The 72,089-nt window shown below is 34.3% G+C and overlaps 6 protein-coding genes and 1 long non-coding RNA gene across 9 annotated transcripts in view; 6 read left to right on the top strand and 1 right to left on the bottom strand.

The window, feature by feature from the left end:
• Positions 1-11,297: 11,297 nt before the first annotated feature.
• LOC127847381 (uncharacterized) lies at positions 11,298-14,499 on the top strand. Its single transcript, XM_052379250.1, has 2 exons — positions 11,298-11,361; positions 13,063-14,499. Exon 2 carries the CDS (start codon positions 13,075-13,077, stop codon positions 14,053-14,055), a length of 981 nt encoding a protein of 326 aa, XP_052235210.1. The 5' UTR covers positions 11,298-11,361; positions 13,063-13,074; the 3' UTR covers positions 14,056-14,499.
• Positions 14,500-15,233: 734 nt separating this feature from the next.
• LOC127847383 (uncharacterized) lies at positions 15,234-36,771 on the top strand. The gene is made up of 2 exons (XR_008033952.1): positions 15,234-19,926; positions 36,452-36,771. It is a non-coding gene; the product is annotated as an uncharacterized LOC127847383 (long non-coding RNA).
• LOC127847382 (uncharacterized) lies at positions 31,313-36,405 on the top strand. Of its 2 annotated transcripts, none has more exons than XM_052379252.1 (2): positions 31,313-31,367; positions 33,573-36,405. In XM_052379252.1, the coding sequence occupies exon 2, from the start codon at positions 33,585-33,587 to the stop codon at positions 34,530-34,532; it is 948 nt and encodes a 315-aa protein (XP_052235212.1). In that variant the 5' UTR covers positions 31,313-31,367; positions 33,573-33,584; the 3' UTR covers positions 34,533-36,405. The 2 variants fall into 2 exon arrangements, with proteins under 2 accessions (XP_052235212.1, XP_052235211.1); XM_052379251.1 differs by having other exon boundaries at positions 31,324-31,404.
• Positions 36,772-40,385: 3,614 nt separating the features above from the next.
• LOC127847886 (uncharacterized) lies at positions 40,386-44,961 on the top strand. The gene is made up of 7 exons (XM_052380107.1): positions 40,386-40,634; positions 42,031-42,201; positions 42,967-43,102; positions 43,679-43,729; positions 44,245-44,286; positions 44,515-44,589; positions 44,827-44,961. The coding sequence occupies exons 1-7, from the start codon at positions 40,508-40,510 to the stop codon at positions 44,930-44,932; spliced, it is 708 nt and encodes a 235-aa protein (XP_052236067.1). The 5' UTR covers positions 40,386-40,507; the 3' UTR covers positions 44,933-44,961.
• A 17-nt stretch (positions 44,962-44,978) lies between these two features.
• Positions 44,979-46,844, bottom strand: LOC127848946 (putative nuclease HARBI1). Its single transcript, XM_052381671.1, has 3 exons — positions 46,622-46,844; positions 46,006-46,113; positions 44,979-45,569 (listed from the first exon to the last, which is right to left on the bottom strand). The coding sequence occupies exons 1-3, from the start codon at positions 46,744-46,746 to the stop codon at positions 45,410-45,412; spliced, it is 393 nt and encodes a 130-aa protein (XP_052237631.1). The 5' UTR covers positions 46,747-46,844; the 3' UTR covers positions 44,979-45,409.
• A 9,553-nt stretch (positions 46,845-56,397) lies between these two features.
• On the top strand, positions 56,398-64,938 carry LOC127847852 (uncharacterized). Of its 2 annotated transcripts, none has more exons than XM_052380051.1 (2): positions 56,398-56,523; positions 60,363-64,938. In XM_052380051.1, the coding sequence occupies exon 2, from the start codon at positions 60,372-60,374 to the stop codon at positions 61,329-61,331; it is 960 nt and encodes a 319-aa protein (XP_052236011.1). In that variant the 5' UTR covers positions 56,398-56,523; positions 60,363-60,371; the 3' UTR covers positions 61,332-64,938. The 2 variants fall into 2 exon arrangements, with proteins under 2 accessions (XP_052236011.1, XP_052236010.1); XM_052380050.1 differs by lacking the exon at positions 56,398-56,523 and adding an exon at positions 56,609-56,652.
• A 4,064-nt stretch (positions 64,939-69,002) lies between these two features.
• The window catches only part of LOC127848671 (uncharacterized), a 4,142-nt gene continuing 1,055 nt past the window's right edge, over positions 69,003-72,089 (top strand). Inside the window, exons 1-6 of the mRNA XM_052381258.1 lie at positions 69,003-69,736; positions 70,099-70,251; positions 70,737-70,908; positions 71,067-71,175; positions 71,455-71,648; positions 71,949-72,089. The exon at positions 71,949-72,089 is cut by the window's right edge and continues 1,055 nt beyond it. Of these exons, the coding sequence (XP_052237218.1) occupies positions 69,301-69,736; positions 70,099-70,251; positions 70,737-70,908; positions 71,067-71,175; positions 71,455-71,648; positions 71,949-72,089 (1,205 nt within the window). The 5' untranslated portion in view covers positions 69,003-69,300. The remainder of the gene's footprint in view (positions 69,737-70,098; positions 70,252-70,736; positions 70,909-71,066; positions 71,176-71,454; positions 71,649-71,948) is intronic.

Raw genomic sequence — 72,089 nt, forward strand, 5'->3', positions numbered from 1 at the left:
TGGCGGATCATCAATAAAGTGAAGTGTAGCTAAGTCTAGTTGCCGTTCTTTGCGATAGTCTGATGTATGCCTTCCGATCAAATGAGTCGCGTTCTGAGAAAACTGGGCATAATGCATGTGCGTAAAGTGTCGTCCCAGATTAGCCTGTGTATTCCGCAAAGGCTAATCAGGGACGACACTTTCCGCAAGAACTTGATTTTCGATAAGGAGGGACTTCCTTGAAACAAAAAAATCCATACAAGCGGAAAGTGTCGTCCCTGATAAGCCTGTACGAACTGCACAGGCTAATCTGGGACGAAACTTTACGCACATGTATTAGGCCAGGCTTTCGCAGAACACGGCTCAAATTTTAGCCACGCAGACATATGCAATCCCTGACGTTTACCGGATTAGACATACTCCCTCTTTCTAGTTTGACTCCACGGATTCTACTGTTACTTAGGTGTGATTTCTCAAGTGATTTTCAATAAGCGTCAGCATGTTCACACACCAGCTATTAACTTTTTACATTCCTTAGTATTCTTATTCTTAGCCTATTTGCTCGAATATAACATATTGAATTACACGATGTCTGATATGACGTGTGACATTTCTTAAGTTTTTTCTTAACTTAATGGCATCCGCGACAGATGAGTTAAAATATATTGTAATATTATGTTATACACTAATCGTACGTGTGTAGCAATACTTTTATAATTTTAATTCATGAACTTAAATGTGTTTTTTTATATCATTTACTACAAAGATTCCTGGAAATTATTCATCCACGACGGTCTCATACTTCTGAACCACGTGTCACATTATGGTTAGAAATTGTAGGTGGAATATGTGGGTTTACCTCATGTAAGAAATATTGAAAATTTTATCAAAAGGGCCAGTAAACATGACAGTCACAAAGTGCACATATGTTCAAATAAGCTTATCTATGAGGGAGAGATTAAAGAATAGTTTAGTTGACACAAGGCCGGGTATGTTTGTATTGGTCAAGCAACGCATAGACTGACCAATGGGATTCTTAGTAATCTAGCCAATCAGCTTATTTAGAAGACTGACCAATGGGATTCATAACTGAGTTTTACGGGGCAAATGTTAGAGGGAAATAGTGGAGTAAGCGTTTAGACTTAGAGGTGTACAGATGGAAAAAGACACAATCATGTAGCAATCACAACGTATTTGTATAACTGAAATATTAGTTAAGTCAGACATTAAATTGGACTAGAAACTGATATATGGTGTTGTTGAATATTTTTGAATAGTATAGTTGACACAAGGCCGGGTATGTTTGTATTGGTCAAGCAACGCATAGACTGACCAATTGGATTCTTAGTAATCTAGCCAATCAGCTTATTTAGAAGACTGACCAATGGGATTCATAACTGAGTTTCACGGGGCAAATGTTAGAGGGAAATAGTGGAGTTAGCGTTTATACCTAGAGGTGTACAGATGGAAAAAGACACAATCATGTAGCAATCACAACGTATTTGTATAACTGAAATATTAGTTAAGTCAGACATTTAATTGGACTAGAAACTGATATATGGTGTTGTTGAATATTTTATCCTACATTTTATCCTGCAGAGAAACCAACATAAATAGGGAGGGACGGACTTGTCCCATGCGTGACACGAAAAAATGGTAGTTAATGCAAATCTCGTCATCTTGGCAATACGCGCATGACGAGATATTGAATGATAGGCTACACACCAGTAATTCAAGAGTAATGAACATTGCTAGTAACTGTGTGTCGTCCATGAACTATGAACGATTACGTGACACACGTGTAGTCGTAGTTGCATCTTACTGCACGTGCAAATACATGTAGATACTTGCATTTTATTGATTTGTGTTTGCATTTTTTCTTTCTCCTTGACCCATGTAAATAGACAAAAGCTTAAACAAAAATGTTCGCATTTTGTCAAAACATTAATGCACAATAATATATTATAAACTGTCGCGTACGTCCTTAATTTGTTTCGTGCATTCTGTTATTTTGGGTATTTTGTTTTATATTAACTGAGTTTCTCTTCCCGAATACATTCCTTCGCCGTTGGTCATTATTTTTACAAGTACACTTGTACCAGCACTAACATATGCCTTCCAGATTCTTTTATTTAATTTTATTTAATATTATAGTATCGTTGCATAAATACAAATGATTAGAAAATCTATTTAGAATGTATTTTGTTTTCATTACATAAAATATACCACTTAGTTTTAGTTTTCTTCCAGTCCGCATCTAAAAGAAAAACATTATTGTATAACAAAAAGACAAACATAGAATGGTAGTATTTTTCAGTGTATTTGTTTTCGTTACACATTTTACACCCGGCTTGTTTATATTAAATCTATAATAAAGTGCTTATTAATGGTAAACATGTGTGTAAATATCAATCACTTATCTCTTATCTTAAATCTCTTATCTCCAAGTAAACCCTCGTGTAAAACCCAATATCATATTTGGATGAACACATAAGCACCGCATTTTACCGTTATGAACTTTATCAAGACGTTAATTAGAAATTATTAAAAAGCCTGTCTTTTAATGAAGCGCGAGGTTTGAATAAAGTTTGGATTAACACACATTAAGAAGTCAATTATGGAACGACATAACTGCCTTAACATGACAAATTATATTACATGACTATCTTTATCAGTATATGATGTTGATTTTACATTATATGATGTTACTTTGGCATTATACGTCAATAATTAATGATAGTATGATGATAATTTGCCATTATGTGATGCTAACGGTCCATTATATAATGTTCATTGTTCATTATATGATGCTTACTGTACATTATATCATGATTAGTGTCAATTATATGATGCTCATTGTACATTATGTGATGCTCACTCTCCATTATATGATGCTCATTGTACATTATGTGATGCTCACTCTCCATTATATGATGCTCATTGAACATTATATGATGCTCACTCACCATTATATGATGCTCACTCTCCATTATATGATGCTCACTGTCCATTATATGATGCTCATTGTACATTATATGATGCTCACTGTCCATTATATGATGCTCATTGTACATTATATGATGCTCACTCTCCATTATATGATGCTCACTCTCCATTATATGATGCTCACTCTCCATTATATGATGCTCACTCTCCATTATATGATGCTCACTCTCCATTATATGATGCTTATTGAACATTATATGATGCTCACTCTCCATTATATGATGCTCACTCTCCATTATATGATGCTCACTCTCCATAAATATGATGCTTACTCTCAAATATATGATGCTCATTGTACATTATATGATGCTCACTCTCCATTATTTGATGCCCACTCTCAATTATATGATGCTGATTGTACATTATATGATGCTCACTCTCCATTATATGATGCTCATTGAACATTATATGATGCTCACTCTCCATCATATGATGCTCACTCTCCATTAATATGATGCTCACTCTCCATTATATGATGTTCACTCTCCATTATATGATGCTCACTCTCCATTATATGATGCTCACTCTCCATTATATGATGTTCACTCTCCATTAATATGATGCTTACTCTCAAATATATATGCTCATTGTACATTATATGATGCTCACTCTCCATTATATGATGCCCACTCTCAATTATATGATGCTGATTGTACATTATATGATGCTCACTCTCCATTATATGATGCTCACTCTCAATTATATGATGCTCATTTTACATTATATGATGCTCACTATCCATTATATGATGCTCACTCTCCATTATATGATGCTCACTCTCAAATATATGATGCTTACTCTCAATTATACGATGTTTACTTGCAATTATATGGTGCTAATTGTACATTATATGGTGCTCATTTTTCATTATATGATGCTCACTGTTCAGTATATGATGCTTATTCCCCATTATCTGATCCTCATTGTTCATTATATGATGTGCAAATTTCATTATACGATGGTCGAACGTAGAACAAGTGTATTTCTCGGCAAAATGAATTATTTACTGTACTAGTGGCGCGAGCAAGCACATGCTTTTTATCAAGCGTCTCAGATCTCCTATATATAATACATGAATATATAAGGGGATGATTCTATGTAGAAAAAATGGTTGAAACGTACTTTTAGATATTTCTAAACACCAATATAAATGTTGCATTGATCTAAGATTTAAATTCGCGGCATCATGTTTATATTAGCCGTCTAATGAACATGCGCATATCTGCAAGGTTGCCTCCCTTTGCTGTTAGCTAACTAAAGAAGCATGGTCGTCCGCAAAATGGTCGAAAAAATGTTGCAAGAAATTGGTCTCCATGCACTGTTAGCTTTTTTTGTTGGCCAGGGAATCGAGTTTGAACCGTTGACACACTTGTCAGACAATGAACTCGGTTAGCCATATGTATCTATCCTATCGATTAAAACTTTCACATCACCATGCACAATTGAGCTTTGACAATAACAATTCGTCAACATGGCAATTTAAATAGAAACCAGTACCCAAATCATTTTTTGAATATTGGTCATCCTGAAATAGAATCTGAGCATTGCATAATAATAAATAATGAGCTTACAATAAAGAACTAACACCATAATATAGCAAACGGACCAGACATCATAATGAATCATACATTGAACAATGAGCATCATATTATGGACAGTGAGCATCATAGTTTGATAGTTTATTTCACAAGTTCCAAAAGGTCAAATGACCCACGAGGACAACATATTTACAAGCAATAAATGGCAAGACAGCGCTTACAAAGTATATGATAATAAACATATACATGTAGGTGGTAATAGTGCAAAAGGAAAAAAACAAAAACATTTCAATACACTAGAGCAGGATGGCAGAGGGAAGATATAAACATATAAGTAAAAAGTGGAGATCTTTTACAACAAAACCCATGAGGACAATACATGTTACTTGTACAAGCAAAAACACAACAAAACAGCGCATACAAAGTACATGATAATAAACATATAGGTAGAGATAGTGCAATAGACGTTTCATTATATGAAAACAGGGTGACAAAAGTTGAATATAAACTTATAAGGTGATAGTGGAGATATTTCACAACAAACTTATTAAGCAGATAAGCATGTATTAAAAGTGTACCCGTAGTATGTGATTGAGCATGTTATTGATATAAGTACTGTTTTCTCAACTCAAAAGAATAGAATATATATGGTGGACGAACCAGTAATCGAACACCTAAGAGATAACGATTAAATTGAAACACTTGCAATAACAAAAATAGTTTGTTTTAACAAATGACTAACAGGTCAATCATTTAATAACTTATCTGTAAAGTTTTCAGGCAAATATTCTTCAAGAATTCATAACAATGATTCCCTGGTTATTGTCACCTCTAGCAGAAAAAACAAAATGGCGACCGATGTAAACATGACCTATTACCGGATAGTTCATAAATACTTCTACAGTATATACAAAGTCACATGACTATCGCGTGACCCGGACTCGGCGCAAAAAATCTGCGTCTGCTGCAATCAAAATTGCAAACGGAAATATGCTTTTTGGTGTGTAAATGCACGTTTTGATAAATGCATTCGAAAAGTAATAGCAAAAAACACATACAACCGTGTAAATAATAATAAATGCATTCCTTTAACCTGTTTTCGACGCATTTGTTTCAAGCTACGTAGGCAAGTAGGTCATGGACTTCATGTACGACCATTTGTTTATAGATTTGACGTCATGCGCACTTTTGCGCATGCGCATACAGAACCAAAACAAAACGTCCGATAATAGGTGCTGTTCGATAACAGGTACTTTAACTTCAAGTGCCGAAGTTTCTAAGTACTTGTCTGTTTCTTGCTTGAAGTAATTGTATGAACTTATGCATACTTGATCTTGTGCGAAAAACTTTGATATATATTTATCTCGTAAATCTATATATAAATCGCATTCCATAATAAAATAGTATTCATCTTCAAGTATATCACAAAAGGAGCATGCTCTATTTTCAACTGGTGTAACTACTGGTTTACTCAATCGGCCTGATTCAATATGTAATCTATGTGATGACACACGTAATTTTTGTTATACAAGTGCGAAATTTTTTAATGTTAACAAGGTTAAGATATTCTTGGAATTCAAAAGATTTAGTGTTATTATAAAATAGGGCCCTACTGGAGTCACTTAAGCGGCTTGACCAGTTTTGCACAAACGTGTCTTTAAGACGCCGACTGACTGTTGACAAGAAAAGTTTTATATTTCCGACGCCCTGCATTATCCAGACATCCTGAAATCCCAGGCAACACAATAGAGCTTTAACTTGTGAGCACCAATTTGTCTTGTTTTGTTTTCAAAGTCGTTTTTCAGCAAATTGTAAACATTTTTGGCATTTTTTTTTTCATTGCATTGCAATAGTTGTATCCAGTATTTGATTATGTTAAAATGCCTAATATTCTGCATGGACACCCTCCCCAGCTCACCATGTACATCATTCTGCGTACTTCTCTTAACGCATAGAGTATTTTTGCAAAATTGTAAATGTATACGTTCAATGGCTTGGCCTTTGTTAAATCCCCAGACTTCGCTTCTATAATTTTTTCAAGTTTTTCAAATAAGTCTAACCTGTGTTCGACAGTCACATCTGTAGATTTGTATAAGTATTTATTCATTTTAAATATACCTTAAAGTGCTTGCCCTGAAGGGTGTTTTGTGCTTCATTAAAAAATAATGAACAATCGGCATAATATAATGGACTGTGACCATCGTATAATGAACAATGAGCATCCTATAATGGAGAGTGAGCATCATATAATGGACGATGAGCATCGTATAATTGAGAGTGAGCATCGTAAATTTGAGAGTGAGCATCGTATAATTGAGAGTGAGCATCGTAAATTTGAGAGTGAGCATCATATAATTGAGAGTGAGCATCATATAATTGAGAGTGAGCATCATATTATTGAGAGTGAGCATCATATAATTGAGAGTGAGCATCGTAAATTTGAGAGTGAGCATCATATCATTGAGAGTGAGCATCATATTATTGAGAGTGAGCATCATATAATTGAGAGTGAGCATCGTAAATTTGAGAGTGAGCAACATATAATTGAGAGTGAGCATCATATTATTGAGAGTGAGCATCATATTATGGATAGTGAGCAACATATAATAGAGAGTGAGCATCATATTACGGACTATGAGCATCATATAATGGACAATGTGCAGCATAGTAGTGGACAATACGAATCATATAAACGACCGTGAGCATCATATAATGGTAAAATATCCTCATAGTATCGTTAATTAACAACTTTTAATGCCAAAGTAACAGCATATAATATATATTCAACATCATAATATTATATATATATAGTCATGAAATATACGATTTCATGTTAAGGTAGCTATGGCGTTCCATAGTAAATTTTTTTTTTTCAGGCAGAGGCATATACATTTTGTCTGTTAAAATCAGTGGAGGAATCGTTTAATGCGCTTTGTGGTATGACGTGTATAAATAGCCTATGAACAGAGAGGACCCAATCGTCACTGTTAATAAAATAAAACGTTTGCATATGCATCGAATAGTAATGTTTTCAAATAGTAAGGCTTATTGCTGTTAAACTGGTCGAAATTCTATGATTGACGATACATTTGAACCGTGCTCTGTGATAAAGTGGTTAAATGCATGTGCGTAAAGTGTCGTCCGAGACTAGTCTGTGCAGTCCGCACAGGCTAATAAGGGGCGCAACATTCCGCCGAAACAAGATGTTTGCTAAGAAGATAATTCCTTCAAACAGAAAATATCAGAAAAGCGGAAAGTGTCGTCACTGATTAGCCTGTGCGGACTGCAAGGCTAATCTGGAACGACACTTTAAGCACATGCATTAAACCCCCTTTTTCACAGAGCACGGCTCATTTAATACACAAGTGTACCCATTGTATACTTCCTCGGTGTATTAAAGTGATATTTTGAGCATCTAACAGTATATGCTATGTTTATAGGTGTCTATCGCAATCGATTATTTAATACTTTTGGTGTTTTTAATCCATATACACGTATATTTGTTAATGCAGCATCAACATACTCAAACAATAATCCGGAAAGAGAAAAATAATGCATTTGAATATCAAGCTAACTTTCGTTTTGACAACTGACGACAGAAATGATTCTATGTACGATGTGAATCTAATTTTAGTTTGAGTGCAGATTCGTTCGAACGAAACAAAGACACAATTTTGTTTTACGGATCATTTCGGCTTAGAGGACTGGGTGAGTCATGTAAAATATCGAATATATATTTTTATAAACAACTGGTAGCAAGATGAGTTGTAGATAATTGGTCAGTTACCACATTTTAACTAACTCGTTTAACCCGGTTAATTCTTTTCAGCTCAATTCAAAAGTGAAAAATGCCCATAATATCACTTTAAGCAATGCTGGAATAGATGTATTAAAGGAATCTTTTCACGTTTAGGTAAATTGACAAAAATTGAAAAAAGTCGCAAATTTTCGTTTAAGTTATGATATTTGTGAGGAAACAATAATACTGAACAAATTTACTATGGTCTAATATAGCCATTATATGCATCTTTTGACGATTTAAAAAGCTGAAAATTATAAAGCGTTGCAACGCGAAACGATTGAATAATTTGGAGAGTTCTGTTGTTGTCGTTTATTTTTTTGAAACTACGAAGATTGCTTATATAAAGTATAAAAAACGTCTTTATAATACTTGGCAGGATGGCCGAGCGGTCTAATTGGTTTTTACTCCATGACTCCGGCGGTCACTGGTTCGAGCCCTGATGCGGTCTATTTTTTTTCCCTTTTTAATTTTATTCTTGATTTTTTACTGGAGTTTTTTAGATCCAATGTTTACATTTATCAATATAAAGCATTAATGACAAACTTCAAAACATGCCAAAATCTGTGAAAAGGCCCCTTTAATCAACAGACCATATAATGTATGAATAATGTTTGAATAGTTGATAACATTTTGTTCAGTGCGCCTGTCATTTGACACATTAATTAATGACGGGTATGGTCGATTCTTGATACAAACAAGCGTTCTTTGTCTGTTAATAATATACATAATTATCGTGGATATGGTAAAAACATTCTTGAGGCACGCATTTTTTAGCGAGATATTAGTGTGTTTATTATACGTCGAATAGATATATAGCGAATATGTTGTGGATTTTGGATAAAGATCAAGTTTATCAATCGCTTAGAACCATGGTAGCGCGATTTATCCTATTATTTCCTCACTTTTTCCACATAGCATCAAATAATTATCAAATATCGCATTTTTGGCAATTTCGTTCTTCCGAAGTTGACGCAAAAAAGAGTTTCCATTTTTTTGGAAAATCCCGAGTGTGATCTAAAAATACCGATAGTATGAAGCTCAAGTTTATACGATCGTTGTTATGCTATCGATTTTCATCTGGTTACAGGACACATACATTTATATTCCACTCAACAAAAAAGTTTAATCAGTTATTTCACTAATTTTAACAAAATTAAATAATTATTAAGGGAGGCCGATCTTTCCTGATTGCGAAATCTCGATTATGATAGTCCGCCCTTTTGGTGTCTTCCCAAGGGGGAGGGGGTAACTTCCTATATACGGGTATATAGTGGTGTGCCGATTTTATGGGGTGTGTTTTTCGATTAAAATTATAGATATGGGTATGGTTTTGAGCATTTAAGTATAGAAATGGGTATTGAAATCAGAAATTTGCTTGTATATAAATGCATATAGGTTTGAAAGTATCAGTATCAAAATGGGTATGATAAATGTCTTTCTTGTATATAAATTGGTATGAAAATGTAAATTGCAGTAGCGGGAAAGATATAATAGCAAATTCAATAAGTATATTGTATATGAAATGTGTCCACTTTATCAAATTCTAGTTTTTAAAAGGGTCCAGTTTATCAAACTTCTTGTTTGTGATGGGTCCACTTTCTCAATGGTATCTTATACAAATGGGTATGCTTTTTCAAAAACTTGTATCAAAATGGGTCTACTTCATCAGAGTTCCGGCATAAAAATGGGTCACATTTCAGAAGTCTCAGCGGGACACCCCTACCCTAAAATTTGGGAAGTTACCCCCCCCCCCTCCCGGGGTGCCTTTTCAGTCGTTAGTTAGTATTTATACGGAGCGGACGTTTGTTTTAAACCCTCCCTCCAATCCTTATCAGTTAAAGTGATTTGATTTGTGATTTGTAAGCCTACCGCTTTATGAAAGTGGTGATTTAGGACTACCTTTTAATCGAAATACTATAGTTTTTATGAAATTAACCCACTTTATACAGCAACAACATGGGAAAAGCATGTATTGAAAAGATTTGATTTAATTGATTTTTCATATACAGGATTCAATATCACGTGACTTTGTGGGGTTCACATTTAAACGTTAATGGATTTAAACACACCGGTAAGTGCAGTTTTTTTGTTAAATAACTTTGATTAAAAAAAAAAAGAATTTCAACTAGTGCATACAAGACAGATTGGTATGCTGCTTATAGTAATGTGAAACACATCACACTTTTTTTTAATAAGCCTGTGTCTTTGTTCAAAAAGTCGATGTGCACTTCATTTATGTACACGGTTTTGCTTCACTAAACGATAAATTTTGTCACAGTTTTCATTCATATTCAAGGATTTATTTTTATACCTTATAATATCGGCACACACTGCAAGAAAAACGGTATTTTATGCACTAACGATTTTTGCAAATGTATTTCCATTATTTTAGACATTTGAAAAAATAAAGTTCTTAACGACGTGTTAACATTCTGTCCAGTTTGTGTGTAAACCCCTGAAAACCCGTTGATCTTGCACAATGTATACGTGTTAGTAAACATTTCCTAAATGTTTAATTTAAATATGTGTTTATTGTGTAAAATTATTGATGGTGTGCATATGTTTCTTATAATAATTGTGAGAGTGTTGCGCTTTGTCATTGTTAAGTGTTTTTTTATTTAATTGTCAAGTGACAATATTATCGACCATGCTGTATTTTCTATATATGAAAGTTCATCAAACAGATGTGTCCCGTATTTTTTTTGTTCGCAATAACCATGAAGAATTCGCAAGCGCGTTCCTTCCGTAGTGTTTCATTATTGGTCAACTATGGGCAATTTGTAATTAACGTGTAATAAAAAACTATATGTACTGCCAAAACGTCATGCAATCTCATATACGCGAAGGTACCAAGGGTGTCCGTAATAATAACTATGACTATTAACGTATACCGTAGCCTACAGTTTAGTGGCTATAGATAAAACCCCATCTTACGTAGCATTACGGAGATAGTCGATAATTCACGATTGACACAATAATAATAGGGCAAGGGGAAAGCGGATGTGTTTATTGTTTGGATACACGCTCTAAGATAACGTATATTTTATTTTAACGTTTCGTATTAAATGTCTTTACTGAAACGCGTATTATTGGTAACTTCACGCGTTGTATTAATGCAGACTTCTTTTACGAAGAATATTAACTTGTATGTAGGAATCTATACAAAGTTGTATTCAAAATAGTATTTCTACTTTCGATTTCAATTTTTTGACATTACACACGACAATCATGTCTCAACATGAGATCACATAATGTGCATATAAATATTCTTATTTGATTCTAGCATTGAATTTAAAGAAACGATTTCGAGTACTTTAGTAAATAGAGATTTAATTCAGAACCCTTATGTTTCATTGAACAGTTGTTATTGAAATATTTATGCTACTTTCGATTTCCTATATCGCCATATATTCGATATTCGATATATTCTCTTAGTGATCTTTAAGAAGTGATAGGATTAAAACTGTATCCCATTTGATTCTAGTTGTTTGAAAATGTACTTTTATCCCATTAGCACATGTGCATTGACGGTATAAAACCCCATGGAATAGACTAGCCTCTATTCTTTTTGAATAAACCTGTCGCGTGCTATTTTAGATCATTTGTGAGTTTTTCCAAAAAATGGAGAATCTACGTTTGTAAACTGCGGAAGAACAAAATCATCTAAAATGCGATATTTAAACATTATTAATGTAAAAATGGAAGAAATAATAGGATAAATAGAATATTATGTGAGTGTCGGATAAAGATCAAGTTTATCATGCGAGGCTCGAACCATTGTAGCGCTCGGCAAGACTCGCATTCTCACCAGAATGTCCTTAATACAGTGGCGTTACTACACGTAGGACTTACAGGCATGGCCTAGTAACTGTTTCTCCAATTTCAAATACACTCAAAGTCCCATACAATATAAATACAAGACTAATTAGCTTCATGGTTGAACTCTATACTCTAATAGGAGAAATCGAATAAAACACGATCAAATTACAATTATAAAATTCGAAATTTGAATACTGACTCGATTAACAAATTTACAAATACCAACGGATTGTGAAACTTTCAAGCTCGTGAAATTATTAAGACAAATCACAAACCTTATTTATCTCACATGACCAATGTGAGATATTTGTCAACCGATGACCGTAAAATGAAAGACCGATGTACAATACAAATGCTCAGGTTGAAAGCAGTCTTATGATTTTCAAGATTGTGTTTACATTTCGAAGCGCTGTTCCGGTATATGGCTTTCACGCTACACCGGTTATTATTAAACAATGACGTATAAAGACATTAGAAAATAAGTGAGCCTTTGAGAGACTTGCACGATGGCGGTTTGAAAAATAAACACGCACTTAATGCTCATATGAAGGTGAAGTGCTGTAAAACATACTGCTAACTATGTCTTTGGAAAAGGCAATTTAATATGCGAGTATTTCTTCAGCTGTACGAAGATATATTTTTTGTCATAATGACCGCAGGTTAATTTCATTGAGCCTTTCAACGATGCAAATAAAATTGAGATCTGATAAATGTACTTTAAACCATTATCCACCATGTAGTATTTAATTTTATCTTCTTTGTTTACAAATAAAACTCAATGATACAATGTACAAGACCTCGCCGCAATATAATACTGTCCTGTATCTTAAGATTGTCGGTATCCGTGTCAAGAAATATTTAGTATATGTGTTGATTTCGGCTAGACACATTTTTTTATTGTTATATTTATCTTTACAGACAATAATCATCATGTCGGAAAACGCCATTTGGGACGTCAGAACGATACCCGGAAATGATTTCAAAAGCGAAACGTATATCATGCGTAAACCTGTTCTGGTCACCTTCATAGCTCAGGACCACCCAATAGGTACCACCAACAACTCGAAACTAAAGAGCATGGTTGTAGACAAGAATTCGAAACTTGTAAATCGCGAGGTAGATATTGACATGAAGCTTTTGGACGAATTCTTCAGAAAACAGTTCACCATACCGCCCCAGGTCGAATTTCTTGTAAATCACAAACACGAAGAAATTCATGACTATATGAAAGCAATAAAGGCGGACAATTATGACGGTTTCTTCTTTGTTTTCCTATCTTATCTCTCCCTCAAGGAACGAAACAAAAAGGGCGAACTTCCGTGCCTTAAAGTAGAATGTTACGACTACGCCGTACCGATTGAGGATTTTATGGGTATGGTAAAGAAACGCAGCGACATGGCCCTGAAGCCGAAAGTATTCCTCTTCCAAGCAGACGATCTTGATCTCATGCAACCAAATATAATTAAGAAAGCGACTGGATTTGGTGAAAAAGTGGAACTAAAGCAAATGAAGATACCGACAGATGCTGACCAGCTCATGATGATGTCGACACTTCCACAACGGCTGCCAACACTACGACCGGAAACGAATGTCGCCATACCAACGGCGTCCGAAGGAGGAGGGGTGGTGGGTCAGCCAAGCGACGAGAGTGAAAAAGTCACAGTCAGGAAAGAGAATTCCTTGCTGATCAAAGCTTTCGTGGACGTTCTCGAAACAAATAGAGATGTTGATGTCTTAAGCTGCACACCGCTGATAAATGGGAAGATAGAGCAGCTTATAGATGTTCTAGGCCTTGCAGGAGAGTATGGGACAGATTTCGTTGAAAAGAAACTAGTGCTGCCTGTTGTGTACTCCACGCTTACAAAAGATCTACATTTCTACCACAAGCGAGACAATCCATTTGGACTGTAACCGTCCCACTTATGAATTATATCATTACTCAAATGCACTTAATGCATTGTTTTTTAACTGATCTATTTTTTGAAAAAAAAGTATGAGCTATTGTCATTACCTTGTCGTCGGCGTCGGCGTCCGGTTGAGTTTTGCGTTAAGGTCCACTTTTCTCATAAAGTATCAATGCTATTGCATTCAAACTTGGTACACTTACTTACTATCATGAGGGGACTGGGCAGGCAAAGTAAGATAACTCTTGCTTGCATTTTGACAGAATTATGTGCCATTTTTATACTTAGAAAATTGAAAATTTTCCTTAAGTATCAAAGCTATTGCTTTCATACTTGCAACACTTACTAACTATCATAAGGGGACTGTGCAGGCAAAGTTATGTAACTCTGACTGGCATTTTGACAGAATTATGTGCCTTTTTTATACTTAGAAAATAAAAAATTTGGTTAAGTTTTGTGTTTAGGTCAACTTTTTTCCTAAAGTATCAAAGCTATTACTTTAATACTTGCAACACTTACTAACTATCGTAAGGGGACTGTGCAGGCAAAGTTATGTAACTCTGACTGGCATTTTGACGGAATTATGGGCCCTTTATACTTGAACATTTTGTTAAGTTTTGTGTTTTGGTCCACTTTACCCCTTAAAGTATCATAGATATTGCTTTCATACTTGGAACCCTCGCAAATTATCATAAGGTGACAGTAAAGGACAAGTTGCATAACTCTGGTTGTCATTTTTACCTTATGTCATAGGCATTATGGCCCTTTTTTGACTTTGTAACTTTGAATATATGGTTACATTTTGTGTTTCGATCCACTTTACTTCTAAAGTATCAAAGTTATTGCTTTTAACCTTCAAATACTTTCATGCGATCATGAGGGTACTGTACCTGGCAAGTTGAATTTTACCTTGACCTTTGAATGATCTTGACTCTCAAGGTCAAATTATTAAATTTTGCTAAAATTGCCATAACTTCTTTATTTATGATTAGATTCCATTGATACTTTGACAAAACAACTCTTACCTGACATACCACAATAGACTCCACCCAAACCACCCTCCACGCCCCCCCGAATACCCCCCCCCCCGATTCCCCCCCCCCCTGAATCCCCCCTCAAACCCCCCCCATTATTATTTTTTTTTAAATTAAAGATCATCTAATAAATGACCACCACACCCTCACACTATACCCCCCACCCCAAAAAAAAATTTTATGCCCCCGGTAGGGTGGCATATAGCAGTTGAACTGTCCTCCGTCAGTATGTCAGTCAGTCTGTCTGTCCGTCCGAAAAAAACTTTAACATTGGCGATAAATTTTTCACTTTTGAAGATAGCAACTTGATATTTGGCATGCATGTGTATCTCATGGAGCTACACATTTTGAGTGGTGAAAGGTCAAGGTCATCCTTCATCCTTCAAGGTCAAATGTCAAATTTATGGTGTCTGTCCGTCCGAAAACTTTAACATTGGCCATAACGTTTTCAATATTGAAGATAGCAACTTGATATGCATGTGTATCTCATGGAGCTGAACATTTTGAGTGGTGAAAGGTTAAGGTCAAGGTCACTTTAACATTGCCCATAACTTTTTTTAATATTGAAGATAGCAACTTGATATTTGGCATGCATGTGAATCTCATGAAGCTGCACATTTTGAGTGATGGAAGTTGAAGGTCAAGGACATCCTTCAAGGTCAAGGTCATCCTTCAAGGTCAAAGGTAAAAAAATAAAATAATTTCAAAGCGGCGTTCTCATGGAGCTGAACATTTTAAATGGTGAAAGGTGAAGGTCAAGGTCACTTTAACATTGCCATTAACTTTTTTAATATTGAAGATAGCAACTTGATATTTGGCATGCATGTGTATCTCATGAAGCTGCACATTTTGAGTGGTGAAAGCTGAAGGTCAAGGTCATCCTTCAAGGTCAGGGTCATCATTCAAGGTCAAAGGTCAAAAAAAATATTTCAAAGCCGCGTTCTCATGAAGCTGCACATTTTGAGTGGTGGAAGTTCAAGGTCAAGGTCATTCTTCAAGGTCAAGGTCATCCTTCAAGGTCAAAGGTAAAAAAAATAAAAAAATTCAATTGGCGTTATCATGAAGCTGCACATTTTGAGTGGTGGAAGTTCGAGGTCCAGTTCATCCTTCAAGGTCAAGGTCATCCTTCAAGGTCAAAGGTAAAAAATAATATAAAAAAATCAAATCGGCGTTATCATGAAGCTGCACATTTTGAGTGGTGGAAGCTCAATGTCAAGGTCATCCTTCAAGGTAAAAAATAAATAAAATCAAAGCGGCGTTCTCATAAAGCTGCACATTGTGAGTAGTGGAAGTTCAAGGTCAAGATCATCCTTCAAGGTCAAAGGTCAAATTTTTTAGACTCCACCCAAACCACCCTCCACGCCCCCCGCATAATTCACTCCCCCCCCGAATCCCCCCTCAATCCCCCCATTATATTTTTTTTTAAATTAAAGATCATCTAATAAATGACCACCACACCCTCACACATTAACCCCCCACCCAAAAAATAATTTTTATGCCCCCGGTAGGGTAGCATATAGCAGTTGAACTGTCCGTCAGTATGTCAGTCAGTCTGTCTGTCCGTCCGAAACAAACTTAAACATTGGCGATAAATTTTTCACTTTTGAAGATAGCAACTTGATATTTGGCATGCATGTGTATCTCATGGAGCTACACATTTTGAGTGGTAAAAGGTCAAGGTTATCCTTCATACTTCAAGGTCAAATGTCAAATTTATGGTGTCTGTCCGTCCGAAAACTTTAACATTGGCCATAACTTTTTCAATATTGAAGATAGCAACTTGATATGCATGTGTATCTCATGGAGCTGAACATTTTGAGTGGTGAAAGGTGAAGGTCAGGGTCACTTTAACATTGCCCATAACTTTTTTAATATTGAGGATAGCAACTTGATATTTGGCATGCATGTGTATCTCATGAAGCTGCACATTTTGAGTGGTGGAAGTTGAAGGTCAAGGTCATCCTTCAAGGTCAAGATCATCCTTCAAGGTCAAAGAATAATAATTTCAAAGCGGCGTTCTCATGAAGCTGCACATTTTGAGTGGTGGAAGCTCAAGGTCAAGGTCATTGTTCAGGGTCAAGGTTATCCTTCAAGGTCAAAGGTATTTTTTTTTAATTTCAATTGGCGTTATCATGAAGCTGCACATTTTGAGTGGTGGAAGTTCAAGGTCCAGGTCATCATTCAAGGTCAAGGTCATCCTTCAAGGTCAAAGGTACAAAAATAATATAAAAAATTCAAATCGGCGTTATCATGAAGCTGCACGTTTTGAGTGGTGGAAGCTCAAGGTCAAGGTCATCCTTCAAGGTAAACAAAAAAACAACATTTCAAAGCGGCGTTCTCATGAAGCTGCACATTCTGAGTAGTTGAAGTTCAAGGTCAAGATCATCCTTCAAGGTCAAAGGTCAATTTTTTAAATAAAAAATTCAAAGCAGCGTTCTCATGAAGCTGCACATTTTGAGTGGTTGAAGGTCAAGGTCAAGGTCATTCTTCAAGGTCAAAGGTAAAAAAAATAAATAATTATAAAGCGGCTTTATCATGAAGCTGCACATTTTTAGTGGTGGAAGTTCAAGGTCAAGGTCATCCTTCAAGGTCAAGGTCATCCTTAAAGGTCAAAGGTCAAAAAAATATTTCAAAGCGGCGTTCTCATAAAGCTGCACATTTTGAGTGGTGGAAGTTCAAGGTCAAGGTTATCCTTCAAGGTCAATGGTAAAAAAATAATTTCAATGCGGCGCAATAGGGGGCATTGTGTTTCTGACAAACACATCTCTTGTTTTTTTCAAACATGGTTAAAAAACAAATATTTATTTTTATTATTTTATTTTTCAAATACCGTCCAACCATCCCACGCAAGAATCCCCCCCCCCCCAAAAAAAAAATTTTTTATAATTTTTTTCATTTTTTTTCATTTTTTGGAAGATAATATAATAAATGACCACACCCCAACACTATACACCCCTCTCCACTCCACCCCTCCCTCCTTTGTGATTGAAATTGAGATAGGTCCCTACACCTTTAAAAAGAAAATAGATGAGCGGTCTGCACCCGCAAGGCGGTGCTCTTGTTTATAAAATGCATCACATGGCTGACAAGTCACTTCCTTTACTGGCCTGGATGTGTCTATGGTGTGGAAACTGTGTTCCACTGACTTCATCTCATTCACAGGTTTTTCCTTGGCACTTAAGATTTTTGAAGCAGTGTACCTTTACATGTCCACAGTTTGTTGGTGCACGACTCACTGGCATGATCTTGAAGATAAGATTGATCAAGGAATGATCTTAATTTTGGCAGTTGGGTTCCAGTCGCATTTTTGTGTGTCTTTTTAACTAATGGTGCATCGTCTGGCTTGGGTCTGTCGAAGTTAATGTTATCAAACTCCTCATGCCGCACAGCTGTCCTTGCACCTCTACTCCACAGCCTATCCTTGTCTGTACAGGTTTTTCCAGCGATTCCATGGCTCCATGCTTATGCCACAGCATAAATAATGGCTGAGATGTGGCTGCAGTTCTTGCCTGTGCCTGCTGGACATGTACAATAGCCTGTGAGGATTGTAGAATCATCTGCTATTGCCACCCAAGCCATGTAATCTGCACGGCCGCCTCCTGGTTGAGATGGCGACACTTTGGCTTTTAGAAAGTGGATGTTGTTGTGTGAGCTACACATTATGTCCCCTAACCAGCCATTTTGAACATAGTTGTATGCATACAGTGATCGAAACGATTTCATCGCTTTTCCATCATATGCTTTGGCAATCACAAGGTAGTCAACCAAATCCTCATATGTCACATTTGGCCAAGAAGTTGGATCATTAACTGTCCACTTGACGTCATCTGAGGGAAGGCCTGAAACAAAAAAAGGCTTAATTTCACTAATGTTTGATGTATTCTCACTGTTGTTTTGCTTCTTTTGGGAAACGGGTGGTGACACAAAGTTTAGTCATAGCTCTTTCATGCAAACAATAAAGTTCAATTAAGATAGCAACATTGATTAAACGTTTGGCCAACGTCAAACCGAAATTGAAATGTCATTTTGACGTTGGATTACCGTTGAGCGTACGACATGCACTGATAGATCTATCTTATAATATTGATTCCATGAATTTCTTTCCAAAGGCAAAATTGATTACATTCACCAGAGACGTAGATAACATCTTCGTCTCATCATGCACATGTGTGTTTGATTATATCAATATATCTGTTTTTGTCCATGTGCTGGCCTGTAGATAATTAAAGATGTTAACTTGTCAATATGAATACATTTTCGGATAGATCTGTTTGTTCGGCAATTTGATCAGTGTATGATGTTGACATGTCGATCGAATCTATGTTAGTGTATCTTAACGCTATATAACAGTCTTCCGTGGAAGGCAACATTTATGACTTATATTAAGTATATTCGCCTACTATGTCTTTATTTTCGTTTTCACTGTAAGACATATCCTCGGCAAATAAGTTACACTGAAAGAAAGGACGTCTCCTATGCTCATTTCAATCTGATTATTTTTTATGTTTATGTTTTCTGAGTTATGTTACTTATTTTTGTAAATAATATAATGGCTGTATTGGTTTGCCTTATTTCGACCTCTTGTATGTGTATATACTCGATTGTACTCCATTGCTTATAATTTGTATTATATGTTGTGCTCTTCATGAATGGAGGGAATTAAAAGTCTATCTATCTATTGTTATGAAGCATGTAACAAAAACTGATTGTTTGAGTGTGTACATTTAAGCGTCTATAAGTAAATAAGAAAAGTTTATATAATTGTATTTCTATAAATAGTTCAGTCCTCATGTGTTGTATTCCATAGCCGCTGCACTTCCATATAAGCGTCATGGTGTTGCCAGGTGCTGCTTGGCTGCAGCGAAATCTGCAACCTGCGAATGGTTCTCGCAAAATATTGGCAAAAGGCGCTTTAATCCAAATCCCTGTTCATCTCTTAAGAAACAATAACTATGTAAGAAATGAAACATAGTAAAATACTGAATGATAGTAATAATTTCAATCTGATTATTTTATAATCGAACAACTATTTAAAAATTATCTTAAACCGAGAATCTATTTGCACTACGGTCATAAGTGTGGTCTTGTTGATTAAATTGAAATAAATACAATGTTATCGATCAATGTATGTAACTTCGAATAAATGAGAATATCAAAACCTAAATATATATCTGTATTTACTACAGTTCGCTGTCAGACTCAATCACAAACCGACCCGGGAACTTTCGAGTAGTGTGTCGCTTCTCTGTTTCATGTATGTTAAACATGACACTACTCCATCTGGATGTTATAATCAAGTAAAACGCGTTTAACCAATTAGATCTTTAAGAGTTTAAGAAATCGTATTCAGATCGGCCTTACCGGATGGAAATACATACGACTAAGAGCATTCATTGTAAGGTCGCTTACAGTTTGAACAATTGACGTTTAAAATGTACATCCCGATACTGTCATTATGATGTTTGCTATGAATGCGTTTATTGATGTATTACTCATAGTAATTTATGAAAGATTAATACAAGATCGGAGTGAAAAATATCAATGCAGTGGTTGTTTCACAATGGTCTGTTAAAAAATTGGACAATTAACAATATGCAATATCAGCAATGCAACAACTTCGTCCCTTAATAAGCCCCTTTATTATTCCCAATCGGATGAATGATTATCATGAAACAAAGACGATTAACGTTTACGCATAATACGCAATCGATGCACTTATGCAAATGGAAAACGATCTGAGAATGACTATATGATATTAAAGAGAACATCACATTGTGTTGTCGTGTAAATTATGGCATTATTAGGCACATTAGACGACGCAATCACTTGGTTTTGCATTTAATGTTTCGAGTGATAGATATTTCGAGAAACAAGTACGTATAGAAAGGGGACTATTAGAAGCCTGTGGTGTCAAATGGTGGGGTTATATCGCACAGATGGACTAATTTAAACATATAAATGTATATATAAGTGACAAAAGATAAATATATTAAAGATACATGTATACACAAGGGTTGGGTAAAGAGTTAGACCAACACCATCTATCGGCCGTGCACAGTATGATAAAGATAATTTAAAGATTAACAATATTTCAACGAGTGCATTGTTTTACACCGATGTATTGTGTATTGGGTTAATTCTATTGGAACAACAATAAAGGAATATTAAAAGAAAAAACTAATACCGTTTGATTTAATCATCTCCCGACCAACACGACCGCATTTGTCATTACGATAAAGCTTGCATTCAACATTTATATAAAACATCATATGGCAGGGTGTCCTAAGAGGGATTTAAGAACAAATTTGAGACAACATAAATGAAATTATTCACGTTTCTAAATTGGTTTTATTTATAGTTATTTAAAAGAAAACATAAAGAAGGTAAAAAATGAGCAGTAGGGTTGCGTATCCCGCTCGCGGTTTTACCTGAATCGTTCATTACTACCGATTATTGTATGGGGTGTACGTGAAGTCATGTACACTTCTCTTGATTGGTGTTGGTGGATGGATCATGCAAATAGCAGCAGTTTCTTTAAACAAAATTTAATGTTTACCATTTGTAAATTTATTCTATTTTAAGCAATTTAACTTGATTGATGGGCGTTAGGGGCGTCCTGTGTGCGCTTTGGGCATCGGCGTGGATCAGTTTATTCAAACCTTAACTCTTGATTTTAGTTTTCGACTTGCCGTCTGATTTGTATGAAAATATAAATTTGCACTATTCACTTGCCACACATGTGCATGGTAAGTATACATAATGACATGTCCTACATACATTAATTAGTATCGTTTCAGTTCTTTAGTCATCTGAACAAGGATGTTACAACGTTTACAGTCGGCTTGAGGCTAATCAACTGAAGTAATGTGCTCTGCAATTGGGGGAATGCCAAGTTATGTTGTCTGCAATTGGCGGAATGCCAAGTTATGTGCTCTGCAATTGGGGGAATGCCAAGTTATGTGCTCTGCAATTGGCGGAATGCCAAGTTATGTGCTCTGCATTTGGCGGAATGCCAAGTTATGTGCTCTGCAATTGGCGGAATGCCAAGTTATGTGCTCTGCATTTGGCGGAATGCCAAGTTATGTGCTCTTCAAATGGCAGAATGCCAAGTTATGTGCTCTGCAATCGCCCGATTGCCTAGTTATGTGCTCTGCAATCGGCCGAATGCATAGTTACATGTATGTGCTCTGCAATTGGCGGTATGCCAAGTTATGTGCTCTTCAATTGGCGGAATGCCAAGTTATGTGCTCTGCAATCGGCCGAATGCCAAAGTTATGTGCTTTCCAATTGGCGGAACACCGAGGTACGTGCTTTGCAGAAGAAGCGCTCATTCTGATGTCGGTTGCTGTAAGAGGATGAGGATAGATCTCAGGCTTGAAACAAGAACCTCTCCTCGATATTGTGCCAATTGTGCCTTATACCTATCTGTTGTGTTGTTGTTGGTTTTTGTTTTGTGAAGCAATTTAGATTAGGGAATAATTGATTTACTCACAATGAAATAGTGAGTAAAGAAACCTTTTTTGAACGTTTGATTTTGGCTACTTTTCAGTTTAATGTAACCCGCATTTGCACTAGTTCCCTAATGTAGTTCCCAATTTTTAAGCATGACATTGATATATTGTTGAACATTAATGGTATCCCTGCACAAACAATAGAAAAAATAAGAACAAAATGGGTGTAATTTACTGAAAACATGCTTCTAGTAAATCAAGATTATTTTGTTAGATAATATAGCAAACAGCGTATTCAATTAGTAAGTGCACTGTAACCTATAATTCAGTTATCAGTTCATTTTATGCATAGATGGTGACGTCACTACGTTATTGTCACCTCTATACTAGGACGCATCACATTCCCCATCTTTGGGGAATAATGCTTCCGCCAAAGTAGTTCTGCGTAGGAATGAAAATGTTTAAAATGAAATAAAAATAGTGTTTTATTGTGTGTTTAAAACGGAATGTTTTTTAAATAAATGTAATTTAATTATGTTTAAATGTGTAAGACTGATAGCGATTATTAGAAGCACGATAACCTTACCTACTTTCGCTTTTCACTCGTAAAAGAAGTGCTACCCACAATTCCTTTCGCGTTAGTACACAGGTCAGTAAGACCGGTGTGTACACAATGTTATGAATCAGTTACGTATTGTATTAGTGTACTATAATCTTTAAATCGCCATTTTATGGAGCTCAGGTGTTCAGTAACACGGTAAACGCCATGCATATAATTATCCCCCGCCATAGGCGGAGGGATATTGTTTTGGCGTTGTCCGTCCATCCGTCCGTCTTTCCGTCCGTCCGTCCGTCCTTCCGGCACTTTTGTGTCCGAAGCCATATCTTGGAAATGCTTTGTTTTTTTTTCTTGAAACTTGGTATGAGTATATATATATGGATAAGAGGATGATGCTCGCCAAATAGCATTGAACACCATTGGATAATAACGGAGTTATGGCCCTTTGTGTTTTGACAAAATGCTTTTTGTGTGTGTCCGGAGCCAAGTGCCTTGACGGATTTCATTGAAACTTGGTATGAGTATATATATGGATAAGAGGATTATGCACGTTGGCGTTCACCATCCGTCCAGAAAACTTTTGTGTCCATAATTAAAATGGCGGTGGATATTAATTCAACTAATTTGCTTGTTTAAATAACAAAGCCACCTACTTAAGTCACATTACAAATATCCCAATCATTTGCAATGTCTTGCTACTTATTGGAATGCATAATTTATGTGATATATTGCCTAAAGAGATATAACAATTGTTTGTAAGGACAAAATGTTCGCGAGAAAAGATCGATACACTATTTATTTAATCATATTGTATAATTCAATAGAATGTAATGTATACATTCTAAATATGTGTTTAGGTCTTTGAGTAACCTCTATCGCTTAGTACAATCGGACCCAGGTAAAAGATCAAGGTCACAATGAGGTTAAATGTCAGCATCGCTTTATGTTTAAACCAACACGTATAAGCAATAATTCAGTTAAGTATTATTTGATCCTTTCTAAGAATCAATAAATCAATTGCGAAAGCTTGGTCTTGCATTGCTTTGTTCTAACAATATTTTACAGATTTGTTGTAGACACAATTTAATGCCACTCTTTACGATTACAAGTCTTTGACAAACATTTTTAATTATTAAACTGTATCAATATATATATATATATCATAACTATAACTGTCGAATAAATTAAATGAATTTAAATAGTCATAAGCGAACGACTTTGAATGTGTGTGCAACTTACATTATGTGTGTATAGCAATGCAAAATATTTTATTGTTCTTTGCCATCAGAAAGTGAGACATTTGTATCTCTACGCTGCATGTGTCTCATGTATCATATGAAACACATTGCGATTTTTGTTACATTTTAAAATTCAAAGCTGTGAAGTATAAAAATACGTTCTGTGTCACCAACCACACTTTTTACAGATGTGAAAAACGCTTTTTATTATATAAAAAATATATATTGTTTTGTTTTTATTACAAAATGTATTTATGGGTTTTCATTGAAAGCAACTGTCGAGATGAAGTGCCTACATTAAATAAATATTGTATTGTCATATTTTGGTTAAACATTCATATCTTATTTCATCCATAAAATGTATAGCATGACGATCTTATTCGAAACTGGGTGTAATTGATGATCGCATATCAGGATAGTTTTATGCAAACTTAAATAGAAGATATGTGTTAGTGTCGGCACACTTGTTCATGTTGAGCTCACATCACAACATTTTGCTCAGTGGGAGATTTTATGACACCTTGTAGGACAATTGTCAGTACAGTATTATCTGGAGTAATGTTGTGCTTTTATTACTGGACAATTATTTAGATGTGTAAAGCTTCACCGAAAAAGCTTACGCATGTTAGCACCTATATACTACTTTTAAAAATCCTGAGACTGATTGTTAGAAAGAAATATTATCATCTAAACAGGCATATATTTGAACATTTTCACATGAAAATCAATGGAATGTATATCTTCATATTTTTTTTTACAATATCATTACTAATGACAGTTACTGGAAATTTAGTATTGTCAACGTATGGCATTTGTTTAAAAAAAAAGTAACACTTTTGTTTGTGTGTCTTCATTAAAATCTTGCAGCAATGGCATGGTAAAGTCGAACTTTGATCTGGGATTTTAGCTAATACACTAGGCATTAGTTGGATTGAGCAACATACTGAAGTGTTGACATGCACAAATTCATCTTTAAGCTGTGCCAGTAACATCAATATATTCCACTATTTTGATACTAAGATATAGATAATAATAGGTAAGTGTTGATTATAGATTAGGTTTATCATGCGAGGATTAGAAAACAAAAAGCACGAGCCAGTTTTCTAAGCCTCGCATGATAAACCTGATCTTTAATCAACACTAACCTGTTATTCTCTATATAATAGAGTCAAAGCTTACGTGTATACCTGAACCATCCATACGTTCTCTCTAAAGTATTCAATGCACTACATTTCGTGTTGGCGGCTCATCAATAACGTGTAGTGTATCTAAGTCTAGTTGCCGTTCTTTGCGATTTTCTGATGTATGCCATCCGATCAAATGAGTCGCGTTCTGAAAAAAAAACTGGGCATAATGCATGTGCGTAAAGTGTCGTCCCAGATGAGCCTGTGCAGTCCGTACAGGCTAATCAGGGACAACAATTGTCGCCTAATTTTCGGTAAGGAGGGATTTCCTTGAAACTAAAAATAATGTGGACTGCACAGCTAATCTGGGACAACACTTAACGCACATTCATGCCCAGTTTTCTCAGAACGCGGCTCAAATTTTAGTCACGCAGACGTATGCAATCCCTTACGTTTACCGACTTAGACATCCGCCCTCTTTATAGTTTGTCTCCGCGGATTCTTCTGTTTCTTAGGTGTGATTTCTCAAGAGATTTTTAATAAGCGTCAGCATTTTTCCCACCAGCTATAAACTTTTAACATTCCTTAGTACTCTTATTCTGAGCCTATTTGCTTGAATATAACATATTGATTACACGATGTCTGATATGACGTGTGTTATTTCTTAAGTTGGAAAGCTGATGGCTGAATTTTTTTTAAATGGCATTCGCGACGATTAGTTAAATATATTTAAATATTATGCTATACACTAATTCGTACGTGTATAGAAACACTTTTATAATTTCAACTTATGAACTTAAATGTGGTGTTGTTTGATATCATTTACTACAAAGAATTATTGAAATTATTGAAATTATTAATCCACGACGTTCTCATACTTCTGAACCACGTGTAGTTGTGGTTGCATCTTGCTGCACGTGCAGCATACTCTTTACAACAGAAATAGAGGGCAAAATAGTGTAAATATTTCAAATTTGATATACCCTAAAACGATGCAATAATCTTAACAATTTTACAGAGAATGTTACCTGTCTGACTTTAAATTGCCGTTCATTAGTCAGGAAAGATGTACTCGTTGGTCGATTGCTCCGTGAAGACAAAACTGATTTTGCTCTTTTAACTGAGACCCGGTGTTCAGACGAAAAACAACATCATTTCGAAACGTCAACGTTAAATAAAAATGCTTATAAAATTAGTGTCGCAAATCATAGAAATAAGATAGGGGGTGGTGTTGCTCTGACATGCAAAAGTAGTGTTAACAGGCGTTGAATGTTATTATGCACAACCCAAAGCTTTGAGGACGGAGTTTGGCAGCTGCTTTTTAAAAATATTACCATAAATTGTGTTGGTGTTTACAGACCTCAATCTTTGGCTACACAACATACAGAACATGCTCTAAATGGTGTTATATATCCATGACAACAGCCAAGGCATGGTATTCTATTGTCAACATATAGAACATGCTCCGCCTATTGTTATCCGTTCATGCCAACAGCCACTGCATGGTATTCTATTGTCAACATACATAACATGCTCTACCTGGTTTTATATGTCCATGACAACAGCCAAGGCATGGTATTCTATTATCAACATATTAACCGAGCACCTTTTTAGTAATAATGTAAGTTCATTACAACAGCCAAGACGTGGTATTCTATTGTAAACATATAGTACATTTTCCGCCTATTGTTTTACGTTAATGACAACAGTAAAGGTATGAAATTTATTGTCAACATACAGAACATGCTCCACCTGCTGTTATACGTACATGACAACAATCAAGGCATGTTATTCTATTGACAACATATAAAACATATTGTTTTACCGGAACATAAAGAACATGCTAGGTCGCCGTGGTGTAATGGATATGGTGTCCGCCTAGCGACCGGGAGGTCACGGGTTCGAACCCCACCGTGGGAGCGTTCTTTAGATCTCCCCAAAGACACCAAGTACTGGTTCTAGGCCCAGGAAACGGACTCGAGAGCGTTTATATAAGCCTACGGCTTTCGATGCAATCGAGCTAAAATAAATAGGTTTAAACTAAAGAACATGCTACAGCTGGTGTTATATGTTCATGATAGCAGTCAATGCATGATATTTTATTGTCAAGTCACAGACCATGCTCCGTCTGTTGTTATACGTTCATGACAACAGCCAAAGCCTGGTTTTCTATAGTCAACATATAAAACAGGCCCCGCCTATTGTAATACGTTCATGACAACAGCCAATGCATGGTATTATATTGTCAACATATAGAACATGCTCCGCTTTTTTATACGCTCGTGACAACAGCCAAGGCATAGTATTCTATTGCCAACATATAGAACATGCTTCGCCAGTAATTATGCGTTCATGACAAGAGCCAAAACATGGTATTTTGTTGTCAACATATAGAACATATTTAACCTGGTGTTATATGTTCATGACAGCAGTCAGGGCATGATACGTTTTGCCAACTTACAGAACATGCTCCGTCTGTTATACGTACATGACAACAATCAAGGCATGGTATTCTATTGTAAACTTATAGAACATGCTCCGCTTGTTGTTCTACGCTTGTGACAACAGCCAAGGCATGGTATGCTATTGAAAACATATAGAACATGCTCCGCCTGTTGTTATGCGTTCGTGACAAAAGCCAAGACATGGTATTTTGTTGTCAACATATAGAACATATTTCACCTGGTGTTATATGTTCATGACAGCAGTCAGGGCATGATACTTTATTGTTAACTTACAGAACATGCTCCGTCTGTTATACGTACATGACACCAATCAAGGCATGTTTTTCTATTGACAACATATAGAAAATGCTCCGGTTATTGTTTTACGTTCATGACAACAGCCAAGGCATGGTATTCTATTGCCAACATATAGAACATGCTACGCCTATTGTTATACGTTCATGACAACAGCAAAGGCATGGTATTCTATTGTCAACATATAGAACATGCTCCGCTTGTTGTTATACGCTCGTGACAACAGCCAATGCATGGTATGCTATTGAAAACATATAGAACATGCTCCGCCTGTTGTTATGCGTTCATGACAACAGCCAAGGCATGGTATTGTGTTGTCAACATATAGGACATATTTCACCTGGTGTTATATGTTCATGAAAGCAGTCAGGGCATGATACGTTATTGTCAACTTACAGAACATACTCCGTCTTTTGGTATACGTTCAAGACAACAGCCAAAGGCGTGGTATTCTATTGTCAACTTACACAACATGCTCCGTTTATTGTTATACGTTCAAGACAACAGCCAAGGCATGGTATTTTGTTGTCAACATATAGAACATATTTCACCTGGTGTTATATGTTCATGACAGCAGTCAAGGCTTTGTATGTTATTGTCAACTTGCACAACATGCTCCGTTTGTTGTTATACGTTCATGACAACAACCAAGGCATGGTATTCTATTGTCAACATATAGAACATGCTCCGCTTGTTGTTAAACGTTCACGACAACAGCCAAGGCATGGTATTGTATTGTCAACATACAGAACATGCTCCGCCTGCTGTTATACGTACATGTCAACAATCAAGGCATGTTATTCTATTGTCAACATATAGCACATGCCTCGCCTGTTGTTATACGTCCAAGACAACAGCCAAGACGTGGTTTTATATTGTCAACATATTGAACGTGCTCCGCCAGTTCTTATCTGGTCATGACAACAGCCAGGGCATGGTATTCTGATGTCAACATATTGAACATGCTCCATCTGGTGTTGTTATATGTTCATGACAACAGCCAATGCATGGTATTCTATTGTCAACATATAGAACATGCTCCGCATATTGTTATACGTTCATGACAACAGCCAATGCATGGTATTCTGATGTCAACATATAGAACATACTTCACCTGTTGTTTCACGTTCATGACAGCAGTCAAGGCATGATATTCTATTGTCAACATATAGAACATGCTTCGCCTGTTCCTATACGTTCGTGGCAATAGCCAAGGCATAGTATTCTAGTGTAAACATATAGAATATGCTCCGCCTATTGCGACATGACAACAGCCAATGTATGGTATTATATTGTCAACTTATAAACTGTGCACTGTCTGTTGTTATATGTCCATTACAACAGACAAGACGTTAGATTCTATTACCAACATATAGAACATGATCTAACTGTTGTTATACGTTCGTGACAACAACCAAGGCATGGTATTCATTTTCAACATATAAAACATGCTCCGCTTGTTGTTATACGCTCGTGACAACAGCCAAGGCATGGTATTCTATTGGCAACATATAGAACATGCTCCGCCTGTTGTTATTCGCTTATGACAACAGCCAAGGCATGGTATTTTGTTGTCAACATATAGAACATATTTCACCTGGTGTTATATGTTCATGATAGCATTTCAGGCATGATATTTTATTGTCAACTTACACAACATGCTCCATCTGTTGTTATACGTCCATGACTACAGCCAAGGCATGGTATTCTATTGTCAACATATAGAACATGCTCCGCCTATTGTTATTCGTTCATGACATCAGCGAATGCGTGGTATTCTATTGTCAACATATAGAACATGCTCCGCTTGTTGTTATACGCTCGTGACAACAGCAAATGCATGGTATTCTATTGTAAACATACAGAACATGCTCCGCATGCTGTTATACGTACATGACAACAATCAAGGCATGTTATTCTTTTGTCAACATATAGCACATGCTTCGTCTGTTGTTATACGTCCAAGACAACAGCCAACACGTGGTTTTCAATTGCCAACATATAGAACATGCTCCGCCTGTTGTTATACGTTAATGACAACAGCCAAGGCATGGTTTTCTGTTGTCAACATATAGAACATGCTCATGTAAATTTTATGATCCTTCAATCAAATACTTGAAATTATAAATATTGGATTTATAGTGCATTAAGCTAACGTGCTGAGCTATAATTATGCTGTTACCAAGTTAGAGTACATGTGGGTTGGAAACCACGATTTATACTTTTTACCAACATTATTTTAAAAGGGCGTATGTATACACCCTTGGTTTAATATTTGTTTTTCGTTGATTGAGGTCCATGGAATAGTTTACAAACTTAAATGGTTTTCATGCCCTAATATATGACTTCCTATATACGACATTTTTAATATTCCCAGTATTTTGTATTTAGTACCGTCATATTTTCTTCCTTTCGACATTTTCATTTTTCCCAGTAGTATTTTTTTTTAAATAAAGGCTTAAATGAATATAAGATGTTTTGCTATAAATATTTGCATTTTTTTGTAACATGTATTAAAAAAAATCAGATGCAGTTTTTTCATTCCTTTCACTAAAAATATTAAGATAAAATTCCCTTCACCTTGTAGTTGATGAAACTTAGCCAACCTCTTAACAGCGGCCTTTTATACTGTCCATTGAACTTTTATTCGACGATTTGAGATAAAAAATATAGTGGACTAATCAACACATGGTGACCGAATATATTGCATATTATAAACGAGAAATCGCGTTATTCATAAAATATAAACTAAATTACATGCATGCAAAATCATTCATAAAACAGCTTTCGTATGGACCGGTTAGAAATCATATTATATAGGATGATCAAATATAATGCAGTATAAATCAGTATTTACAGTATAATCTTGGTTAATTCGCCGTCTATACAAATAAAGTTCCTTTGTACAAAAAATAAAATGATCAATACTAGTAAATAATGCTTCCATATGGTACGAGTTATGTTAAATGAACATAAATAGTTTTCGGACCCATACTCAATGAGCATAACGTACGGAAATGTAAACATGAAGTTGTATTATTTATAACTTGTTGGTTTCCCAGAATCTATTTAAAGTCTCTTGTTGGAGCATGCGCATTACAATACCATGCCTCGCCCGTTGTAGTTTTCTGCCTCGTGCTACCTAAGACAATTGGTAAGCGGATGTGTTTATTGATGGAATACACAATACCGTACGTTTTATTTTAACGTTTTGTATTTAAATGTGTTACTGAAACTCGTAATATTTGAAACTGCACGCGTTGTATTGAAGCAGACATTACGACGAAGAGTATTTAATTGTATGTCTACAAAGTTGTATTCAAAATAGTGTTTCTACTTTCGATTTAAATTCATTGTCATAACACATGATATGTCTTTACATGAGGACACATAATTAGCATATTAATATTCTTATTTAATTCAAACATTGAATTTAAAGAAACACATTCAAGTACTTTACTGATCACTGATCAGTTATTGAAAAATTATCCTACTTTCGATATCCTATATCGACATTAGGATATACATGTATTCGATATATTCTCTAAGTGATCACAAAGAAGTGATCGGACTGACACTGTATCCCATTTGATACTCGTGGTTTGAAATTATACACATCTAAATTTATGGAATATTGTATATGAGGCATAATTATGTCCCCATGGATAGGGAAGAATTATTAAGCACTTGCTCATACGTACGTTTGTCCGTCCGTGCGTATATAACTAAGCTTGTATTTTGAACTCCATTTAAGAGGCTTGGCTGAACTCGTTAACATTTAACATCAGAATGTCCTTAATACAGTCGCGTTCCTACATGAAGGACTTACAGGCAAGGGCTAGTAACTGTTTCTCCAATTTCAAATTCATTCATACTTCCATGCAATATAATTCAACGACTTATTACCTTCATGGTTGAACACTTTACTCCAATAGGAGAGATCGAATAAAACACGACCAATTATGAAATGCGCAATTCGAATACTGACTATTAACAAATTAACAAATACCGAGTAATTTTAAAACTTTCAAGTCCGTGAAATTATTAAGACAAATCACAAATAATATTGAAGTGTGAGATTTGTCAAACCCGTAAAATTAAAGACCGATGTAAGATAAAAATGCTCAGGTTGATAGCACTCAATGATTTATAACATTGTGTTTACATTTAAATGCTCGGTGATATGGCTTTCACGGTACACCGGTTATTATTAAACAGTGTATAAAGACATTGGTAAATAAGTCAAACGAGCATTTGGGTGACTTGCACGATGTTGGTTAAAAGAAACACCAGCAATAGCAGTATTAAAAAAGCGAACATTGGCTCGTGTGATACATTGATACAGTAAATTACATAAGGATTGGCATAGGTATATTGTGACCATATTCTTTTCAAAACCTAATGCTCATAGAACGGTGTAGTGTTGTAAAACATACTGATAACTTTATCTTTGGAAAAGGCAATGTGCGAGTAGTTCTTTAGCTGTATGAAGATATTATCAATTTTTGTCATACTGACCGCGGTTACTTAATTGAGTCTTTCGAAGATGCAAATAAAATGGAGATCTGGTAATTGTGTGTAAAAACATTATTCACGCTATCCTTCATCGTCGGATATCCACGTTCGACCCATTCCGTTACTCTCCATTTATCGACCGTGGGACATTACGAGCTCTTTTCACCGTTTTAGGGTGTGTCAAATCCAGTAATTTCATTGGATCCCTCACGGTTTCATGTGGATATGTTTGACCAATGATACAACTCGTACTATAGAAACCTCGGGTTTGTTGTCAAAATTGCGTCGTCTGTAGAAATGGAATTTCGTCGTGCATGCGTATACTTTAAAATTGAGAATTTAAACGACATTCAGAGTAAGAGTCCCTCTAGTCTCTTACATGGGCGCGATGTCTTTTTAAGCACTCGGACGGGTGGATGGAAAAGCTTGGTGTATCAAATCGCAATTATCCAGGCGAAGCATTGACAACTCCAAAGCGAAATTCTTTTTGTAAACTGCGATTTCGTTGGTCTACTGAAAGATTACAGTTAAGGTCAAACGGCGTGTATTGCTTATATTGTACCACGGCTAATGCTGAAGAGTAACGGAATGAATTAGTCGTGGGTATCCGACGATGGCTATCCTTCAGTTAGCTACTTAAACCAACGTTATTGGTGTTATTTCATGTACATGTAGTTTTTAATTTAATCTTCTTTGTTCACAAATACAACTCAATGGCACAATGTATAAGAACTCGCCCAATATAATATTGCCCTGCATCTGAAGATTGTCAGTAACCGTTTAAAAAAATATTTGGTATTTGTGTTGATTTCAGCTATACATATTTTTATATTTATCTTTATAGGCAATAATCATCATGTCGGAAAACGAAACAGGGGATATCAGAACGATACCCGAAAATGATTTCAAAAGCGAAACGTATATCATACGTAAACCGGTTCTGGTCACTTTCATAGCTCAGGACAAACCACGTGGTGCCACCAAATACTCGAAACAAAAGAGCATGGTTGAAGACGAGGATTCGCAACTTAAAAAACTTGAGGTAGATATTGACGTTAAGCTTTTAGACGATTTCTTCAGAAAACAGTTTACCAAAACGCCCGTGGTTGAATTGCATGTAAATAACACTTACGACGAAATCCATAAATATATGAAAGCAATAGAGGCGGACAAGTATGACGGTTTCTTCTTTGTTTTCCTAACGTACCTCTACAAGGAACGAAACAAAAAAGGCGAACTTCCGTGCCTTAAAGTAGAATGTTACGACTCCGCCGTACCGACAGAGGATTTTATGGGTATGGTAAAGAAACGAAAAGACATGGCCTTGAAGCCGAAAGTATTCATCTTCCAAGCAGACGATCTTGATCTCATGACACCAAATATAATTAAGAAAGCGACTGGATTTGGTGAAATTCAAAAGCAAATGAAGATACCAACAGATGCTGACCAGCTCATGATAATTTCGACACTTCCACAACTGCTGACAACACTACGACCGGTAACGAATGTCGTCATACCAACAGCGTCCGAAGGGGGAGGGATGGTGGGTCAGCCAAGCGACGAGAGTGAAAAAGTCACAGTCAGGAAAGAGAATTCCTTGCTGATCAAAGCTTTCGTGGACGTTCTCGAAGCAAATAGAGATGTTGATGTCTTTAGCTGTACACCGCTGATAAATGGGAAGGTAGAGCAGCTAAAAAATGCACTAGGCCTTGCAGGCGAGTATGGGCAAGATTTCGTTGAAAATAAACTTGTGTTGCCTGTTGTGTACTCCACGCTTACAAAAGATCTACATTTGTACCAATAGCGAGAAAATCAATATGGACTGTAACCGTCACAATTCCGAATTATATCATTACTCAAATTCACTTAATGCGTTGTTTTTGAAAACATGGACATTGTCGAATGCGTAAACATAAAGCTTATATGATAATCAGAGTGGATATACGATGTGCTTCAGGCTATGTTTGATTCTGTTATAAATATATTTGCTGTTTGGGTTATAAACACTACACAAACGAAGAATGCGTGTTTTATGACACTTTAAACTGTATTTGAATATTTTAACAACGCATATCTTGCACAGAGGTTTAAAAGAATCCTTCCATAAAACATAAGTGTATTTGAGGTAATTGTAGTAGTTTAATTTTACCAATATCTTAATTGATAACGGTTTTTACACACACATGTATTAACAAATTCCAGCAAAGAAGTAAAACATAGTAAGGTGGTTATTATTATGTTAGTCAAAAGTTGTTGGAAACACGTAATTCCATTAAATAACGCTAAGTAAATTTCTTTTATTGATTTTAGTTTATTGTAATGCACATGTCCGAAACATTGTCTGAAATTATTTCCCATTCGAAAACTATTTTACACAATAACTTCATTTTCCAAGATGATTTATTGTGAAAATTGCTCGTTGTTCTTATAACTGTATGTTTAAATCTGAAGTGTTCACACGGAACTATTTGAAACGCTGACTGCGGAAGAATTTCATGATTCATCATGTATAAATACATAAGAAAATATGTCAAATTGAATAAGAAGGCCAATGCCTCCGATATATACCTGATGCATACAGGATATTACAAAAGTACGATTTAATGAACGTCTCGCGTGCATTCGTCCAGGATGGGTATTTCCCTACAAAGCGACCATGGAAGAAAATAGTTGAGCGAAAAGTCGAAACGAACATAAAGAGCGAAATACAGAGACGCATCAAAGGCACTGATCAATGGAAAGTAACTGCGAATGTAATAGCCTCCAATTATTACTCCCATTTATGGAGAGTAGTGCTCAAAGGGCAATCCAACAATACTTACCGTGTGTAAAACAATATTGAATATCATAGGTATGTTTGTGTCTAGACAGTTTGTTCGAGAATGCAGACAGTGTTGCTTGAAAACCGGTAATTTCGTAGTTCATAAGATGTGTTATTGTCATTTGCTAGAGGATAAGCAAAAATATTTATGGACCATTCTAATTGAATGCATAGGAATAACGGAATTTTCGCGCTTCATCCACTTAAATAGCTTAGAACAAAGTGCATTGTTGCTGAAAATGCTATCTGAAACTGTTGACTTATATATTGTACATTTTACATTGTGCAAAGCTGCTGGTAGCATCCTAAACTAGTGTTCGACGCTCTGAGCCAGGCTTTTGTTTAACACATGTGATGTTGGCATGTCGATCGAATCTATGTTAGTGTATCTTAACACTATATAGCAGTCTTCCGAGGAAGGCAACATTTATGACTTATATTTAGTATATTCGCCTACTATGTCTTTATTTTCATAAATAAGTTCGGCAAATAAGTTACACTGAAACAATGGACGTCTCCTAGGCTCATTTCAATCTGATTATTTTCCTTAAGTTAGTAATTAACAATTATTTATATATGTACACTGAGTTATGTAACTTATGTTTGTAAATAATATAATGGCTGTATTGATTTGCCTTATTTTGATCTCTCGTATGTGTATATACTCGATTGTACTCCATTGCTTATAATCTGTATTATATGTTATGCTCTTCATGAATGGAGGAAAATAAAAGTCTATCCATCTATTGTTATGAAGCATGTAACAAAAACTAATTGTTTCAATGTGTACATTTTAGCGTCTATAAGTAAATAAGAAAAGTTTATATAATTGTATATCTATAAATACTTCAGTCCTCATGTGTAGCCGCTGCACTTTCATATAAGCTTCATGGTGTTGTCAGGTGCTGCTTGGCTGCAGCGAACTCTGCAACATGTGAATGGTTCTCGCAAAATATTGGCAAAAGGCGCTTAAATCCAAATCCCTGTTCATCTCTTAAGAAACACAAACTATGTAAGAAATGAAACATAGTAAAATACTAAATGATAGTAATAATTTCAATTTTATTATTGTATAATCGAACAACTATTTAAAAATTATCTTAAACCGAGAATCTATTTGAACTACGGTTATAAGTGTGGTATTGTTGATTAAACTGAAATAAATACAATGTTATCGATCAATGTATGTAACTTCGAATAAATGAGAATATCAAAACCTAAATATATATCTGTATTTACTACAGTTCGCTGCCGAACTCAATCACACAACGACCCGGAAACTTTCGAGTAGTGTGTCGCTTCTCTGTTGCATGTATGTTTAACATGCCACTACTTCATCTGAATGTAATAACCAAGTAAAACGCGTTTAACCATAAAGTTCTTTAAGAGTATAAGCAATCGAATTCAGATTGGCCGTACCGGATGGAAATACATACGACTATTTATGAGAAATCATTGTAAGGTCGTTTGAACAATTGACGTTTAAAATGTACATCCCGATACTGCCGTTATGATGTTTGTTATGAATGCGTTTATTGATGTATTACTCATAGTAATTTATGAAAGGTTAATACATGATCAGAGTGAAAAAATCAATACAGCGGTTGTTTCACAATGGTCTGTTAAAAAATTGGACAATTAACAATATGCAATATCAGCAATTGAACAACTTCGTCCCTTAATAAGCCCCTTAATTATCCCCAATCGGATGAATGATTATTATGAAACAAGGACGATTAAAGCGGGTATTTACGATTTTTTATATGTGTTTAATTGTAATATATTGATAAAATATGTTATAATAACATAAAATAGGCAAGAAAAGTTATACATTAAAGCCGAATTTCATAAAATGCAGCAAAGACAAATTAGCGCCGGCCCCCGAGCCGATAGTGACGTACATATTTTCCTACAATAACCGAAGCATTCGTCTTTGTATTAGGATCGGAGATAGTGTTCGTGTGTCGTATGAATAGATATCGTTGCAGAATTTCAAATAAACCGTTAAACTAAGTTTAGATGCACATCGTACATGTATGGTATACATGCTGGCGAATTCAGCTGTACAGCCGTTTTCAATTTCAGAATTAAATATCTGGCTTTTTTCGCATTTTTCGACACATGTTCTTCTTAACTTTTATTTTAATTGATATTGAAATATATATATAATAAGTTTTTTACACATTTTATATAAATTCATAAATATTTGACTAAATCGTATATACCCGCTTTAACGTTTACGCACAAAACGCAATCGATGCACTTACGCGAACGGAAAACGATCTGAAATTTAATATATTATATTGAAGAGAACAGAACATTGTGTTATCGCGTAAATTATGTCAGTATTAGGCACATCAGACGACGCAATCACTTTGTTTTGCATTTAATGTTTCGAGTGATAGATATTTCGAGAAACAAGTACGTATAAAAAGGGGACTATTACAAGCCTGTGGTGTCAAATGGTGGGTTTAAATCGCACAGATGGACTAATGTAAACATATACATTTATATATAAGTGACAAATTATAAATATATTAAATATACATGTATACACAAGGGTTGGGTAAAGAGCAACACCATCTATCGACCGTGCCCAGTACAAGACAGATAATTTAAAAATAAGCCATATTTCAACGAGTGCATTCTTTTACACCGACGTATTATGTATTGGGTTAATTCTATTGGAACAACAATAAAGGAATATTACAAAAAAAAACAGATACAATTTGATTTAATCATCTTTGACCAACCCGACCGCATTTGTCATTACAAAAATACTTGTATTCAACATCTGTATAAAACATAATATGGCAGGGTGTCCTAAGAGGGATTTATCTATTACGGAATTGCAAATGCTCAGTCACAACGTTAAGCTACGCGATGGCAAACACCCACGTGTAACTAAAAACTGTCTGGTATATCAAGCTCAAATCCCCTTAACCATGGAGAGCAAAATAATTTCAATGTGTTGCGTTATAACGTTATTTCAACTTGTGATTGCATTCGTGCCATATGTTCGTCTTAGTTTTCTCCAAGAAGGGGTTTACACGCGCGTTTGGTGTATTTGGTTTGTGATTAATCATGGGCTAAGTGTGGGTTTTTTGCTAATCCCATTGCTTCACATTATGGTTTGTTTATTGTTTGTATATAGTATTTTAAGTAATAAATCTTGTTTTGATAAGATATACGAGAATATCATCACTTATCAGGAATTTGATCACGGAATAACGTTTGTAACATGACTCAGACGTCACACAAATGCACCATTGGAAGGAAGTCCGATGAAGAACGTCGTCTCTTCTTCGTGCAATCGTTAGCTGTTTAAAGAATGTGGTTGTCAAGTGTTAGTTGGTTGAGCTCTTCAGAAACCTTCTTGACCTTTATGTTCAGCAACGAGATGCGGGTATCATGGTTACGACCTTAGTCTCAATCACGTTAAGATAAGTATTTGAAGGGAAGGTTCCGCGTTACAGGCTGCACTGATTATGGGCAATTGAGTATGTTTTATCTTTCAAGGCTATAGAGTGGTGTGTTGTTTCCAATGTTGTCAGATTTTAGAAATGTGTTAGAGGTATAATCAACGTACACTTTAATTTTGACTTGTGAACGATTTAATTCGAATCCTTATGTACTTTAATGAAAAACCGTATACTTCAGAAACAAATGGAATAAACATTTTGCACACAGGGACACCCATAAATATACATGTTTTTGCTAAACATGTTAAGATGAATTCATTTAAGAAATAACAAAAAGGTATGTTATACGGAATGTAAGAACAGGCATGACACAACTCAACGTCCACTGTTTTGACTTCGGCTACTTTTGAATTGAATGTATCCCGTCTTTGCGCATTTTTGGGTGGTAACTTCCCAAATTTAAGGGTAGGGGTTTCCCACTGAGACTTTCGAAATGTGACCCATTTTTATAAGGGAACTCTGATAAAATAGACCCATTTTGATACAAGATTTTTGAAAAAGCAGACCCATTTGTATACTATACCATTGAGAAGTGGACCCATTTCAATACAATAACTTTGATAAACTGGACCCATTTCAATACTAGAATTTGATAAAGTGGACACATTTCTTACTATAATTTTAATCTCTATCATATCAATACATTATACTTTTTGAATGTGATATTATATGTTTATTTTTAAATTGCAAATTTTAAAATGATAACGATTTCATGATTTCACACATAATCAAAATTTTCAACAAAACATATATTATTATCCAAGGTGTCACACTGACAGAGTATAATTCCGTGTACAGATGTATTCAGTTTGGTAAAAAATGCTGATCTATGTGAGAGGCTCATACATGCAGTGATTGGCTGGGCTAAATGGCTTATCATAAAATTTATTGATCTCATGATCATTATATAATGACCATATTGTACCCAGGGATATTATACCACTGTATCATGCTTGTAGACCAAATTAATTTGTTCCAGGGCCCGTATTCACCAACCACCTAAGTATTAAGGCTAAAATTTCCTTAATTATCTAAGAATTTACCTAAGGCAAAAATTTCCTTAACTTTCTTACTAAGTAAGTCCCTTAGGTAGAACCTAAGGTAAGATTTGTCCTTAAATACTTAGGAAAAATAAATGCGTTTTCGTTTAAAAATAATTCTATAACTGGAATCGTCAAGCCAAAAATATTACTATATTTAGAACATGACGTTGAAAAGTGCTCGCAAAATGGCGGAATGTTTTTAGCGCACAAATGTGTTGATAAGAAAAATCTTAATATTACGTGTAGATGATGAATAAATAATATAAAAAGTGCATAATGTAAGAGGTTTACGCTTCCGGCATCTGTCGAAACAGCTGTCACAAAATATCTGTATCGATTTTATGCTGTTGTCGTCAATCTCTTAATCAACAACAAACATGTACACAAATTTGGAAAAAACACGGAAGTGAATGCAGACGATAGTTGGAAAAAAATGGCGAAACAACGAGCGCCCAACTTTACATTACAAGAAAACACCCTCCTCGCTCATTTGATGGGTGAAGAGTACATGAACTTCGGTATGTCCAGGCATAAACTGGACAGACATAGGTTTACCAGCCGTAAGTGTTATTATAATTTTTTATCGTACCGGTATATTAATTACTTTCGATAAGTTTATTCCTTAACATCCAAACACTTTAATTGCAGATATTTTTTTTGACTGCCTTTTAAAGTATGAACATAATTAAGTATTTTATGGCAGCGATTATTCCCCTGCTTTATAATGTACCCGTAAAAGGTACTTTCCCAAATGAAGAAAAACTACAATTGCTGTCTGAAAATTTCCCAAAAGGAAGGCAAATGCCATCAATTTTGTTCCATAAAAGAGCATTATCTGCAAGTTAACAAATAAAATTATTACTTTGCTTTTGATACCATTGAGCAATTAAAAAACCCTATCATTCCCAATTGGAATATTTAATGAAGCGAAATTTCCCAATTTCAGGATATTTCGCACTAATTTCTCCAAATGGGTAAGGTACTTTTCCTAATTGGGGAAGACAAATGGCTGTATTGACGTTTATGTATTAACTATTAAGCCATTGTTGTTATTCAATTTATGACAGTTCATTAATATTATCAATGTCTAATTGCATTTGATACAATTGTTTTAATATCATTGAGTGCACAATAACTAACAATTAGAATGTTTGCTTGCAATGCGTTTCACAAAATAAAGTATATTACCCTGTATCCAATTTGATTTTTATACCCCCGGATTGAATGATCGGGGGTATATTGTTTTTTCAAAATTTTTGCCTGTCATTCTGTCTGTCTGTCATTCTGTCCCACAACTTTAACCTTGGTCATAACTTTTGCGATATTGACGATAGCAACTTGATATTTTGGCATGCATGTATATCTCGAGAAGCTGTACATTTTGAGTAGTGAAAGGTCAATGTAATCACATAATGTCAAAGGTCACATTTATGGCTTCAAGTGGCGCAGTAGGTGGCATTGTGTTTCACAACGACAGCAATTGTTTTTTATTGTGTTGACACAATATGTTGTTATGTATCCCATATTAAAGGCAATACTTAAATTAAATTTAAATAATTTTTTGATGATATTATTGATTAGGATAAGCATCTTATCAAAGTGGATATAATACTGGAAAAAAGAATGAAATATATCCTCAAATTAAACATAAAAAACACAGTATAAAGTGAACATTAACCCTTTGCATGCTGGGAAATTTGTCGTCTGCTAAAATGTTGTCTGCTAAATTTCAAAAATTAGCATTTTCTTCGATTTTTTTCAAAGAACACTATCAGAATAGCAAACAGTTTGGATCCTGATGAGACGCCACGTTCTGTGGCGTCTCATCTGGATCCAAACTGGTTGCACGGGCCTTCAAAATTCGGTTCCCGCACTGAAAGGGTTAACATGACATTGAAATCAGAGAAAGCCCACTACAAAGTATATATTTTAAGCTCTGTGTTGTCTTTTATTCAGAAATTTCTAGCTCTGTAAAAAAGGAAATGTGGTCAAATGTGGAGACTACATTTAACGCCAATAGTACAGGGCCCCACAGAAAAGGGAGTGACCACGAGAAAAAATGGGAGAACCTCACATCTACACAAAGAGGCATCTACCAGGATCATCAGCGTATGCTGACATTGACTGGTATGAAACTTTAACTAGGGCTGTTTTCTTTTACCAAGTATAAAAGGAACAACTTTATTTATTGTTGTGGAAGTTGATGTATTTGTTAAATAATTTATATAAAACAACATTACAAGCATAACATGGAAACTATACAATTTGCAAGGACCATATTAACCCATTTATGCCTAGCGTCTAGAAAAAAGGCTTTGGCAAACAGCGTAGACCCATATGAGACACCGCATGATGTGGCGTCTCATCAGGGTCTGGGCTGTTTGCTTAAATGAATTTATGTAAGAAATATTTTAAATATAGAAATAAATATACTAGACATCCCTAATTTTGGAAATAAATTGATCCAATTTAGAAGGATGGGAGACTCCACTAGGCATAAACGGGTTAATTTGTCAGAATCATTCAGCAATGTTCAAAGTAATATTATTCAACATTAACTTGTTTAATTATTTGAATATTAACTTCTATAAACATAACTTATTAATGCAGTTTGTCAAAACAATATTTTTTGTAAAATGGAAATAAATAATATTATATAGTCATTTCTTTGTGACCATAATTGAAAAAAAAAGCTTACTAGAACTGTTAAATTTTAATTATAATAACAATCAACTTATTTTGCTGTTTATTTTTGTTATTGGATCACAGGCTATATTAAACGTTCTCTCCTGATGGTGCACCTGTCAAAGTATCACTTAGTACTGTTTATGTTTTGCTTTTTATTATGTTTTGTTGAGTGCATATTATTGTATAATACTCAAAATATTACAGGCAGTCCTCCGTTTAATTCAAAATGCACAATCCTCACTGAGGCTGTGATGAACGTAATTGGAAAAGAGGGAGTTGACATAATGGGTATTGGACCCAGCAGCCTAGACACCTCTATTTTGCAATTGACTGATATGCGGTAATTTGTTTAAAGTAACATTAAAATGCATACAAAAATTAGAACATTTACTCTTACAATAAGTTCTTTCAGTGACGTATTGACATATTGTAAATGTAGCATACCATAATTGAATTGCTTTGATGTTAGCCTTAAAATAATGCTATAATAATTTTGTGTAAATAAAGTATATAAATGATATTTGCATAATATAAATACAAGTGTTAATAACAAAATTAGTAATGTTGTCTTGTGTTTGAACAATTTATTTGTTTTGTTTTTAAATTCATTTATTTAAAATAAATAAATCATGACAGCGACTCTTTCAACATATATGCATAACCACAAATGATGTAATTACTTAATAAATGGAACTATTAAGACAACCAATACACTTCAATTTTTAAATAAGAGTATCTCTTATCTAAACATGTCAACAGATAAAGTAATGAACGTGCATGTTAAACACAATATTTTGACAATTCATATACAAGTAACAATTGCATAAATAAACAATTACAATGTAACAACAAATTTGAATTATTGAAACAAATGATGTTGATTTAAAAAAAAAACATATTGTCAATATGCTTACAGTGATGATGACCAGCAAGATGCTGAAATCAACATGACCATGTGTACTTCAAGGTAATCATTAAAATACACAATTGATGATAGCTTGAACTTATAACACAATTAATCAAGATATGCGTTTGTCAGAAACACAATGCCCCCATGATTTACCATGCATGTGTATCTCATGGAGCTGCTCATTTTGAATGGTGAAAAGTCAATATTCAAATAATTAAACAAGTTTATGTTGAATTATATTACTTTGAACATTGCTGAATGATTCTGACAAATTAATATGGTCCTTGCAAGGATCACCACTCAAAATGCGCAGCTCCATGAGATACACATGCATGATAAATATCAAGCTGCTATGTTCAATATTGCAAAAGTTATCAAATTTTACCCAAGGTTAAAGTTTTGGGACAGAATGACAGACAGACAGGACAAAAACAATATACATTGTATCCCCGATCTATCGATCCGGGGCCATACAAAATGAAATAATGCACCAATGATTTTTGTACATGTTTCAAAGTGAAATTACATTTTGAATAGGTCTATAATTGATATTTAATATTATTTAATTTTAGTGCTGCGATGTCAAAATCAGTTTCCTTTAATCCGAAAAGAAGGTGAGGCATTAATTATGAAAACATTATTATTGCAATTAACTTACATGCAATTTCATAAACAGAAATTTTATATATATATATACATGTACACGCATATCATTTGCAAAAAAAACACTCGCTATCAGACGAATGCATTATTTACATGTTAATATAATACAAACATATATTGAATATAAAAAATTGTAATGGTAAATACCTCTGACTTTAGACATGATGCACTTATTCCAGATATACACCATCGATGGCTGAGAATGGCTATAGAAGCGCAACTATTTCTCCTCCAGACAAACCTTCACCATCATGGTATGTATGTTATGTATTTTAAAATATAATAAATTATTCTATACAAGCATCTAGATAACAGAAACATGTGCATAATATGGATGACTGAACCTAAAGTGTTATCATTTGACTGAACCTTAAGTGTCATCATTATTTACCATTTTTCATTATACAAAAAAGAAGCCATTAAAATATTTACTGTTTTTGAAAATTAAATAAAAATTAAATAATTATACCATGTTTTTAATATCCATTTAGTTGCAGTCATTGCAGTCTACATGAACTTAATGCCTTGAAGAAGAGGAAGCTGGAGCTTCAAATACAATTGTTTGAGGCCCAGTTGGCGCGATTTGATGAGGAATAGATTATTTTGTTATTTGTTATTATTTTGTTATATAGATATAGTTTAGTTATATTAAAGAGTTACATGAAATTCATCTTCATTGTGTATTTCTTGTGATTTTTGGAAAAATTGTATACAGTAACTTTAGTAAGTTTAAAATGCTCTAAAAGCTTAAATAGTTGTTTCAATTAAAAATGCAAGTCATTTGAATTAACAGGTCTGAAAACATGACTTATTCAATGTGAATATGAGTTGCGTTCTGAGAAAACTGGGCATAATGCATGTGGGTCAAGTGACGTCCCAGATAAGCCTGTGCAGTCCACACTCTCGCTTTTACATTTTTCGTTTAAATGAAGTCTCTTCTTAGCAAAAATCCAATTTAGGCGTAAAGTGTAGTCCCTGATTATTCTGTGTGGACTGCAATATCTGGGCTAATCTGGGATGACACTTTACGCACATGCATTATGCCTAGTTTTCTCAGATCACGACACATATGATCTAAAAAAATGTATTTGCTACTACATTCCTGTAACGAAGGCCATCTTCATTTCCATGGTAATTTTCAGGATGATCTGGTAAGGCATCTATGTCCAAAGGATCCATTGGCAGATTTCGCATGTTGCATATGTTGTGCAATACAGCACATGACAAAATCACCCTGTTAATAAAAATATTAATTAAGTTACACAAGTTGCATAAAAATGTCATAAAAACCTAAAATATGTATAACATGTAATTATAACATAAATAATACTTGAAACATATGCATTTTTTGTTCATGTTAGTCACATTAATTCAGGTGCTGTTTAGAGTGTCGTTTTTTTCAAGACAGGGGCAAGATATTAATCATTAATGTTACTTAAAATGAAATTACATTAAAATTTTAAGTTAGCTGTAGAGTCATACAAGCATATTTATTTCAGAAATACTTTTTTTGAAGCTGTGTTGTGTTAACATAAAATTTAATCTTCATGTAGAGAACAAAACTATATCTCGCAGTGACTAACATATTCTGTTAAACTATTAAATTTGTCGTAGTGACTGTTCACTGTGTATCAAAGTAACATGATTACAGGTTCTTATAATGAACTCACTTGCATGACTTTAATGGATGCAATCTAATTTCATTGTGCAGAATCGCCCATCTCCTTTTCAAAATCCCTATGGAGCGCTCAACCACAGATCTCGTACGTTTGTGTGCCCTTTAATACAAAACTAAATGGTTAAATTCTTCTGATGATTGATTTTATCTTTTGTAGTAAAAGCATTATTGCATGGTCATGAAGAAGTGGATAATTTTTCCCTGATAAAAGCAACATTCTTTTATATTTATTGAGTACACAGAATTGCACATCATTATTGTATAACTTAATACTTTTTATGAAGTGTAATACATTAAAAACATTTCATGAGAATTACACACAATATGAAATTATAGTATTAACATAAATCAGACATGCACATATAAGCACCAAGGGTCTTTACATTTTGCTCAGGAACAAGATGGAGTGGAGGAGCATTTATTTGAGGTCAAAGTAATGAAATTCTTTTAGAAGAAAATCATAGAAACTTAACTGTCGCTCATAAAGTTATTAAACATTGCGGTGAAAAATTCATATTGATTGCTAGGTTTGCTTTTATATGAGCTATGGTGTTGTTATGGAATATCTGTTACTATGTAGTAGAATTTACAATGTATTTTTTTTTAACCTGTTGTAAATCAGCTGGTGCTCATCAGCCGGATTCATGAATGGAGTCAGAAGCCATCTCTTGCACGGATAACCTGAATCTCCCAGGAGATATTGGTGTTGGTCATGGACAATGTTCTGCTCCATGATTTGATGTAAGCCGCTTTGCCTGAGTATTCTGGCATCATGGACAGCACCAGGCCATCGCGGTACAATGTCCCTAATAAGACAATTGGCATCAAACATGATCTGTAAAAAAAACATTATATGGAGATACAAACATAGTAGGCCTATTAATATTCTTTTCCACTTGTATATTTTTTACCACTGTTATATTTGTAGCATAGTACACTATACCATATTAGAAAAACATATGTACAACAAATAAGACGTTATATTAAAATGTCATTCACAATCCATGCATTTCAGTATAAAAAGAGAATATACGAAAGAAGAATCGCAAATTGGCTCCCAATTAATTATTGGAATTTTTTTGGCATTTTAAACCAAATAAGCATGTTTATTGTGCACATTAGAAAAGGTTATCAGAATAAATCATAAACTGTATGCATACATTGAAAATGTGTTTATATTATTAATGATTAAACTTAAAAAAAAACATTGAACACTGATTCACAAAGTCGAAGAATTTAATAAAATATATATAGCTATGTTTTCGATATTTTGACAATAACAACATTACCTGAGTGTTTATGGAATGATATCCCATCCGGTTGACACGCCGGTTCATCCACATGTGGGGCTTGTATTTGGACATGTGTACCATCTATTACCCCAATTACATTTGGAAATCTGGCAATATTGTAGAAATCCTCCTTTATTTGGCGGATTTCTCCCGCAGCAGTTGGTAGATTTATGAATTGTCTTACAATTTCAGGCTCTGTCAACGCATCAGTAACCTGTGTAATTACCCGTGAAACTGTGGGTTGAGAAACCTCATGGACATCACCATCATTTAGTTGAATGGTAGATGTCGCAAACTATCGTAATGAAATGAGAATTTTTTCGATAGTGTTCAAACTATTGTTTCTGTTGTTTGTTGGTGCAATTACAGGAGTAAGTAGGTCATTCAGAAATAAAATCCCCTGTCTGTCCAAACGGTAGCGTTCAATAAGTTCAGAATTTTGTAGACTGTCTAGTAAATCTACCCTGTGAATAAAACGTCTAGCCATTCTGAAAAAGCAAATAAACAGAAAAATAGTTTGCACTTACTTCATAATTCCGTGTTAAAAGTAATACACATATTCGTAGACATTGCAAAAGGGAAAGATACGGTCCATACAATAACCGAAAAGCACCGAAAAGCACCGAAAAGCACTCAATTTCTCTCTATATATATGCGATATATCGTTTTTAGTGTATGTTAACGAGTTTAATTAGTAATAAATGGTTATATGATTGTATGTTTATACTACATTGTGCCCAAAATGGTAAATATCGGCAATTACCGACCGAAAAGCACTTCATGTGGAAACCGAAAAGCACTCAATTTCTCGCTATATATATGAATATTTGCGTTTCTATTGTGTGTAAACGGATTAAATTAGTTATAAATGGTTATATTTCATGCATATTTATACTACCTTGGGTTTATTATGAGGTATTAAGCCCCAAAATTGGATAAATATCGGCAATATACCGACCGAAAAGCACTTCATGTGAAGACCGAAAAGCACTCAATTTCTCGCTATATATATGAATATTTGCGTTTCTATTGTGTGTAAACGGATTAAATTAGTTATAAATGGTTATATTTCATGCATATTTATACTACCTTGGGTTTATTATGAGGTATTAAGCCCAAAAATTGGATAAATATCGGCAATATACCGACCGAAAAGCACTTCAAGTGAAGACCGAAAAGCACTCAATTTCTCGCTATATATATGAATATTTGCGTTTCTATTGTGTGTAAACGGTTTAAATTAGTTATAAATGGTTATATTTCATGCATATTTATACTACCTTGTGTTTATTATGAGGTATTAAGCCCCAAAATTGGATAAATATCGGCAATATACCGACCGAAAAGCACTTCATGTGGAAACCGAAAAGCACTCAATTTCTCGCTATATATGAATATTTGCGTTTCTATTGTGTGTAAACGGATTAAATTAGTTATAAATGGTTATATTTCATGCATATTTATACTACCTTGGGTTTATTATGAGGTATTAAGCCCCAAAATTGGATAAATATCGGCAATATACCGACCGAAAAGCACTTCATGTGAAGACCGAAAAGCACTCAATTTCTCGCTATATATATGAATATTTGCGTTTCTATTGTGTGTAAACGGATTAAATTAGTTATAAATGGTTATATTTCATGCATATTTATACTACCTTGGGTTTATTATGAGGTATTAAGCCCCAAAATTGGATAAATATCGGCAATATACCGACCGAAAAGCACTTCATGTGAAGACCGAAAAGCACTCAATTTCTCGCTATATATATGAATATTTGCGTTTCTATTGTGTGTAAACGGTTTAAATTAGTTATAAATGGTTATATTTCATGCATATTTATACTACCTTGGGTTTATTATGAGGTATTAAGCCCAAAAATTGGATAAATATCGGCAATATACCGACCGAAAAGCACTTCATGTGAAGACCGCGAAAAGCACTCAATTTCTCGCTATATATATATAATATTTGCGTTCCTATTATGTGTAAATGGTTTAAATTAGTTATAAATGGTATATTGCATGCATATTTATACTACCTTGTGTTTAATATGAGGTATTAATGCCCAAAATTGGTTAAATATCGGCAATATACCGACCGAAAAGCACTCCCGCGACAGCAGAGAATCACCGAAAAGCACTCAAGTTCTCTATATATACATGCAAGTTAACTATAAGGGCCGATTTTAATGGATTGAAAAGATGTACATATTTATTTAGTCAAAGTCTGTTCATATTGAAACTTAATTTTAATGTCTGAAGTCATCATTAACAACTTGTGAACGAACGGCCGGTACGCTTCTTTAATCAGCACAAAGCAGTTTGGAAATAGATTTTCGCACCTTCAATTAATTATATTCCAGATAATGATGAGAAGTTGTGTTATGATCGGCGCCTTTCATTCATGTCCGAACAGTGCGGCTCGTGTGAATTAATGTACAGTTTTGTTGATTTACATGTGCTCAATTATTTATTCGATGTACGATGTGAATCTAATCTTAGTTTTAGTGCAGATTCGTTCATACGACACAAAGACACTATTTTATGTTACGGATCTTTTCGGTTTAGAGGACTGAGACATTCATGTTAAAAATCGAATATAATATATATTTTTTATAAAAAACAGGTAGCGAGTTATAAATATATCGGCAATGTACCAACCGAAAAGCATTTCATGGTGTTTATCATCTTATACGTAAATTGATTTCCACCATCACACTTTATTAGCGCAGCGCCGACTCAGTAAATTAATTAATGTATTAAAAAAAGTGCAACGGTGAGGTGGATCAATTGTTAGTGCACACCACTTCAGCAATAAATGAAAGTTCTTTTGGCTGTAAATCCGATATTTCCAATACAGTAGCCTTGTTCCTGTGTATTGAGATGATAAGATCACCACAGCAGGTTGCTAATACACAGTGTAGACTGAAATGAAAACAGTTAATTTGGCTGTAAATCCAATTCCAGTACAGTAGCCATGTTCCTGTGTATTGAACTGATAAGATCACCACAGCAGGTTGCTAATACACCGTGTAGACTTCCACTGTTTTATTATAGTAATTGTTATTTACCTGCTTGGGATAAATGGTGTATTCATTCGGGTCTGATGGTGTTTTGTAATATATATAATTCTGATAAGAAACAGTAGCACACAACAGGAATTTGGTTGATAAAAATAACTGATGTATTTATTGAAAGTGAAATTTGCCCAGAATAGTTGTATAAAATTTTTCGTCTAGCGGCCAAGTGCATTAATCCCGATCGCTGTTTGGTATTTTACTGTTTAGTAACACCTTAATACCATCATTTTTAAACTGATAACGGAAATAAAGAAATATCTTTTTTTTGTTAAGTATACGTGCTTGAATTAATGTTACATCTTTCATTGGAGATACATTGCGGCAGAGTTCTAGTTCGCAGCGTAATCAAGCTCCGTGTAATATTTCGGCCTTTTTTTTTCAAAATTTGGCTCTTACAAGAGGTGGCCTCCACGTGGCAAGAGCTGGGCAACATATTTATTATGTTGGCAAACTACCTCATGTATATATGAGTCGTGTTCTGGGAAGAAAAAGGAGCTTAATGCATGTTCGTAAAATGTCATCCCAGATTAGCCTACGCAGTCCGCACAGGCTAATCAGGGACGACACTTTCCGCTTTTATGGTATTTTTAGTTTCAAGGAAGTCACTCCTCACCGAAAATCACGTTTGGGCGAAAAGTGTCGTCCCTGATTAGCAGTGCGGACTGCACAGGCTAATCAGTGACGACACTTTAAGCACATGCATTAAGCCCACTTTTCTCAGAACGCGCCTCATATATATATAGTGCTTTATTTTCAAACTTAAATCAATATTCAACGAAGTCATCATTGATTATATTAAATATAGAGAGAAATTGAGTGCTTGTGCTTTATCTTTAAACTTAAATCAATATTTAACGAAGTCATTATTGACTAAATAAATATGTACATCTTTTCAATCCCTTATAAACGGCACTTATAGCTTAGTTTCGTTTATATAGAGAGAAATTGAGTGCTTTTCGGTGATTCTGTGCTGTCGCGGGAGTGCTTTTCGGTGGCCACCAAAAATAGTAATGAGCTTTATATTTATATTCATATATATAGCGAGAAATTGAGTGCTTTTCGGTCTTCACTTGAAGTGATTTTCGGTCGGTATATTGCCGATATTTATCCAATTTTGGGGCTTAATACCTCATAATAAACCCAAGGTAGTATAAATATGCATGAAATATAACCATTTATAACTAATTTAATCCGTTTACACACAATAGAAACGCAAATATTCATATATATATATAGCGAGAAATTGAGTGCTTTTCGGTCTTCACATGAAGTGCTTTTCGGTCGGTATATTGCCGATATTTATCCAATTTTGGGGCTTAATACCTCATAATAAACACAAGGTAGTATAAATATGCATGAAATATAACCATTTATAACTAATTTAAACCGTTTACACACAATAGAAACGCAAATATTCATATATATAGCGAGAAATTGAGTGCTTTTCGGTCTTCACTTGAAGTGCTTTTCGGTCGGTATATTGCCGATATTTATCCAATTTTGGGGCTTAATACCTCATAATAAACCCAAGGTAGTATAAATATGCATGAAATATAACCATTTATAACTAATTTAATCCGTTTACACACAATAGAAACGCAAATATTCATATATATAGCGAGAAATTGAGTGCTTTTCGGTTTCCACATGAAGTGCTTTTCGGTCGGTAATTGCCGATATTTACCATTTTGGGCACAATGTAGTATAAACATACAATCATATAACCATTTATTACTAATTAAACTCGTTAACATACACTAAAAACGATATATTGCATATATATATAGAGAAATTGAGTGCTTTTCGGTGCTTTTCGGTGCTTTTCGGTGCTTTTCGGTTATTGTATGGACCCGGAAAGATAAACACAATCTGACATGCGATACCGTATAACCACATTGTCAGATATGTAAACACATCCCAGGCACAAGTACATAAAGCCTGCTTGTGTCCTATTATTTTCATCTGTTCAAATATATGATGCATACTGAGAAACGACGTTAAATGATACAAAAATCTATTGTTGTATTCATGAAATGAAATTCGCGTTAGATGACAACGATTTTACTTCCGGTAGAGTGTTTAATCAAAGCGCTGAAGGCACTGAAGATGTTCGCTATTGCATAATTTAACACGCAATTCATTTTTGAAAATCAATCGCAAGTTGGAAATGAACACACGCCATTCAACTTTATAAAGTGTGTGTCATAGCGCACGGGTCGAGTTTTGTGTGCATTTTTTATCATCCTTTTTATTTCATAGAAATAACTAAGACAAAATAAAAACAACATGCTTTTTGGAAGTTCTGAAAGCATAGAAAGTATGATGAAAATGGTAATGATAACTTAATATAAAGAAAATTTGCAGTCACCATCATATTAAAGGAATATTTTTTTCTAATATCAAATGACTATCTCACCAAGAATATAAATTCATAATGAAAGTTCCGTGTACAAAACTTTTGATTTTTGACACCATATACAAATTCAAAATATACAACAATCTTCGTATCTTGTATATGGAGGAATAAAAGTATATAAACATTGCTGTTTATGCTTTACTTATTACCCGAGCAGTTCACACGGTGTCAACAACGCTAACATAAACATAGGTATAGAGCACCCATGCGCTTTTAGGCGTAGCTGTTTCAGTTTTCATCTTAGTGACTTTTACATAACGCCAACAGACACGCATGAATATTTTCGAATATTTAATAAGCTGATTCGAGATACAACCTCTGAATTTTTGCTACATCACTGCGTATGTGCTCAATTCAAAGGATGTAGCACTGTTCAGTGTAAGGAATTCCGGACTACTCTCTGTATGCTCAAACGACACAAATTGTGGCCCTGTTACAATTACGCGTTACAATCCATCTCGCAGAATTTCACTTTCGCCTCCAAGATGAGAAAACAATCATTAGCGAAATAGTATAGTGTCACGATAAGAGAAAATCGTTTAATTATCATACCACAATGTTTGCCGTACTTGGTCAGCACGTCTGGAAATCATTCCTTAATGTGTGGATAGGCTGCCATTATTAACAAGTTTGCTATTTTCAATTCAATTTTGTATCAAAAAGCATTGTTCTTAAATGTGGCATTTTCAACTCGCAATGAGATTTGTAATGACCCTCGTCATGTGAAAATGGGTCTTATTCCATATGCGCCCATCATATAAATAGCCCACTCAGCTATCACTCCTTCTGGTAAGGAGAAACATAACATATTGAGTGATTTTAAAGCGAACAGCATCGCCTATGGCCTGACTGCGCAAAAGCACATGTTGGGTTTAACAAACGCTTGCCGAAACGCATAAGACCCATTTTCGCATGACGGCGCTATTGACGTGTGATTTAAATGTGTCGAAAGAAAACTGCGTTTAAATCAAATATAAACATACGATATATTTCGATAGTGAAGAAAGATACTCATAACAAGGCATATGAGGACACATATGAAGTGCTCTCCCGTAGTATATTTTTTATTTTACTCACACTAATGAGTGGTTTGACAATGCTAACACACATTTCATGCGGTGAATATGCAGCTTACAAGTGAAAAACACAACACAATAGTTAAACTTTTGTTTAATTGTATTTAATTATTTAGAAAAGTAAATTGCTAACTTTATTTCAAAGTCAGCGTATACGCCGACTACATTTTTAAAAGACATTTATTGTTATAAATATATTTAATATAATATATTAGGTTGTTTTCGGTTTTAGCGATTAAAAAGCATTTTCGAGGTTGCCTATAGTATGCCTGTAGTAATTCATGAACTCATATCCAACTGTCTATGTATTGAGAACTGTGAATATAAACAAGCTTAACCTTCTACTAACCTTCTGCTATTGCATTCGTATTATTATTATAAATTGTTATATTCGGGTTTAGCAATTATGAAACTTTTTTTTGTCTATCGTATCGCTGAAGTTATTGTTGAACTTATGTTCAACGTTTTATACATTGAAAATATAAACAAAGACCTATAGATAATATGGGTCTTTGATATAAATAAGCGTCAACTTTTTCCCGAATCTCTCATTTTACGACCTGTACTACGTCATTGAGTTGTATGCGAGAGCGTAACCTATTGCGTTGTTATAACACGTAAACTTTCCTTTGTTTATCGACAGACGCATCTATTAATAGCCTCATATATCATGAATGCCAAAACTACCGGGAAAAAGAACCACGTGACCAAATAGGACGCAAAACGCAAATACCATGCGACTACGACTTTTATTATGTAAGAAAGCTCCGCAATTCCTTTGAAGTCGGAGCCTTGTGATTGCTATTACTTAAATAATTGACCTCTAACTGAAGTAAGCAAAGGAAACGCAGCACCTAATTGACCCATTCCTTATATGTGCGAAGGCAGATTGAATTTTACTAATGTATGGTTTGCCTATTATAACACACATTATAATGCGGTAAATATGCGACTAACAAGTCAAAAACACTATAATTTAACTTTTGTTCTGAATTAAGTTATTTAGAAAACAAAATTCCAAACCTTATTTCAAAACAGCAAGACTACATTTTTTAGTGAATATTATTGTAATATTTAAATGTTTTTTTAACAGTTTCAGCGATAATGAAACATTTTTTTTATGTTGTCTATCGTATCCCTGTAATAATTGTTGAACTCGTGGTCAACGTATTATTAATTGAGACCTGTGAATATAAACAAGCGTAACCTTATACTACTGCGTTATTCTCACACGGACTCCCCTTTGTTTATCGCCAGCCTCAGATTTATGAATGAGCTGAGCGAAAATACTACGTCACGCACACGCAGCAGAAAGTGGACTATTTTAATCATTCATAAACAATCTCCTCCGCGACACGTACAATACGATCATTGTTTATTGATTCTTTTCTATAAAACACCGTTCGAAAATATTGAATGTAACACGATATAAATATAATGTTGCCATTTGTGAATACACATAATTGGAGAACTCAAACCTCTTGCATAAATTATACAACTCTTTCTTGCGCGGATACGCAAGCGGGTATTGGGTTAATCATACCTAGTCGTATCGACCTGAATTTCACACTATGCACTTTAGACGGGCGCTAAAGCGCCCATCTAAAAACCGGACTTTGAAAGTCAACGGAAAACATATCGGTCTCTGTTAAGAACGGTGATACATTTCAAAGAAAAAACATACCTTTGGGATGGATTTTGGTCGAAAAATGACGAAAACCACGGAAACTCGTCTGCTACGACGCCATTTTTAAGGTGATTTCGTTGGACTTAATGGAGGTGTATGTGTCCCTTAACTTTGAGGGAAAAAACGGTCAACCTAAGGCGTATTTCTAAGGTTAGGAGTTTTGTGAATATGACTTAAGGCATTTCCTCAAATTTAAGGGGAAAACATAAAAAACTTAGGCAAAATGACAACCTTAGGTTATTTTTCTCCCTTAGGTGGTTGGTGAATACCGGCCCAGATCTCTATAAGTCTGGTTTCTATTCCCTGGAAAGACAGTAATGTTCCAAGTTACACCTGTATATTTACAGCTTATGTGATTGCAGATACAGCTGGGTGAAATTTACTTTTTGATACCCATTTATATACAAGAATGAAATTTAGCATGCCCATTTCGATACTGATACTTTCAAATCTATATGCATTTATATACACGCAAATGTCTGATTTCAATACCCATATATATACTAAGATGCTTAAAACCATACCCATATCTATAATTTACGTCGAAAAACGCACCCCATATTTTAAGCACACCCCTATATACCCGTATATAGGAAGTTACCCCCGGGGCATGTTTCCTTATGTAGTCTCAAATTTTTAAGCATGACATTGATAGCTTGGCAAACATCAATGCTGTCACTGCACACACAATCGAAAAAAATATAATACAAGGGGTGTAATGTTCTAAAAACATGTTTCCAGTAAATCAAGATTATTTTGTTAGATAATATAGAAAATAGCGTATTCAACTATTAAGTGTGCTGTAACCTTTAATTCAGTTCTCAGTTACGTATTTTATTAGTGTAATGTAACCTATAAGTAAGTTATAGATATCATCGCCACACTATACTACACACTATACGTTTACAAAATTAATTTAAAAAAGAAGATATTTCATTGCTGGGAATTAGATTGGTAAGAAAATTATTTATAAGAAGTATAACCTTTTATGAATGAAGCACATTGACAAACAGATTCGATTTGAACAATATAATTCTAACCTACTTTCGATTTCGCACGTCAATGAATATGCTACTGAAATCAGTTGAGTCTTTGCATTTGGATTTGAAGTATTTTAATTATAATATCGACCAGAAATAACTTATTTTAAACATAAATAACACAAGAAATGGTTAATTATTGATTGTTTTAAATAAAACGTGTACTGCCATATTATTGTTTTTATTATATATTTGTACTTTCGATTTAATTGTTCGCGATAAAAACTGTTCTTGTTTTCATCCTAATAAAACAAAGACTGTATATTTCTATAGGTATGGGAAATATGTTTCTACTTCACTTATCTTTTGACAACAAGTGTTTGACAATCATAACTACACATCAATCAACCTGGTTTAATAATAAAATAATAATATACATAAGAAATAACCGACTTCAGAAACGGCGTTTGAAGAAAGCCTTTCTAAAAATAGACTGTTCCTAAATGTTTTTTATTTTACCCCCGAATAAGGGCATATAGTGATCTGACCGTCCGTCCGTCTGTCTGTCCATCTGTCCTTCCGTCACACTTTGCGTTTAGGTTTCGTGTTAAGGTTTCGAAAAATGCCCATAACTTCCATGTACAGCTTCAGAAAGCAACTTGATATTTTGCATGCATGTGTATCTCATGGAGCTGCACATTTTGAGTGGTGAAAGGTCAATGTCAAGGTCATCCTTGGCTTCAAGGTCAAAGGTCAAATATATGGCTTCAAAGCGGCGCAGAAGGGTGCATTGTGTTTCTGACAAACACATCTCTTGTTTGAATAATTGCTATGACTTTTTGTTTATGACACCTTCATATTAAATATATTTAACGGAACGGTGTAATTAATTGTAAAAGGTTATGGTTATTTAATTTTATTGCAACTTGAACTATACTGTAACTTGTACAGAAAAGGTTGTTATGCTAGTGATCAATAATAACCATATATCGTGAGAAGTGGCAAAGGGAGACACACGTTAATTTGCTTTCTTAGTTTTGTCACATTTGTAATTAACAACAACCACACAGTTATAAAAAGTTAAACAGGGTCTAGGGACACTTTATTTACGTAAAATAAAGTGTTCAAATAACCTTGAGTGTTAGAAATGGAGTTAGGAACGTGTGTGAACAATTGTAGTTTAACCAGTTGTCAAATTGATGCAATATGTTTGCATTTTAATTATTTTCCCGATTTGTGAAGACACAGCTTTAAAATCATATTTTGTGTGTTTAACTCATGTCTCGGACATTAAAATAATTCGAAGTTAATAAGGATAAATTAAACGTAGATTGTATTCTTTATTAGTATACCACACATTACCATTCTGATCAAACGTCTTAGGGTATAGTGCAACGTAACATAAAAAAGCTTTGAAGCGCGTCAGGGAATAAATAAATAAATTTATGTCTATTTTTATTAATAATATAAAAACATCCCACCCCATAAATGGTGAAACAACGTATTGTGAACCCTCGAAATTGTAATGTATACCTCGACTTACGTCATGGTCAAAATCGCCATTTTCGGATTTAGAAAACATAGTGAAACACTATGGCCTGTGCTATTGTGTATTTAATGCTAAGGGATGAAATATACACCATTATTGGGGCAATGATTATCAATATATTGTTTAAGTAAACTGAGTAAGGACTACTTTAAAATGTCACCTTATTTTTATATTTCACAGTATTTGTAATCCGATTCTGTGCTTTGCATCAAAATTTTATTCGTAAACGTTTTATTCTATATCACCTTTCCAAATTAATAACATTGACATTTTGAAATAAAAGAGATGACAACAAGTTAATAGTTTTTTTTCTGAGATGCATTACGATAAAATGGAATTTGAACTATCTGATAAATTCTGTACTCTTATTTGTAGCTGATTTAGCGTTATTTACTGATTCTTGTTCTTGTTTTATTATACATCGTTGATAAACGAGTTGTAAATCTTTTGCTATGGGGTGGCTTAAGAGTAGATAAATGAAATAGTAAGTAAATCAAATTATTATTCGCTTGTAATACTTTTTTTAATTTGAATTAATATACCATGTCGCCTTCGTAAATGACCAATTAAACTTAATTCATTCTGTGTAAGGTTTGGGATCCATTTAACTGGTTAAACCCCCAAATGCTTTCCAGTGCCCGTTGCGAGGTGGTCATCACAGATTTAATCATTATTTAATGTTAAATTGTATATTTAATCTTGTATTTCATACGCAATCGATCATTTACCTTAAACGAAAGAGATTTTTTCAGGTGCTCCACATTTTCTATACACATAATATAAGTAATCCCTTTTAGAATTTTGTTTATTGGATATACTAATTACTTCACTTTCTTTACACAAAAACGCATCTGCGTTCCACTTTGTGACCGTGACTTTTTGCGACTGCTGTTGTTGAATAGGTTAACTTAAACCTTGCGTTTGCTCGACTCAAGATGACTCAAACCAAGGCGGTCATCTTAGTATCTAGATAATGTTTGAAAACCACATGTGTTCATTTAAATCAAACATATCGCTTGAATGTTGATTTATTAACAAAATAACTTCCCATAAAATAGAAAATATTACAAGCATACGACCTGAACGTTATTCATATGAAAATAATAATAAAAAACATCAAATACAAATAAACTGTGTCTATGGTAATACTGTGAACTATTATGTTTTTTTGTAAAATTACACTTTGAAACTATTTCACGGTAAGATCCCGAAAGCAGACAATTGTGCTTCATGAATAGTTTAATTGCAAATAAGTTGTAACGAAGAACCAGATGAGGTTTCAGTGTTTGCATAATGTTGCAAAGTTATTGTTTAAATTTAAAAGCGAAAGTATCTTGCAAAGTATCTTTTTGATTATACAAAGATTGAAAAAAAATGCAGGAATATATGTTTTAATGTAACATAAATTATGTTGACAATAACACTTGTATATACTAAACTTGAAATAGAACACAATTCTATAATTAAACTGTAGCTTCAAGGCATGTCGTTTATTTCTTCCGCGTAGACATGTTTACAAAAGTATGCATTGTATGATCAAATAGTCATTGAAATCTAACATGGCGGCTAAATGCTGATTTCTTACTTCAATATCTTTACATCAAAGAACGAGAATTCATTGTACATTTTCTTAAATATTTATATGAGGAGAATAATTAAAAAGATTTAAAACAAAGAAAAAGAAATCTCGTTTGCTTTCGGGGTAATACTGTCCACTTTTGTTGCAGTAAAGCGAGAACATTTACACATTTTCACTTCACTGCCACATTATTTCACGGTGCATCCCCTAAAGCAAACACACGTCTCTCTATATATTGTTACAGTGGAAAGAAGTTCTAATGAACAACTAGGCATGGTTACAGTGTGTGCATAATATTGCAAATGTAACATGTATAATGATATTCATTTGAAAAAAATGTACATACATTGCATACTCTAAGCAAAAATTAATGTAAATAGAATTTACAATTCATAAAATTGTATTGTAAAAAATACAAAATACATATACTAGAATTGATAGAACTTTATGAGTCATGTTGTTAAATTATACTCGCTTAGATATGTTAATAACAAACGTATGTATGTTAAGAACACATTAGTTATATTCTTATTGTACAATACTAATTTTAACCGATGTAATGGAGCTTCAAATAATAATCTTAAATTTAAGACCTTTTACATGAAAGGCTGTTTGAATATATTTGATGAAATATATTGAAGCTATAGATTTAAAATGAATGTTACTACTTCTAATTATTTTGTAGATAACAACTATGGCAAATTCCAAAATAAGAGAAATACCTGGACAAGATTACGAGAGCGATTATTACGTCATGAGAAAACCACCACTGGTCATCTTCTTAGCCCAGGACCATCCAATAGGGACAACTGAGAATGCTAAACTCAAAGCGAAGGTCACAAACGAGGAATCTAAACTGTTTAATGTTGACGTAGACATAGATATGAAACTGTTGGACGAATTTTTCAGGGAGCAATGTCAAAAGCCCCCAATAGTAATGCGCCTGGTAAACCGTTCTCACGATGAAATACGAAAGCGTTTCGCTAAAATCGAAGGGAGTAACTATGATGCATTCTTCTTCATCTTCTTATCTTACCTGTGTACGACCGAACGTGGCAAGCAAGGAAAGCTTCCATGCATCAAAGTAGAATGCTTGGACAGCGCAGTACCGATTGAAGAGTTCATGAACATGATTAAAGGACGCCCTGACATGGCTCTGAAGCCAAAAATATTCCTCTTCCAAGCGGACGATCGAGATCTGCTGAAACCGTGGATTATAAAAAAAGGCAAACCCGAAGATGTCGTCTTTCGGTCAGTTAAGGTACCAACAGACGCTGATCAGCTAATGCTGTTGTCTACTCTCCCACAAGATTTACCCTCTCTTAAGAAATCTTTCTCTGAGGCCGTACCGACTGCCTCCGAAGCTGGTGGGGTCGTGAGTCAACCGAGTGGTAGCGATGAAAAGGTCGTGGTCAAGCAAGAACCTTCCTTGCTAATTAGAGCGTTTGTCGAGGTTTTGAAAGCAAACAAGGATACGGATGTCTTATGTTGCACGCCTCTGATAAATGGAAAAGTCGATGAAATGATAGCTTCGTTGGATCTTGAAGATTATAGAGCGGAAAAGGTCCAGAAGCTACAAGTGCCTCTTGTGTACTCCACCTTAACAAAGAAAATCAAATTCTACGGCGAAAGAGATTTTCCGCTTGGACTTTAAAGGGGCCTTTTCACAGATTTTGGCGTGTTCTAAAGTTTGTCATTAAATGCTTTATATTTATAAATGTAAACATCGGATCTTAAAAGCTCCAGTAAAAAATCAAGAATAAAATGTAAAAAAAAAGAAAAAAAGTAAACCTCAGAAGGGCTCGAACCACTGACCCCTGGAGTCCTGGAGTAAAATTTTTACGACCCAGACACAAAAAAAATATAGCAAAAACAACAGAACTCTCCAAATTAATAATTCGTTTCGTGTTGCAACGCTTTATAATTTTCAGGTTTTTAAATCGTCAAAAGATGCATATAAAAGCTAATTTAGAGCAGGTTTAATGTTCAGTATTACTGTTTCATCACAAATATCATAACTTAAACGAAAATTTGCGAATCTGAAACAATCTTTTGTCAATTTTGTCAATTTACCCAAACGTGATTAGGCTCCTTTAACATATTATAAGCAAAATGAAGCAATTTAAATCTTAATATAGCATACGGATCTGCCATTTATTGAGTTCGACCAATTGACTGTGCATGGTTAACAAATGTGTGCCGAGCAAATTAAGTATATACTAAGTGACCCCAGGTAGTGTGTATATGCTATTGTTCCGTATTTTTTTTTTGATATAAAATTAACTTGAATAACAAACTACAATGGACATTTTTAAAATAAACAATTAACGTCATTCTCATTCGCGTAACAGCTTTATCACGGCAATGCTGACTCCGACGTGCGTGAATTAATGGTAGATAATTTCGACAATTTATGCATATAGAACTTTAAGCTGCAAACACCTCATACATACATTTTTCTACAAGATAATGTTCTGTCGTCAATTGTCATTTATTTGTCGGGGAGAGTCTGTGCTTGCGTTTGTTTCAATAAATTGAACATCATCATGAAATTGCCTCTTCTTCGTTCTGGCTTTCGCTAACGACCTTTCCACTATTGAGGCAAAATAACCGCTTAATATATTTTGTATTGTTTTATATAAAGTATTAAATATGTATTCGCATCTATGTGTGAAGGCTACTTTTCAAGTTATATTGCGAAATAGCTTTTCCTCATTTTAAGACTTGGTGGTCGGTATAGTGTTAAAAACGTTTCTTTTCATATCGGCATCGTAAAATTTGTGTTATGTACCAACTTTTTGGGATATTATGCATATTTAATATACAGTTTGATCTTTTCAGCCATATGTAAATGAATGTGAACGCTACTATGCAAATTTTGTATGGATTTGTTATGTATATATTTGCATATTTGCAACGCGCAAGTTAAAAAAAAATAATCCCAGCCAGGCGATGTCTGCTGTCCCTAAGCTTATACAGCGTTTCTTGTGTAGATTTTTGGGTCTGCAAGTAGTGGATCGCCAGTGAATTGTTCGACAATATTAATTAATAATAAAATAACAATTAATGGTTATCGGGGTTATATTATATTAATTAATGGTTATATGTACTATTATATCATTATTTTATCTTAAAATACAAAGCTATTTGTTCAACTTTGCAATATGAAACTGGCAAAATGGGAACCCTCTCCATGCTTCAGTATACATTATAAATATGTGTAAATAAAAATATTAATTGTAAATAAAATTTTCAACATAAGGAAAAACACATCTCAGTTTATATATGTCATTTGCTGATAATGATTTTGTTTCCTATTCTATCTTTCGTTTCACTATTATACTCGCTCCTATACATTGGTAGCAAATACATATTGCCTTTAAGTAAATACGTTAAACTTGAAGTAACGAAACATTTTTTTTTTGCCTAAAATTTTATTTTTTCTTCTCCTGTGACTTGCTAACCATGCAACAATTAACTGTTATGATATTGCTTTTTGTATTTTATAAAAGTGTGTTTTGTAATGTATTCTGGGCAAATTTTTGTTTTGTATAAGAATTTTGAGAAGTATAAATTTCCCTTATTTTGCAAGGACGGTTCAAATGCTTGGGCCTCATTAACACGTTTTAACGTCTTTTTTCGGCGTTGTTGTATGAATATATGTGTTTCTTAAAGGAACGTGTGAACCGTATATTTTCGAATGGGAAGGCAACATATTTATGTTTGCATTACAATAGGGAAACAAGAAACTACTATTATTATCTAAATCATTTATGAAGGTCTGTAATAATCATATTATGCTAGAAATTGTTCGATGTATCAAATTTGAAGATCTCCAGTAATATGAATATATAGTTTAGATAGTCAACTACTGCTTATTACATATGTATGAATGTCTTAGTTCGAGACAGAATATGTTTATATTGACCCACTTCTTCAAGAGTAAAAAATATATCATTATTTTATCTTTAAATACAAAACTTTTTGTTCAACTTTGCAATATGAAACTGGCAAAATGGGAACCCTCTCCATGCTTCAGTATACATTATAAATATGTGTGAATAAAAAAATCTTGATTTTTTAAAACATTGAAGTTTTACATCACCTAACTTTAGTGTTTGTTTTACCGCCTTAATGTGACAGGTTTATTATGTAATGATTTTGACGTATTTTTGTTGATTAAGTTAGGACGGTTAAATTTGTTAATGTCGGTTACAATATGTAATGATCAGTTACAAAAATACTGAGCCCGTATGAAAGGCAAAATAGTACATGCGTCTTTACTGTATACTATTTTCTTATTATAAACTATAAATATGTGTGGGAACTTACTGTTCATTGCCAATATTTAAATAGTGTTTTATTCACTTTTGCATAATGAGTATTTTTATTAATGTAAACAAATCATGGAACATTTCGTTTAAAGACACAAAATATTTGCGATTCAACATTACAAATGGAAATCATTTTATTTTAAAGATGGCAGAAGAAGTTGTTTTCAGTTCATATTTTAGGCTGAAGCGCGACAAGCAATAACTCAACTTAATGTTCTCTAGATACACTGCTTATAGCATGAACGAGTTCTAAGAAAGGAGAATTAATTTGATATTCAATATGTCATTGAAAGATATCGGTAATATTATTTATTCATAACGTATATATTGAGTATTTATGACCATATTATGCATTTGTTTAATATTTTATGACACATTTTATTATCCCCCGCCATCGGTGGAGGGATTTTGTTTTGGCGTTGTCCGTCCGTCCTTCCGTCCGTCCGTCCGTCCGGAGCCATATCTTGGAAGTGCTTTGGCGGATTTCATTGAAACTCGGTATTAGTAAATATATAGATAACAGAATGACGCACGCCAAATGGCATCGTAAACCATTTGTTAATAACGGAGTTATGGCCCTTTGTAATTTGAAATAATGCTTTATTGTTTGTCCGGAGACATATCTTAGAAGTGCTTTGGCAGATTTCATTCAAACTTGGTATGAGTATATATATGAATAAGAGGATGTTGCACGCCAAATAACATTGTACACCATCTGTTAATAACGGAGTTATGGCCCTTTGCATCTTGAAAAATGCTTTTTTGAGTGTCAAATATAAAAATATAAATACATATATATTTTTGTGTCCAGAAGCATATTGGCGGGGGATATCAATTCAACGAATTCGCTTGTTGTTAAGGCGTTCTTTACTGTCTCCTATAAAATCACACCCTTTTAACTTAAAATAAATAAATGCGAAAACATCATTTTTGTTTACAATAATGCAAATGCACAACAATCAGATAATATAATGGTCCGGTTTGTACAAACGCGTATAAACACACCGCTAATACAATATTCGTCTCTCGATTGTGAGCTTAAAAATCCATTCGGAATATCTTTTACTTGTTATGTAAACGCAATAGGACTTCTTTATGCTTTCGTGGTAATTAATTACATTACGCACTGGACCGATATTTACAATTCATGAGATGCAATTTGACACGGCTTGCGGACCTCGTTTAATTGTTCACAGCTGAATGTCCTGCAGCAGTGTAGGCTAACAGCTGATTTTCAATTTTCGAATTAATAAAAGGTTGCGAGATTTGAGAATTTTGAGATATCCAATCCAATATGAGACATCGATATAACACGATCAATTATAAAAAACGAAATTCGAAATCTGAATCAATTAACAAAGTAAGTAATATCGACGCATTTTGAGATTTTTAAGACCGAGCAAACATTAAGATATCGAAAGTCTTATTTTTCTCACAGAACCACTGTGAGATTTATCAAACCGATGACCGATAAAATATTGGACCGATGTACTATACAATGCTCATGCTAATACCAGTCTTATAATTAAAAAAAGTGTATTGACATTGCAAAAAACCCTGAATTTGCGTACCCCCTTGTGTTCATGCCAACGGTTTTCACGCTACACAGGCACTTGTTAAAACGATTGACATCTGTAAACAAGCCAGACCTCTTAGTCTGAATAATAAGCCATACTACCTGTTTGAACACGCGATGTTCAGTATATAAAATTAATTTGTTTATAAATGTTTATTTATTATTTTAAGTTGTCAATAAATTCACATCGTCACTCACTCGGGCGGGCGGGCGGGAGGGCGGGCGGGCGGGCGGGCGGGAGGGAGGGAGGGAGGGCGGGCGGGCGGGCAGGCTGGCAGGCAGGCAGCCAGGCAGGCAGGTAGGTAGGTAGGTAAAATAATTTAACGAAATGAAGAACGAAATTTTCTGACACGCACTCAGATCAATTATATTCAGAAACTAATTCCGAATCACAGGAATGATTCTAAATCCATTACACTTCATACTTGCCTTAAATACTTTTTGAAGTTATTTCCGAAAACGTCCGCAATACATCCACGTCATATCGTGAGAATACGCGATGCAACTGATCAAAGTTGTGATTGCTTAGATTGCTAGACAAGACAATAACTATTTTTTATTTGATTCGATTTCGGGTTTCCCCTCAAATGCAAACAAAACCCACATGACACACACAATAACATTTTTAAATGAACTACTGAATGTTTGATTTGCCCTCTCAATTTGCTAAAGTTGACCTGTCAGTATTTCAATATTGAAAGCTTCATCTCGTAATGTTAAAAGTCAGTCAAAGGCTCACTAGTGAAAAGGTCAACTATTTGTGATAGTTTAGCATTATTACATAGTTCGTGTTTTTATCGTGTACTTAGTTTTCACACGTTTGATCTAAGCCGTTCATGTTCGATGCAATTTTCGGTATTCATATATGAAAAGATACACTTACGTAATTAAATTTTGTTTAAGCTCACGACGCGGTTTCTTTGTTTGCTTCGACATTATACCCATTGTTTGAGTGTGTGCTAAATTATAATTATCTTAAGCTAGTTCCTGCGTGCAATATTTAATAAACATTGATCCGTTAACGTCATCAGTAAGTTCATTTGCACATTGTTCTTTCCAATGAATCGCTTAATATTTGCACTTTGTTTGATTTTCCTAGTTTAGGGTATAGTTTTCAATACTTAAAAATGTCTAAATACATTAACTATATGGATTGTGACTTTCAATTTTATGTAATATAAAATAAATTAAACCATATATTCTCTTTACACCATCTTCATTCAATATCAATACTACGTGTGTAGCTGTATGGGCTTACTATTATCGACTCCAGTTCGGGACTATATATATAATTCAGTTGAATTACTTCATTATGAAGCTCGAGCTTCAGTTAAATATGCAATTACAATACCCATAAGTATTTGTTTAGTGAAGTTAATATTAGTTGATGTGTATGCTGTGCAATCTGTTATCAATCGCTATAATTGCATATTAATCAATTTTAGAAGTTTTACAAATATATATATAATTTATTTCGTTTACACTTTTAATTTAATCAGTATAACATGCCACATACCACTTTCAAACTGTCATATTGTGACAATTTGGCTCGTGTTTTAACGTAAAAGGAAACATATTAATTATCATCTAATCAAACGTGTCAGGGCTTATTTAATCTCAAAGGTTTCGTTAAGACAAAGATAAAAGTGAAGACCAGCGTCAGCTATCTGTTTTTCGACACAATCATTTATTCTTAATATTGGCGTCTATTTTCTGTGATAAATGGATATTTGTTTCAGGAAAATGCTATCCTGCGGCTATATAAACAATAATGGCGGTCTGAATAATTGGTGTTTGTCTCGGATAGCCTCTTGGCTAATGCCATCTGCGTACTCCTGAGTTCTGCGCCACGTGTTTCATGGTAAGTGAACCGTAAGTTATCTCAACCACATATGTTTTTTTATCAACTTCCGATTCAACTTTAAAAGATTTACAATAGCAACCGATGACATTCCAGAAACTCTATCAGGAGAACAGTTCTTGCACAAAACTATTGTACGTTGTGTTGTTTTAGATATGCCATAATTTCCAATCACTCAATTTGTGTCAGCCGAAATGGCTTCTCATATGAAACACACTACGTGACAAGCAAAAGAACTATGTCGACGCAGACGAATTCAAAGAATGCGTAGTATTTCGATTTGAACGGTTTATCGCACCTTCAAAGTTTGAACTATATAGATAATTATAAAGCGTGTGATCTATATTTAAAAATGAATCATTACCGTAGGATGTTTTTCTGTATGCATAAAAGTACAAAGGATATTTCATGATTAACCAAACATTAACTTGAAAATGTCCCTAAAAAGTGCTTATTATGTCCAAAATAAATCTACTAAAATGTGAAAGTTATTGAAATTTTTTGATTAAAACATATTTTCAAACAGGTATATCGACGAAATTTCCCATTGAATACCGGCATACATTATAACAGTGCACTATCCATAAGTTCATATGTGCATTTAGTAAAAACGACGTCTTATTTAATAGCGAAGAAGCACAAGATACAAATATATTTGGCGTGTTCTGAGACTTTTGGGTCTAATTCGGCAAGCCTCATTCCGAGAAAACGACGTTTGAAATGACGTCGTGCAATTTGCGACGAAATTCAGATCAATTTACTCTAGTTTGTCCAATGTTAGCGTGAAAAGTATTTAAACAACATTAATTTCAACTGACCCAGGTTTTAACGATGTAAATTCAAAATGAATTGGTTGCGTTTGACCTATCAACAATTTCTTTTATATGGATTACTCCCCTTTTACATTCGTAGGCCATTCAGTAATTGATAAAATTTCAACCTTGGACGATTATCGATACACATTTCGATAATATATGTATCGTTTCAGTGTGGATTTTACTGGTTTTCGATAAAGGTAAGTGTTAGTTTTTGAAACGCGAGACTGTTTCATGTGACCTGATTTTAAATGTTAAAAAATTAATGGAAAACCTGACAATTAAACAAACCGGAAACGAAAACGAACAAAATGGCTACCGTGACCTTCTTTGACATTTGTTTGTTTACATTAACACAAAATGTAGAATTTTCGGTCAAATATTAATCTTTTGAAATGGCAGACAGTCAATTATCATGTGCTAGTTGTAGCACTGTACCGCCTGAACTTACCTGCCATCAAGACCCAGACTTTCACGAAGAGTTAGAATTAGTTGGTGAACTGTACTTTGACAATAATGAAAATGACGGTTCTGATGATTGTGACTCTTGTTCTGATATTGATAATGATTGCAACGAAAATGTTAACTCTTTGAATGAAAGTAATTATTTAGATACAGAAGGCATAAAGCAACAATCTTTTAAAATTAATGGCTGTGGTTGTACCCGTCTGTACTCAAACAAACCATGCAGCTCAGTTGTAAACTGGGGTACTCTTATTTCGTATAGGCTTTCTTGTTTGGAAAAATCAAAACAGGAACTAGATTTGATTGTAAAATACCAAATTTTCAATCATACGCAGAGTGGACCAGTAACAGTTGGATTAAAAAGAAAAGCAGTGGATAGAAAACGGCAAAGGCAGAATTTTTACTTTGCTGGGCAAGTAGTTTGTCGCAATACATTTGCTTTCGCTCATGGTGTGTCTAAAAACACAATTATTTCGATTGGTAGCTCCATTGATGTAAACAGTCTTGAAGCCAGAGTACATGGAAATAACAAGAAACTGCCTAAACACACACTCAAGTTACAAGATGTCCAGATGGTAAAAACATTTCTTGAAAATTATAGTAGCCAAAATGGAATGCCACTACCTGGACGAACACCACAGGCCAATGAAAAGTGTATCCTCCTTCCATCAGACAAAAACAAAAGTGATATATATGAATTGTATTGTGGTGCACTTGACCGAACTGGCCAGAAACAAGTGGGGCCTTCCACTTTTAGGAAAATATGGTTAGAACAGTGTCCATATTTGTTGGTGATGAAGCCTGCCACTGATCTGTGTTTAAAATGTCAAAAACATGTAGAAAACATTACAAAGTCTGGTAACATCACAGAAGAAGAGAAACAAATTAAATTAGAAAATTATCAAAAACATTTAGAGAAAGTAAAATGCCAGAGAGATCATTACAGGGAGCAATGTGAGAGGACAAAGCTTGAGTTTGATCAATTTTCAGATGCAAATAAAAAAAGAGGTATTTTACAAAAGTGATTAGTCAAGTTTATGCTAAAAAAGTGATTACAATTATGTTTTTGCTTGTATTTAAAATGTCATTTTGATAAACAAAAATGTTACTTATAGATTTCCAAGATGTTATATGAATAAATTAAAACAAAATTGTAAATACAATTATAAAGGCATGTTCACTTAGTGTTAATGGTATATTTTTTATATAATTAGCTAGGTTTGATATTAAACATATCTATCAATATATTTTAATACTTTTGACATGTTAGCAGTGGTTTAACAATACATTTTATTAACAAATGTAATTAACAATTGTGTGCAAAGCCAAAATAGTAATGATTTTTTTTTAAAACTTCATACTCATAACAGGACAAAGATCAAAAGCCACAGATGCCACGGTCCACTACAGCTTCGACTACAGCCAACAGGTGTTCTATCCTCAACAGGCACAGGCAGTGGGTCCGATGTACTTTAAAACTCCTCGAAAATGTCAATGCTTTGGGGTGTGCTGTGAGTCTTCAGGTAAATAAAAATAATGCATGGTTAAATTTTCAGAAAATTGTTATGTATATAAAATGTAACTTGTTGTAAAAAATTGTTGTGATCTATAATATATAACAAATTTAAATTGTTATTTATATTTATTTAGATTTAAGATTATTAGCACATACAAATATATAACACATGAGACAAAGAATGTATCACAGATTTCAAAGAGTTATCTAGGTTTATTTAAAATGCCAATTTAAGAGCATCAAATAAAACGTTGTTGCTGTATGCATACTTTTAACAATATGGAAGTTCTATAACTAAAGTAGGTTCATATGAGCATGGATGCTAAGGACCTATGAATAACCCATTAAGCTGAAAGCTTATTTACAATGGGGTCCAACAATGGGGTTTATATATTATTACTTATAATGTCCCAGTAAGACATGTATATGTGCTATTATTTATACATTGCCAATTTAGTGTGAAAAAAGCCACATTTGGGTTGATTTTTACAGGAACGCAGATATTTTATCTCGTTGATGAGGCCTTTCAGTCCGTTGGAAAAGGGGCCAATAGTGTGACCTCAATGCTGCACCACCACTTTAGCCATCTTGGTTATGGAGAGAGGAATGTGGTCCTTCATATGGACAACTGTTCGGGGCAAAACAAGAATAACGCGGTCATAGGGTAAATATTTTGATTTGTATTAGTTAAAAATAGATTTACTACAATTTGCTAAGAAGGTTATTTAATAAATATTTTCATGCTAAGAATTCATAAATGATTTAATTTTAGTTTTGAAAAGACAGAATAAACTGTTGCTTATTTTATATCTTTGTTTACAGGTACGGCATGTGGCGGGTTCTTACAGGCCTGCACGACTCTATTGAGTTCAGCAACATGGAGGCCGGTCATACCAAATTTAGCCCAGACTGGCACTTTGGATTGTGGAAGGTATTAAATTGATGTTTTAAGTTTGCAAGAATAAAGAATCAATTATCTTTAATTATCAATACACATTTCATTTATTATTCGTTGGCATATTTATTATTATATCTGAAAATACTGCAGCACCATTATATGGAAAGTAGTGTTAAGAACACAGGAGGGAAGCCCATATTTGTTTATTTAATAGCATATATAAAAAAAAAATTAAAAAAATGGGCTTCCCTCCTGTGGTTAAGAAATGTTGTTGTAGGCAATACATTAAATTTTGCTTTCATATACTTAAAGGTGCGTTGGAGGAACACCACTGTCAACACCTTGGAAGATGTTGTGGAGACAGTCAGGCTATCATCCCGCAATGGGCACAACATTCCCCACCTTGTACAAGATCCGGAGAATCCTGTCCAGTTTTACAACTGGACAGAATTCTTGAAACCAGTATTCAAGCCAATACCAAATCTGCTGTCATACCACCACTTCAGGTTTTCATTTATTGTTATTTTTCCACATATTTAAAACATTTCATGCTACAGGTATAAGTCAATACACTGTTTGTACACAATGATATCAGAAAAACGCTTAGATAAAAAAGTTCAGTACAGGCAGTCATGTGTTGTTCGATTGTTATTTTTATTTCAAAAGCAATTATATAACATGAAAAAGATAATAAAACATACATATTTTCTAAAAAATTATAAAATAATTTAACAGCATTATAGTTAGGTTCCAGTTTCTAAATTTATAACATGAAATCTAAGTTTGTGTATTTGTTTAAAATTCAGAATGACCTCTGACAAGCCAGGCATAGTGTATGTGAGGCGATATGCTTCGGATGCTGAGGAGGCTGTGAAGATCCTGAAGAAAGATTCTTTCGTTCTGAATGGAATGCCCCCCCAACTGGAGCCACTTGGCTTGTCTGCAGA

Source organism: Dreissena polymorpha, chromosome 10 (assembly GCF_020536995.1).
Source record: "Dreissena polymorpha isolate Duluth1 chromosome 10, UMN_Dpol_1.0, whole genome shotgun sequence".
Taxonomy (NCBI): Eukaryota; Metazoa; Mollusca; class Bivalvia; order Myida; family Dreissenidae; genus Dreissena; species Dreissena polymorpha.

Coding starts and splice junctions, on each gene's coding strand:
- LOC127847381 (XM_052379250.1), top strand. CDS start 13,075: ATGTCGGAAAACGCCATTTGGGACGTCAGAACGATACCCGGAAATGAT.
- LOC127847382 (XM_052379252.1), top strand. CDS start 33,585: ATGTCGGAAAACGAAACAGGGGATATCAGAACGATACCCGAAAATGAT.
- LOC127847886 (XM_052380107.1), top strand. CDS start 40,508: ATGGCGAAACAACGAGCGCCCAACTTTACATTACAAGAAAACACCCTC. Junction 40,635..42,030: donor CAGACATAGGTTTACCAGCC/GTAAGTGTTATT, acceptor TCTTTTATTCAG/AAATTTCTAGCTCTGTAAAA. Junction 44,287..44,514: donor TCCTTTAATCCGAAAAGAAG/GTGAGGCATTAA, acceptor CACTTATTCCAG/ATATACACCATCGATGGCTG.
- LOC127848946 (XM_052381671.1), bottom strand. CDS start 46,746: ATGGAGCAGAACATTGTCCATGACCAACACCAATATCTCCTGGGAGAT. Junction 46,114..46,621: donor CACCAGCTGATTTACAACAG/GTTAAAAAAAAA, acceptor TTTGTATTAAAG/GGCACACAAACGTACGAGAT. Junction 45,570..46,005: donor CATCCATTAAAGTCATGCAA/GTGAGTTCATTA, acceptor TTTTATTAACAG/GGTGATTTTGTCATGTGCTG.
- LOC127847852 (XM_052380050.1), top strand. CDS start 56,632: ATGAATATGCTACTGAAATCA. Junction 56,653..60,362: donor TGAATATGCTACTGAAATCA/GTTGAGTCTTTG, acceptor ATTATTTTGTAG/ATAACAACTATGGCAAATTC.